General features: G+C 39.0%; 3 protein-coding genes across 10 annotated transcripts in view; all 3 read left to right on the top strand.

Annotated features, from left to right (window-relative positions):
• LOC124238139 (E3 ubiquitin-protein ligase HECW2-like) overlaps positions 1-5,299 on the top strand; it is a 375,422-nt gene extending 370,123 nt beyond the window's left edge. For all 7 annotated transcript variants that reach the window (XM_046658740.1, XM_046658743.1, XM_046658742.1 and 4 more), the window contains one exon: positions 3,550-5,299. In XM_046658740.1, coding sequence (XP_046514696.1) covers positions 3,550-3,661 — 112 coding nt within the window. In that variant the 3' untranslated portion in view covers positions 3,662-5,299. The remainder of the gene's footprint in view (positions 1-3,549) is intronic.
• A 23,516-nt stretch (positions 5,300-28,815) lies between these two features.
• On the top strand, positions 28,816-30,656 carry LOC124238708 (translation initiation factor IF-2-like). The gene is made up of 4 exons (XM_046659864.1): positions 28,816-28,847; positions 28,916-29,152; positions 29,216-30,126; positions 30,541-30,656. The coding sequence occupies exons 1-4, from the start codon at positions 28,816-28,818 to the stop codon at positions 30,570-30,572; spliced, it is 1,212 nt and encodes a 403-aa protein (XP_046515820.1). The 3' UTR covers positions 30,573-30,656.
• STK17B (serine/threonine kinase 17b) lies at positions 29,264-64,435 on the top strand. 2 transcript variants are annotated; one of them, XM_046659343.1, is made up of 8 exons: positions 29,264-29,495; positions 38,874-39,038; positions 45,484-45,696; positions 55,649-55,793; positions 57,710-57,836; positions 59,648-59,696; positions 60,843-61,022; positions 62,414-64,435. In XM_046659343.1, the coding sequence occupies exons 2-8, from the start codon at positions 38,917-38,919 to the stop codon at positions 62,694-62,696; spliced, it is 1,119 nt and encodes a 372-aa protein (XP_046515299.1). In that variant the 5' UTR covers positions 29,264-29,495; positions 38,874-38,916; the 3' UTR covers positions 62,697-64,435. The 2 variants fall into 2 exon arrangements, with proteins under 2 accessions (XP_046515299.1, XP_046515301.1); XM_046659345.1 differs by having other exon boundaries at positions 29,281-29,355.
• Positions 64,436-72,089: the final 7,654 nt, after the last annotated feature.

Raw genomic sequence — 72,089 nt, 5'->3', positions numbered from 1 at the left:
AAATTAACCTGCGGTTAAGAGAAAGTATGTGGTTGTCAAGAGGGAAGGAACAGGCATAACTAGGGTGTGATAGATACATTGTACCTAGAGTTGTATCCTGTCCTAAGCAAATAAAACATTAATTAGGGACTAGTGCTTACCCAGAGGAAGAGTCATCTCGAATTCCTTTTATTTCCTAGTTCACCCAATATGATTCAGTTCACACAACAGAATTCACACATACCTGTTCAAGATCACAGCTATGTAAAATGAGTTCCTCCTTTAAGAAGAGTTGTCCCAAAAGTTGACCTATCACACTCCTTAATACATCAGCACTCCCAGAAGAAAAAAAAGGCCAAAGACCTTCATCAGGTATAAACAACAGAAATCACCCTTTCAACATGTTTCTTATAGCAACACACTGAAGAGAAAAAGAAAATGTGTCAGAAACGGAAGACAAGTAACCAGATTAACATTGCTCTGTAAATAAAATACATAAATAAAAATGTGAACAAGCTGGAAGAGATTAGTGGGAGATAATAAAAGAGTTAATCTCTTTATTTTGTAGTATTTGTACAAATAGTAGGAAATTCTAAAGTTTTAAAAGGTAAATGGACTTCACATTCATTAGGATGGCTATTAACAAGAAACAAAAGATAAGTGTTGGTAAGGATATAGAGAAATTGGAACCTTTGTGTACTGCTGGTGGGAATGTAAAATGGTTCCGCCACTATGGAAAACAGTATGGCAGTTCCTTAAAAAGTTAAAAATAGAATTACCATGGGGCCAGCCCTGTGGCGTGGTGGTTAAGTTCAGCACGCTCTGCTTCAGTGGCCCGGGTTCACGGGTTCAGATCCCAGGTGCACACCTACACCACTCAATCAGCCATGCTGTGGCAGTGTCCCATGTACAGAATAGATGAAGATGGCACAGATGTTCATCAGGGCTAGTCTTCCTCAAGAAAAAAAAAGGAGGAAGATTGGCAACAGATGTTAGCTCAGGGAGAATCTTCCTCAGCAAAACACAACAACAACAAAAAAGAATTACCATATGATCCAGCAATTCCACTACCAGTTATATACCCCAAAGAACTGAAAGCAGGGACTCAAACAGATATTCGTACACCAATGTTCATAACAGCGTTATTTATAATAGCCAAAGGTAGAAACAACCCAAGCGTCTGTCAGTGGATGAATAAATTAACAAAATGTGCTGTGTACGTACAATGGAATGTTATTCAGCCTTAAAAAGAAAGCAAATTCTGACCCGTGGTACAACATGAATCTTGAAAACATTACGCTCAGTGAAATAAGCCAGTCACAAAGGACAAGCATTATGTGATTCCACGTATATGAGGTACCTGGTGTAGTCAAAATCAGAGAGAGAGAAAACAGAGTGGTGGTTGCATGGATAGGGGGAGATGCGAGTTCGTGTTCAGTGGGTGCAGAGTTTCGGTTTGGGGATGCACTAGTTCTGGAGATGGATGGTGGTGATGGTTGCAGAACAACGTTGAGTGTACTTAATGCCACCAAACTGTGAATTTAAAAGTGTTTAATAAGCTAAATTTTATGTGATGTGTGTTTTATCACAATAAAAATTCTTTTAAAGAAAAGATAAATAGGCAAAGGAGCTGAACATGTAGATCACAAAGAATTGTAACAAGCAAGCTGACTTGGGGGGAGATCCTGACTCTTGTTGGTAACCAAAGAAATGGAAACTTACAAATGTCTTTTAAAAGAAGTACCATCTTTGAGTCTAGTGGGATAATGAATGTCGTGTGTAACACACAAAGTCTGGAATATAATTATGTTCCAAACATATTTCACCTCTCTTCTTCTTCCTTGACTTTCCTTAGAATGGAGATGAAGTCTTCATTGGATATTTCTATTCCAATGTTTCACACTAGATAGATTTTAAACCATTCCTAGGACTGTCTTTTAGTATGCTAGTTCAGTTTTTTTAAAATAAAGTGTTTTCCTTGAGGCCCAAGTTGAAGTTCCAGTGTTAGGAAAGTATAATAAGAATTATATTAAATGCAATTCTGAAATGTGTATTATATTTTTAAAAAGTGTTCGGCTGTGAAGATTAATTAAATGATTTCCCCCCATATATTCCAGAGTTTGTAATAAGAAGAGTCATAAACTCTGAGCCAGTATCATCTGTGTCCTAAAACTGGTATTCTTATAATAGTATAGCAGAGCCCTTTCGCATCCCTGTTTCTAATAAGCCATGTGGCCACACACCTGCTTTATTATCTCTTTGTTATCTCATAGTTTCCATGGGGCATTATTATCTTTTGGCATTTTAATGAAGGCAATTAAAGTAAATCTTTTTGATGGTAATTAAGTGTAGCTTACAGTATACCCCGTGTTAATTGGTCAGACACTATGAGCCAGGCATTGCATTAAGCATGTTTCTGTTATTTCATTTAATCCTCTCATCCTCTGAGACAAATGGTATTATTCCCATTTTGCAGGTGAGAAATTGAGGCTCAGTTTTAGTAACTCACTCCAGATCACACAGCTGGTTGGTAGAGCCGGACTTCAAACCCAAGTGTGTCCGACTCCACACCTCGATCCTCCCATGATGCTCCCTCCATCTAGGAATACAGCTCTGTTTACTTCATAAGTAGTAAAGTGACGTATAAGAAGGAAACTTTAAACATGTGACTTTGTCACAATAGTCCTTTAATAATCATAACCCCTAAAAATTTCATATTAATTCAGGAGCATTTTTTAAAGTCAAAGTTATTTAGCTCCCACAGACAAGCTGTTGTACATTCAGAGTAAATGCTTCCCATTCCATGTCAAAAGTGCAGATTTACTTCCTGATAAGATGTACTATTTAGAGACTGTCTGTTTTTTATTGTGATTCGGGTGCAAATAACAGGAAAGCATATTTTTTTCCTGTCTTGGCAAAAGGGGGAGCATTTCTAAAAAAGAATACTTAATGTAATGATTTAAATGGCCATTATTTTGCATTATGAATTAGGAGAAAGCAGATTATAGGATTCAAAGAAGCAACAATGGTCTACTGACTTCGACAGGGAAGTCCAGCCAGGGAATTTCCCAGGACTCTACGCCAGGAGGCGGGTCTCCAGAGACAGTTGGTGCTCTTCTTTGCCCAACAAAATGAAAAAATTCAAAACCATAGATGATCAGAGAGACTTCTGGACACATGGCAACTCTGAAAATGAACCCCTTTGCAAGAGCTTATATTCACATCTTGTTTTTAGAAAAAAATCCAACATCAAAAGAGAAACGAAAAAACCCAAACTTGCCTTTGTGTAATTCTTGGACAACTAAAGAAATAGTAATATGTGTGTAATATGGATTGTAAATGGTCGTGAAAATGTAAAGAAAATATTTTTTAAATATCCCATTTTCCTTAGAGAAATTCGATTCTAAATTTTTTAAGTCAAAATGTTTTCAAGTTTTTTCCAAAAGGAGTGTGAAAATTGGCCACAAATCAATTTGACTATGAAAGACCAGCATGCACGCGTGCACACACACACACACACAATCTTGTTTCGCTCACAGCATCTAAACTATGTACTGATTCTGTTTGCAGAGCTCACACTTGTTTCAACCGTCTGGATCTCCCCCCGTACCCATCCTTCTCCATGCTTTATGAAAAACTCTTGACGGCAGTCGAAGAGACCAGTACCTTTGGACTTGAGTGACCTGGACACACAATGCCCAGCTCCGGATGGACAGGCGATGTCAGGAGCTGCCCTCTAGAAGAATGGCTGACCATGGGAAGTTTCAAGAGTACACTTCCGTTAGAGTAAAGCTGAGTGCTGTTACCTTCCAGGAACACGTGCTCTGTCTCATTTGGGGGCTGGATAGTGGCGATGGGTCCTCCTGGAAGGATTTGGGTGAGCTTGATGCCCAGGGAACAACCCAACAGTCTTTCAATCAACAGTTCTTGACTGCCAAACTTTTTCCATTTGTTTCGTTCCAAGACAAAGATGGACCTCTACATGATCAGCTCCATGGTCACTTTGAGGGACTCAGGAGAATCTTGAAACTTAATCTTTGAACGTGGTTCAAGCCAAACTGGCAGCACTTGGCCCAATCTCCAAATTAGTGCAAGTTAAATAATATAATAAAAACAAATATATTTCCTGAAAGTATATTCATTTAAGCCCTAAATTATAACAATATTCATTTTCTTGCTTATGAGTGCCTGCATGGTGTGCACCATAGGTTTCAGCTTTCAAGGAACATGAGTGAAAATGAAACCAAGTCAATATGAGGTAACTTTAAAGATTTGCAATAAGGTGGTCTGTGACAATGTATATGCAAAGTGATATGTATGTAATTTTGGCTGAAGACAAACTGTTATACAATGAATTACTAATGACAGAGTTTATGCTTTATAATGCATGAAAACAATTTTAAAATAACTAGCAATTAATCACAGCATATCAGGAAAAAGTACACAGTGAGTTTTGTTTATTTTTTATAGGTTCCTTATGTTCTTTAAGATGTATATAAGAACCTACCTATCATCCTGTACGTATCACCTGTTCCATTTTCACGTTCCATGCTTACTCGGGCATCATGCTAGTACGTATCCTTTTAAGCACTCTCCAGGGAACAAAAGGGCCTTTTATTTTTATAAAGGTACAAAAAAATTCCCCGAAATATTTTGCACTGAATGTACCAAAGTTGAAGGGACAATACAATATGGCTAAAAGCAATTCCATCACTTGACAAGTATAATAGAAAACAGCTTCTAAATCAATCTTCCTTCACAGTGCCATGTCTACACTACAAGGACTGTGCATCTAAGTAATAATTTTTTAAGACTCACTATATGTGATAGTATGATGTGCATTTATTTAAAATGCATTAGACTCTCTTCCATCCATCAAATACTTTACAGGATGGCATTTAATACAGATATTTCGTATTTCCCCCACTGCTTTTTATTTGTACAGCATCATGAAACACTAAGCTCAGTTATGGAGCCATCTGCAACACCCAAGATCAGCTCTCTTTAGTAATAAAAATTCCATTTTCCCTTATCAATGAAGACATTACAAATTGAAACTCTCAGTCCTATATTTCTAAGCTTGCATTTTCACTGATGCATAATTTTCTTATCAATGTTGAGAAACAATTTTTCTATGGTATCTCAGAAACTGCATGACATCACTAATGTTTCCGCTCAGTTTTATCAGAGGGTGTCCTTCATTTTTATTGTTTTGGGGGTTCCTCCACATCACTGTTTATTTCTTGACTTATGGCCATAACTAATCAGATGTTCAACAGAGTAAAGTTAAATTGTGGGTAATAAAAGCCTTGGATTAACATTTGGTTTGCCAGCCTCTGGTTTTACAGGCATTGCCCAACTACTTCTTTGAGAATTATATTTATGAGTAGCCATGGAATTCCTATTATGGGATGTTGGCAAGCTTACACTTTATAGAGGTCATATGCATGGTTTTCATAGGTGGTTGTAAGAACTGATTGCTCTCCTGTTGGTTAAGCTATGTTTACTATCGGGACCCTCAAGAGGAATACCACTCGTGTTGCATTCCTGCACGAAAGGCAGATACTGAAGTGTGGGGAAATGTTCCGAAAAAAATGGTTACAGAAATCTGGAAATAAGAAAGGAAGATTTATCTGTGCACTGTAATGGAACCATAAGAAAAGTGAAGAGAAAAAACAACTTTAATTGGAAATGTTAGTTTGTACTTACTGATCATGAATGTAAGTATATATTTAATTTTGTAAACTATTTTTACTTGTTTGCATTTTTTTTCATTATCAGGAAAAATAATGTAATATACTTTTTTAAAAAATACATTTTTGATGGTATCTAAGATGTTTCAGAGCTAGCATTCTCTAAGCAGCTGATATAGAAGGTTGCGTTTCTTTCAAAAATACATTCATAGACCATGTTAGCCTTCATTTCGGTTTGTGATACTTTGTTACCATAACCCACATTGTTAGGTAAAAGAGATTTGAAATAAAACGTGTCTGTAATTATTTCTAACAAATATAGTTCTTTGCTGAGGCATTGAACTTCCCAAATAACAGTGTAATCGTTTCGTTGCCACTGTTCTCCGAATTGGGAATTATCAAAGATGTACTTAGCGTATCAGATCACCATCATACCTGATCTATTATTCTTCATTAGTGAAACAAAAAAATCCAATAGTAACTATATAAAATATTGAATAGCATTTCCACAGACTAAATTAGACTTTAATGTCCTCTACAAATAGAAATATCCATAAATATTTTCTTCTGGACTGTGGACCTAGATAACTTGGCTGTATGGTCTTGTCTTGTTTAAGAAATTCATAAGTGATGCTTATGCTCTGCTGTCTTATAGTCTAAAAGACAGTCATGATACATCATATATGTTTGCAGAAAGTCTCTTAAATGAGAGAAGAGACACGTTATTGGCATTCACTCTGTGCTGGCCACTGTGTTTGATGATGAAACTACAAGATTCAAAATCTCCCCTTGAGAAGCTCACAGTCTAGTGGAGTAGACACCAAGGTTCAAAAAAGTATTTTCCGTAAAATTTGATATGTTCTACAATCAAGGAATGAGGAGAGAACATCTCGCTCCGTCTGGGAGATCCACTGAAGGCTTTATATATGAGAGATACTGTGGCAAAAAAAAAAATCCAAAATATAAATGCTCTTTCTGTTGGTAACTAATGACATGTGTGTCGATACTGATCAAGTGTTGAAGCCCAAGGTGCATTTACAAACGAGGGTTTAAAGTGTGCAGGTGGGGAGCTGAACCATGAAGGAGCAACTCAGGATCTTCAAATTATCGAAGAAATGCCAAAATTAAGTTTAGTAGTTTCCCTGTTTCCTTTCATCTGCTCTGCAGTGTACCTTCAGTTTTCAGTGTGAAAAATCCCAGTCTTTGAGCCCACCCCACTTCTGGGGTCAGATTTTCTTGTGCACAAAATGAATGGATCTTGGTTAAAGAAGTACGGTCTCAATTTTCTAGCATATGTTGTGTCTATAATTTAGTAGAAATTTTGTAATAAATGAAGGAAAATCTGCTTCACCTGCATAACAATCAGAAGTGGTAAAACTACATTCAGATGATTGACAGTAATGGTAGCATATGTTTGTATAACGCTTTAGAGTTCAAAGTGCTTTCAGGTGCATCGTCTCTTGCTCCTCACGTGCTTTGTAGGGCAGAAGGTATCAAGTCCCGTTTGAGTTGAGGCTGATTTTCCTGGATGGCTGTGAGATCAGTTTCAGTACTTTATAGTGACAATTCTAGGTTTCATCTCGAGAAATGTGGAGACTAATGTTTCTACCATCATATTCCACGTACAGTGAATTTTGCAAGATGCTTCATCTACCCAAACTCTCATTTTTTCAAACGCTCTTAAGAAGTGACACCCTCTGAAAAATCCATGAAGAAATTAGCATATTCATGGAAAAACTCATAGACTTAATACTTGCATTTTACCACTTGTTATGGGAAATTAAAAATGGAATACAAAATTTGATGGTTTTTCATGGATTTATATAGTGTAGTCGTTTAGTTTTCTCAAATATTATTTGGAAGCAAAATAATGAAAACACTTTAATCAGAAGCCTTATTTCGTTTAATTTTTAATAAGGATGGATTCTAGAAAGTCCTAATAGCTGAGTTCCAGGGATGTGGATGAAGGAACCACTGCACGTTCTCTTTTCCACTCTGTCCTCCTCACATTCGTCCATTTTCTTTCTTTCTTTCTTTCTTTCTTTCTGCACAAATTGTGCTTACGATTTGACCACTTCTAACTAAGGCAAACATCTTATAATGAAGAGTCCAAAAGTCTTTCCAATTTAACCCCATTCAGGAAATGCCCAAGGCAGGTGAAATGATGCTATACCATCACTAAAAGGTCCCTGTAACCCCGCATAGTGAAAACATGCAAATGAAGAATGTGGCCCAATCCCAAACTGAGTCTGAGTTTCAGGCCCTTTTGTTCTCTCTTAGCTGCTTTCTGATCTAGTTGACAAGTGAAAACACTGGATCATTGACACCTTCCTTCCATAAAATTTGAGTTTAAATGAATGAGAATGTCACTATTAATTGCTAAGTTTGCAAAACCTATTACCTTTCTAGTTTGTGTTCTCCAGATAGATTTTTTTTTTCTCTCACGAAGGCAAAGGAATGCCAGAGACAGGAAAGCTTTCTCAGTTGTGGCTTAAGGCCAACTGCTGTCCACCAGAAGGCTGATAAACACAAAAAGCAGAGCTGGGGAGCCCAGCAGTTGTGCCTCCCCCCGAGAATGTAATGCTAATTATTGACCAACTGTCAAGATTCAGGAGGTAACTGCATTCCGAGGGGCTGGCACAAGGTACAGAGTGAGTGTGTGTGAGGGACCCATATCACAGCTGTCTGGGCCAGAAGGGGTACAGGGATGGTAAAGACAGGACTGTAGCAGCGGGAAAGTTAAAACAAGGGTGGAAGGATCATCTTAGGGCTTGCTGGTGGGGTAGGAACCTACACTTCAATTTGGTTTCTGACTGAGAAGAGGATGCCGTGCTGCCCAATGAGGGCATTCATTGCCTAATAATCTACCTGGTAGGAAATACCCTCCTTTTATAACTTCAGAAGATTGATAACATTTTCTGTATTGCAAAACAGAATTTAGTCCTGAAATATTAAAGCTAACCACAGCTTAATCAGGAGATTCGACAGTTTAGCAATAAATTATGTTGTGGATTCTTTTTAACTTAAGAATTATTGTTACTATTATTGAACTTTGTATGTGAAGTAAAGGAGGGGGGGTTGCCTGACATATTTATTATGCTTAATTTGTTTTTTTAGCAGACATTCATCGACATTAGAATAGCTTTTGGGACGTTTTCATGGTTTCTAATGGTAACTTCAATGTTCCCTGTTAATCTAGAAAGCGAACACCTAAGAATCAGGTTACTGAATTGCAAATGGAGACCTAATCAGGGTTTCCAATTTTTCAGGAAGTTAATCAAGACTGAAAACACGTTTGCTTAGATTTAATCTGCGAGGTAGTTTATTTGGCTTCCGTGATCCAACAGATCAGCAGAATTGGAAGGCCCTAGTTGTGTGGTTTCTGAGGAACACCGAAAATTAAATTTATATGTGATTTTTTTACATCTAGTGGCCTTGGGCAGGTGATATGTTTCTATCCAACTTTCTTTTGAGGTATTACAACCCTGAGGCGTGTTGATAGGTATGTTGTATGATTCAAACTGAATTAGCTCTTACTGATGTGGGGAAGGAACCATCAGTAAACTTCTGGTTACTATCACCTCCTGTAAACTAAGGATGGGTAATGTTCAAGACATACCTGGGAAGGATTAACCAGGAAACATACAGAACTGAATGTTCTTTTAGGACCTTAATGCTCTAAAAGATGTTATTACAGCCTATTTTTCTTTATATGGTCTCGTAAATAAAATCTGAGGCTGTTAATATGTTGGAAAGTGCATAAGATGACATGTTTTTATAATAGGGATGCAGGCATTCCAAAATAAATAAATAAAAATACATGCATCTCTCTCGCCTCTTACTGAAAGTATTAATCTAATTTTATAATAATGCTTACTTTTTAATATTAAGGCTCTGTAAAAAAAAAACACATTTATTTCTAAGATTTCAGCAGAGCACAGGTGGTGTATTTTTTTAAGCCTTTCCATTTCTTTTCACCAACTCCACCCATTGTGTGTCTACACCATGTATCACAGTTAAAAGCTTTGTTTTTATTTTTGTTGAGTTGATTTAGGCGTCATCTTTATTCAGTATGATTTTTAATAGAGAATAATAATGGGAGGTATTTGCTATTTGGCATTAAGATTATACAGCTCTCATTTCACCTGATATTTAAATTTCATCTTTTTTTTTTTTTCAAAGGAAATAATGCAGATTGTTGACATCCTGGAAATGATTTGTGGGTGGTATTAAATGGACCCTGGGACTTTGAAATGTATACTAGTTGTTTGTTTTCTGGAAAGTCTGTATTCTTATCCTCACCTGAACCCCTGACTTTTGTGTTGTATTTTTTTATGATTCCAAAATGCTTTGAGGGAAAGATATTTTAATGTGTACAATTTGTTTTATTTTCATACTGATCTCTATTTTTGTTTAAAACCATGTTGCATCATGAAATCACTTAATCCAAAATAAATCTTCTTTAAAAAAATATGTTCTGACTTTTCTGTGACACGTTTGGGGAAGAAAAAACCCAAAAGGAAAGAAAATAAAGTAGGGATACAGGTCTCATGGGATTGGTATTCAGCTTTGTAGATACAGGAAGTTCTCTTTTCATAATAGTTGTAATTAGAAATCTATTTAGTTTATCTCTAAAAGGATATTTTACTGTTTGATAGGCCACCAATTCATGATGAAGAAATGAATTAACACAAATCACAATCTCTTAACTCACTTGGGTTGGACTATTTGTTAAGCCATCTTGGTTGAATGCTTACTTCATAGACACATATGCACACCACAACTACCACCCACACCAGTCTAATCCAGGGCTCACATAGTCACAAGCCTACAGGGGCCAAGTAGTATTTAATGAGTGAAACTGGCTGGGTGTAAGCAAAAGAGAGTGATGGGATTTACCTAAAGGGGGCATTCTAATATTTGGCTCCAGCAGATCCTAGTCACATGAAATTCAGGTCTACTGTTGAAAAATCTCAGTTATCAAGAGAAACCCAGAAATTTAAATTTTTATGTGATATTTCTATATCTTTTTAATCTAGGTGGATCAAAGTAAACATGTCTATAGGTTGAATTTGCCTTGCAGTCCACCAGTTTGGAACCTTTGATTTAATCAATAACATTATCTTTTATACTTTAGTGGGAGCGTAAATGAATTGACCAAATAAATAAAATATTACTGAGACATGGCAGTTAATAGGAAGCGATGGGGAAAGGAGAAAGGCAAATATATGAGGGCAGACAGTCACTAAATGGTGTGCTTGAAAATGATCTGTGCTTACCAGTATCTTTCTGAAAACCACCCCATGTTAATTCATATGAGTTAAGAGGATCCCTGTCAAGATTTCATGGGACAGATGTGCCATTAAATTCTTTATTCTGTCTTTTAGACCAGAAAAGAATTTCATATATCACATCACAGCAGTTAAAGCAAAGGCTCGTCCTCTATAAACTGACCAAAGTTAGACATTGTTGTTGAAAGGGAAGAGCAAGAGATTGCATCCATGGCACTGACTTCCTGGTTTTTGTATCATAACATTCCCTCTATAACCTTTGGCCTCAGTGTGCTTTTATTATGATAAATTTATCTGTCTTCATTATATTCTTTTGATAAAACCTGAAACCCATTTAATTAGTGAATGTTTTACCAATGCATAATTCCCGCTATCCTGCTAATCGCCCCCAGGAAGTCTTTCTTGATGTTTTTTCATTTCATCCTTTAACCAAAAAGCATTTAACTTCTTTATCAAGGAATGGAAAAGAGCTTTTTCTTCATACTTTCCTCTTTTTCTTGATCAAAAATGTTTACCTATTAATGGCTCTTTTCCTTCTAAATAGATACTTCCTTCTAAATAGATCCTAGGTTGACTAGTATTCCATTTGTCAACCAAAGTGAACTTTGGAATCAGGACAATAAATTGAAACAAGAACATCTGATAAAGATGTAATGTTTACATTGATAGAAATGAGTTTCACACATTTTATTTGCCCCGTTATTATAGGTCCTCTCAAAAGATTTTTAGTCACTGCATGTTCATTTAGAAAGGAAAAACAATTTTCCAAAGAACAAATCATTGGAACGGTATATATTTCTTTGACTATTTATAATAACGTTACAAAATACTACCTCTTGCTACACAAAATACTTGGGTAGTGTAATGATTCATGTCTAGTTGGTATTCAGTTGGCACTGGAAGATGGACCCCAAATCCAAATTCTTGAACCTTGTTTTGACATTGCCAACACATCCCTCTCCCTGCCTCCACCCCCAAATTAAATTCCTGAGCTCAAAGCCAAGACCTGCTTTTTATTACTATCAGGCTTTTGCCCCAATGTGCAATGCAATCTCCTTTGAATTCAATTAAACCCTATGTAGGATATCTTTTGCAGTAAGTAGAGTCAGTTCCAAAGAGATCAAAAGAGGTCAAGAGGCTTCCTACACCTATTTCTTCCTAAACCCACACTCAAAGCTTGATTCTTTTCATTTTATGTAGAGGGAAAGGCAAGTTCTCAGAAGACAAAGCCAGCCAATAAAGAGAAGTAAGAGAATATGTTGATATATGAATCTGGATACATAGTATATGAATCTGGAGCTGGTCCAGATTGCCCATTCTACGATTCTCAGGACAGAGTAGACTCTCAATGGAAACTACTACTGATGTATCCAGAAAAACAGGAAAGCCCAAAAACTAGATGGCCAGATCTGACCAAGTCTGGGCAGCTCCCATTACCTTCCAGCCTCACGGCCTGGAAATGCAAGAGAAATCTCAAGTGATGAAATTCCAAAAGGGAACGAGACCCACATCTGGGTTCCTGAAACTGACCAATCCAGACTAGCAATTCTTTTTTTGGGATGGAGTGAGGGAGAATGGGGAAGACCTATACATTTCTCCGGAGGCAAATTCTATTCTTGAATGATTGGTTTCCAAGAACAAAACAACAAAATAAACTGTTTTTAACTGTTGCCTAAACAATTATTCACCAATTAGTGATAATTTACTCTTACTCCAATTTCTATTAGGAAGTCATGTCAACATTTCTTAAATGTTGCATCAAATCACCAATAGTGATAGAGGACCCTCCAAATATGGAAATGTAGCTTGAAGCTAGCCCTAGCAATACAAAATTATTTGTATGCTTCATTTACTTTTAAGTAAAACTTACATATATCATCAAACTTGGTTTTAATTTGAAAAGAGAAATTATTCCCCTTTAGCGTTAAATAACAACTGGTCCCTGACTCTCCAAATATTAAATTTACTGGTCCAGTAAGATAGCACTTTGATTTTGCCTGTTCCTTCGCTGGATGCTGTGTACCCTGGGCTGTGCACTCGCTGGTTTGAAAAGCAATGTCCAGATCATCAGATCCTCTTCCTTGTACAATGCCAATGATGATTTGGAGCTAAAATGTTTGGGTTTGTTTTCTCTCAGCTGCAATTAACCTGTCTGTTATATCACTCATAACAATGTTTAAGGAGGAATGAAGATAACAGGCTGTCTGAATCTTGGAACCAAGCAGGAATGCCAATAGCTTTGTGGCTGGAGTGTGTGTACAGATCTTTTCTAACTAGCCACACAGTTTGGGTGTGGTGGTGGTTGAACACGTACACGCTAGTAAACTAATGTTTCCTAGCTGACTTTGACCTGTCTTGAGCTAAGGCCCTTAGTTAAAACATAAAATCGTATTTCAAAAATTAGCCTTACTCCTTGGAGAAAGGGCTTATTCTAGGAAATATACAAGATGAGCCTGGAGCATCTTGTGGTGCTGGAAAGTAAGGAAGTACTTTTAAAGAAGAAAGCCCCAATGATAGGAGTATGTCAAAGGGATACAGGAGCAACTGAAAGATCTCTACTAGCCAAAGCTAGACAATTTGAGCAACAAAATAAAGTAGTATCAGATTATAACACAAAATATAAAATAAATATCCATGTGTCCTTATTGATAAATAAACGATTGAAAATTTAATAAATAAAGAAGAGACAAATCTTCCGTGCAGAAGAATTCAAGTAATGTATGTAGGTGCTCCACCCTTAAATGTGGGATGTCCACAGTGGCTTCCTTCCAAAGACCACAGAGCAGAATGGGGGAGGGGAGAAGAGTAACTTTACAGTGAAGAAACCTGACAAACCCTACCTCAGCCAGATCGAGGTCAATATCAACAGTCATAAATCATGTGGATAGGATGTTCCTGTATATGATGTGATAAAAAAGGCACTTTACCTCTCTGGTCTTCCTCCCCAAATCCATAACCCCAGTTCAACTATGAGAAAAACAGACAAATTCCGATATAGGAGCATTCTACAAATTATCTGATCTGGACGCTTCAAAACTATCAAGGTCATCAAAATGAAGAAAAATCGGAGAAACACAGAAACAGTCACAGTCAAGAGGAGCTTAATAAGACATAATGACTAAGTGTCAGGTGGTATCCTAGATAGGATCCTAGAATGGAAAAAGGACATTAGGTAAATAGAAAGGAAACCTCAATAAAGCATGAACTTTAGTTAATAATATTGTATCACTGTCATACAAGCTCACCTACCATTCTTGCTATATTAATAAAAAGGATGTTGAGGGGCCAGCCCCATGGCTTAGTGGTTAAGTTCATGTGCTCTGCTTGGCAGCCCAGGGCTTTGCTGCTTCAGATCCTGGGTGTGGACCTAGCACTGCTCATCAAGCCACACCGAGGCAGCATCTCACATAGCAGAGCCAGAAGGACCTACAACCAGAATATACAACTATGTACTGGGGGGGCTTTGGGGAGAAGAAGAAAAAAAGAAGATTGGCAACAGATGTTAGCTCAGGCGCCAATCTTTAAAAAAAAAAAAAATGCAAAACCATAGGATATTGATGAGAACCTGAGGGCTTTTGTTGGATAAAAAGTTGAAAATGCCCATTATAGAGAATGGTGAGGAGCAGTAGCTTTCCCACCTGGGTGTCGTGTGGCAATAAAATTCAGCCCCATAAACAACCCAAAAGAAAAAATTTAGTTGGTGGGGACAGAGGAATGGCTTAGCTTGTGAGCTTTACATGTAACATTTACTTAGAACAATTAGCAATTATCTTCCACTCTTATCATTGTTATATAAAACGGAATAAAATTTTTTAACTCCTACCAGAAAAGAAGGGCAATCTCAGAATAAAGAACTATCCTTTAAATAAATTAATCTTTATTCATAATCAGGTTGGATTCTGTTATTTACAACCCAACAGTCCTAACTATTGCATTCTCTAAAGTATGAAGCACTATGTCTGGCAGACAGAAAGTGCTCGTAATATGGTGACTGTGGTGTCAAAATGTGATGTCTGACATCTGACCTCCTACATGAGGCGGGCACTTCCTTACCTAAAAGAGTCCTGCTCTGGGGTTCAAAACGTGGACTGGCGTTGATGAGGCCTTATTCACCCGTCTGCTGGAAGTCTCTGGGGCTTTGACCAAAGAGGGGAAAGTTCTCCCTTATGCTGTGACCCATTTCTCTCTCAGTGGGTCCATTTGCCTCAAGCACATTCATGAGCCAGTTGTTAGAGTCTGTTCTATCCATTGGGAAGGCTCCACTTTTTCACCCACTGTGTGTCCAGACATGAGATCCTCATTTTCCTGCAACACTGGAGGCCTGGGAATAGTATCATGTCAGCTCCATCAGAAGCAAACTCTTGGTCTTTCCACTGCCAAAGACTCATGACCCACATGATAAGGCACCAAGGCATAGTTTATAAAAGCATGGCCTTCCTCCACCAGAGTGGCTAAAATGAAAAGGACTGATGATAGCAACAGTGGGCAAGGATGTAGAGCAATGAGAATTCCCTCCATTTCTGGTAAGAGTGTAAATTGATGTAACCACTTTGGAAAAAGTGGAAGGATTAATAAAAGCCACACATGAGCATAGCTGTGACCAGCAATTTCACTTCAGAGTGCATACCCAACAGAAATGAGTGCATGTATTCACCAAAACACACGTTCAAGATGGTTCATACACTTTATTAATAACAAACACTGGAAATAATGCGGATGTCCATCAACAGTAGAATAAATAAATAAATTGTGTTTATATTAGTTCACTGGAATATGACAGTGATAAAAAAAAGGAATCAATTACTGCTGCAAGCAATAACGTGGATGAGTCTTGCAGACAAAAAAAGCTCCAACACGAAAGAGGACATATTGTAAGATTCCATCTAGATAAAGTTTAAAAACAGGCAACAGGAACCTGCGATGCCGGAAGTCAAAAGAGTGGTAGCCTTGGGAATATTGACTGAGAGAAGGTCAGGGAGCCTCTGGTGGGCTAAAATGTCCTATTTCTTTACCTGGATGGCAGTTACAAGGAGGTATACATATTTAGATTTTATCAAGCTATACACTTAAAATATGAGCAATTCTTGTACATAAGTTATAGGCCAAGAAAAAATTGTAAGTAAAGTGAATTTGCTTAAAAAAAAAAAAAGCATAGTCTTTGAAATATGACAAATCTAGCTCCATATCCTTGCTCTGCCACTTACTTGGTGCATGACCTTAGGCAACCTCGCCGGTCTGAGTGTCACTTTTTTCAGTTGTAAAATAGAAGGAATTCCTTTTCATGAGACAATGTGTATCTAGCACATTGCCTTGCACTCGGTAAGTGCTTAGTATGTTTACTTCCCTTTCCGCTTCTGTCCCAGTGGACTGACCTCACAGTTCCTGTGTATTGTCTTTGGGAAGTCATCAGATCTCAGGCCTGTTTGTAAGGACAAGGTGACTGACCTACCCCAGTCCAAAAAGCAATCCAGCCTTCCCTAGATGAGATGACCAAATTACCTATTTCTTCAGATCCCTTTGGAAACTCTTCTGGGAACGATTCACTCATCTGTCCCCTCCATCTATCCATCTATCCAGCCAATCAACATTTATTGAGTTGCTACTTTGTGCCAGGCACCATGATAGGTGCTGGGGGAACACTGCTGAATAAAGCAGACATGCTTCCTATCTTTGGGGAGTTTATAATCTCATGGGGAAGACAGGCAGTAAACATATAAATCCATAATTATTAATTATGATAAAAAGTGCTACAAAGAGAGCAGCGATGGACAGGGAAAGCCTCTCAGAGGATGTAACATTTGAGGTGAGAACTGAAGGTGGAAGAGCAGCCAGTCATGGGAAGATCAGAGGGAAAGCCTCTGCAGCATCCTATCATTGAAGTCTTATAACATCCAAAATAATTACAGAGTAAACATAAAAGACAAAATCACTGCCAAAGAGAATCTTCTTATATATGAACGCTTGTTGTAACATCTACTCCGCTTCTCAGAAGGGTTTTTTGCGTATTCCTGTTCCTTCAACTGGCAGATAAGTAGCTTTCCACTATAGTAAAAGAAACTCGTTTGTATGATGAGTTATGGAGATGGGACATAAATGGAAGTAAAACATGAGAACAGGTAACCTACTACTTACGATGCAGTGTGCTATATTGAAAAGGACATGGGATTTATTGTCTGAGTTCCAATTCTGTCTGCACTTCTGGCTGCATGACCTCAAGCAGGTCACTCACGTTCTCTGAGCCTGAGTTTCCTCATCTGAGAAACAGGAATAATAATGGCTACATCAAGGTTGTGTTTCAAGAATTAAACGAAATGACACACATAGCATTTTGCACAAAAAAGTATTACCATGCTTTACCTGTCTTTTCACTACAAAAACATTAATCCTTTGTACTTATATAGTCTCACTACAGAAACGTCAACTTTTAAGAAGTTGTGCTTCTTTCTCCTAAATATCTTCCTTGAACTTTGGCTGTTAGTTTGGAATTCCTAGTTTTGTGCTAAATCTTATTACTTTAGGCGGTAAATCATTCCTGATTTTCCTAATTCCCCACCCAAAACTGCCTCAGACAATCCAGGGCACCAGCAAGGAGTGAGCATGGCCCAGCCAGTTGAGGAGAAGTGAACACTAGGTTTTGGGTGACTTCAGGGCTCGTAGTGCTGCACGTGGCTACTGGTAAGATAGCTGTGGGCTCAGCCTGGCGTTCCATCTGGACTTTGGGTCCTCTTGACAAACTGCATCCTCCCTTCTTCCCCATTGTCTATGGTTGCACAGTTGTAGGACCTCCTATACTGTTTCAGAAAATGGGTGGGGTTGGGAGAGGAGAGAAAGTAGGTCAGATAATTGTGCTCTCTGGATAGTTCTCTCTCTTAGGGGTGGCCCCGAAGGGTCTACAGTCTTCAGCCCTATACTGAGCCATGACTTCAGTTGGGAAAGTCACTCTCAGAGTCTCTTTTCTCATTTGTAAAATGAGATAATTCTAGCCTTGTTTACAATAATCTCAGGATTGTTGAGGCTCAGATAAAATATTGCACATGAAAGCTCTATATCAACTCTAAAATGCTGTAAGACTTCCGGTGCTATTAATATTAATATAGCCTGTGCCACACTCAGCATGCATGACTGGCCTAGCAGCTTTTTAGACCCGCTTAGGACTGAGCCACTAGAAGGGGATTTTTCTAGGTCAGTGAGTAATGGAAACTGCCTCAAAGGTATTGCCTATTTTTACTTTGAAAGAGCAACCTTCTCAGAGATAGACCTAATAGTGAGAAGAACTCAAGGCCCAGAAGACTAAAAGATAATTAAAAACTACACAAACTAGCCTCCTCTGATAAGTTGTGTAATTTATTTGGCCAAATATAAATGCGCTGTCGGCCTTGGTTAAACCGAGCAAGGCCCACTGGAGGAATGGGAACTGATCAAATCTCTATTTCTGCCGTTTCCTGTTCTTGCAAGTAAAGAAAAAGACAAATGCCCTGGGTGACAGACAGGAAGACACAAAGACATGATTTTATGTTTATGCAGCTTCTCTCAGGTACACCGAGATAATCATCTGCAAAGTGCTCAAAAACCTCATATTTTAAAAGATGCACCCAATTTAGACTTGTAAGTAATACGTTATCATTGGTCATTACCTGTTCCCGCTTTTTGATTTCTCAACCTGTTCTCAAGCTGGGAAGTGATAGTTTTCACTTTTCTGTTGACTGCTATAAACAAACTTTTCGTCTGAGGAGTTCACTGTGGAAATATCAGAATCCAGATCCAAGAACCCCTAAACTCAAACCTGGACAATCAAAGAGCATGAGAGGAAGAAGCGATGGGTTGCTTCCCTCGTATGTTTTCTCTAAATTATTTCAAGACACTACTTCAAAGGATCTTAATCTGAGCGAGTATTTCAATGGTAGAAGAAGATGCTTTTTCTGGTCAAAATTAATTTAAGTCCCTAATAAACTGAGTTAGTATGAGATGGGAAGATCTGAAAGGCCTAATGGGCCCACATGCTTTTCACCTTTGAAGTCTAGCAAGAAAGTGACCAGAATAAAAATATTTTAAAATTTTCTTGTAAAATTGTAGAAGGGAGAACCATTTCGGGCCTTAGAAGCTCAAATAGAAAAGCATTATATTTTATATATCACGTTAAATAATAACAAAAAGTAACCTAATAGGAACCAGTTCCAAAATCCTTTCTGGATAATTTGGTACATTTGAAATCGAGTGTGCTTTCCATGCCTTTCTTAAGCACTCTATAAAACAAGATACTCTCAAATGTTTTAGAACATTTCTGTTTTGATTGGCTCAGAACGGCTGGAGGTACTTGAAGTGATTTATAATGAACTAAGCACATGGCATAGCGTCATCAGAGCCTTTTGCGCGTTTTATAGAAATTGCATAACTGGAAAGTAACACAACGAAAATCTTACAGTCTCCTGGTTGAAAGTTGGATCTCAATTTCAAAATTTTGGTATAAATTTATAGCTGGAGTAGAAGGCCAACCTTTTTTTTTTTTTATCTTTCAAAATGCTAAACATTTTAATTTATTTATGTAGTTGCTTGTTTTCTATAACAGATTAAGTAAAAGGTAAGTTTATTTTGCTTTTTCTTTCCTTTAATTAACCATGGTTTATTTGTGGAATTTCAGAAAGGCCGATGTTAAAAGAGTTCAAGATATATAACTACAGAAGGTAACTAAGAAACCAATTTTTGATAGGATCAGCCAGAGTTATTAATTGCAAACGATTAAGCAGCTCTGGATGATTGATGCTGAAAAGGAATTAATTTAAAGGATATTGTATAGCTCATAGACTAGAGATCCGGGCTGGAGAACCAGGGTCAGGACAAGATAAGCAGGAGCAATGTCCAAAGTCACAACTGTAGATCGTTCAGGTGAATACACCTCTACTGTCAGAACACGGGATTCTATGCTGCAGTTTGTGCCGTCGACACCGCTAACAGTGGACAAAGGAGGTGCCACCAGGACTCCTGCTTCCAGGACCTCATCTCCCTGCCACTTCAGCTTCCATCACAGAGTTGCTCCTGGCCCCACCTCACTCGCTTCAGATTCTAAGGCTCAAGTGCATACAGGTGGTTGACAGAACCTAAGGTAACTGCTCCTGCCCTGGCTGCGGGGGAGGCTGGGAACGTAATTGCCACTTCACTTCCATAAACTCAAAAGGTAAGAAAGTCTCAAAACACGGGAGGGGTTAAGACACAAGGTGACCTCAGAGTAACAAATGTCCTAAAGCTGAAAGAGCAAACTGGTCACTAAGTAGTTCTCAATCTTTACATGTTAACATAATAGCACATTTTATGAAAAATAGCTATATTATCCAAAACAAAATAATGAGGGTGGCTTTGTTTTGCATTTTTGCACTCTCTCTAATATCTGGCTTAATGGAAAGCAGTTGGATTCTTATATCTGTTTCTACATTAATCTGCTGTAATATCATACATTCTGTAATCTCTGGAAAACTGAATCCTACACTTGTGAGAGAATAAGAATGAAAAGGGCAAATATCATCTAGTATTATTATAAAAATAATTTCGACCTTGAGGACTCCCTAAAAAGGTGTTGGGATCTCCCTACTCAGTAGGAGAATTGCTAGATCAAAGATTCACTTTGTGATTGGAATTAGATGATATGTATTATATTGAAACAATTCTTTGGATCCCTTTCTGCACTCCTGTCACATATATTTTTATCCAAGTCTTGGAAATTTTGCTTGGAGATTGACAGGTATTTTGAAGAGACTGCAAAAATAATAGCAGGACTGCATTTTGGTTATTTTATGAAGTTTTGTCCTCTCCTTTGATCTCAAAGTTTATTTCAGCCCTAATTTCTGATTCTATAGTTCCCTACATTTGGATATTTTTAGCAATGACAGACTCACTCATTTTTTAAAACAACCTTCTTATTTTAGAACAGTTTTAGATTTACAGAATTATCGCAAAGATAGCACAGAGAGTACCCCACGACCAGTTTCCCCTATTAGCTTTTCACGTTACTAGGGTACATTTGTCATAATTAATTAACTGATATTAACTCATTATTGTTAACTAAAGTCCATCCTTTATTCAGATTTCCTTAGTGTTTAATGTCCTTTTTCTGTCCCAGGATCCCATCCAGGACACCACATTACATTTAGTCATCGTGTCACCTTAGGCTCCACTTGGTTTTGACAATTTCTCAGACTTTTCGTTTTTGATGACCTTGACAGTTTTGAGGAGTACAGGCCAGGTATTTTGTAGGATGTCCCTCAGCTGGGATTTGTCTGATGTTTTTCTCATGGTTGAACTGGGGCTATGGCTTTTTGCAAGGAAGACCACAGAGGCAAAGTATCATTCTCACTGCATCTTATTAAGGATACACATTATCAACATGACCTACAACTATTGTTGTTAACTCAGATGGCCTGGTTTGAGGTACTGTTGGTCAGGTGTCCTCACTGTAAAGTTACGTTTTTTCTCCCTTTACATACTGTGCTCTTTGGAAGAAAGTCACTGTGCACAGGCCACACTTAAGGAATGAGGAGTTATGCTGCACCAACTAGAGGATGGAGTGTCTTCATAAATCATTCATAATTGTTCTGCGTGGGAGATTTGTCTACTCTTTCTCATTTATTGATTCAATCATTTATTTTTATCAGTATGTATTCATGGATATTCATTTTATAATTTGGGTTGTAATCCAATACTACTTTATTTATTATGTTCCTGAAATTGTCCCAGCTTTGGCCATCGGGAGCTCTTTTGGTTGGCTCCTGGGTCCCTTTGACATACCCCCATCATCGTGTGCTGCTTTTGTTTGTCTGTTTGCACTTCTTTCTTTCTAGCACTATACAATGTTCCAGACTCTTCTGTATGTTTCCTGCAACAGTCCTAGAAATACCAATTTCTCTAAGGAGTTTTGGCTTCTTTTGGTGGAAAATGGTAATAGAAACCAAGACCTGAATGGTATGTGTGTTTATTCTTCCTGGGGTGTCACAGCTTCTAGAACTGCTTCTCAGCTGACAGAGCAAGGAGATATGTGTATATATTAACCCATGTACACACACATATCTGTAAATATTTCTTTATGTAAATACCTGCACGTACATTAAGCTAAACATTAGAGCATACCAATGTCTCTAACTCTAAACCATTGCTACATGGGCCATTCTAGCCCCCTCCTCTTGCATTTGTGTATATTTGTAAGGTCATTTTAACAATGAAGAAATTTTGCAATGGTAGGTGTGAGAGGAAACAAAAGGATGAAAAGAGCAGGGACTCCAGGGACTAAGGTGAATTAAACACCCGAGAACCTGTCCTCGATTGTTAGTGGCTACAGTTTTTAAATATCCTAGTAAAAGGCAGTGTCACAGAGGGAGAGCTTGAATCCTGGCTCCACTAGTTATGACTCCACTAGTAACTCAGGTTACTGGGGGGAAACATACAACTTCCACGGCCCTTTGTTTCCTCATCTTTACAGGAGGAACCTATAACACTTTACACATAGGAGTGTGAGGACTAAAAGCATTAACATAAACAGCACATTTAGAACACTGCAAGACTCAGTATTAATGAGCTATGGTTACTATGTACCCTACGGGGTGAGAATATTATTATTTCCATTTTAGAGATGAAAAAACAGAGGCATAGAGATACTATAAGCTGCTCAAGTTCTCACAGCTAGTAAATTACATACCCACTCACTCATGATGTGTGTCCTTTAAAGGGTTTCTGAACAGCTCTATACCTATATCTCTTTCTGTAAAAATGAAGCAATGAAATGCTACTCTAAGAGTCTAAGGGGAAGGCTAACTACTGAAAAAAACTCAAGGATGCTTTGAATATTCTCAGTGTCAGGGATATGGTGATCATCACTAGTATTATAATTTCCCACATTATCAACACGTTTATGCCATGAAAGGACTCAGCTAGTGGAGTAGATTGGCTTTTTCAATGCTCATCCTGTCATCTTAAGGCATTTAAGGCAAAGTTCACTCCCAAGAAGGGAGTTGGTAGGGGTTAAAAGTTATCTCTGCCTTATCTATACCTTATCTATGCCTGTTGTAAGAAGACTTACTTAGTCAAGGGTTCCTGGAAGCTTGACTATTTCTTACCTGCCATGTGCTCTGTGGAATGTGACACCAGGTCATGATTCATGGAGTATGCAGATGCTTGTAGAGAAAGTTTCTTAGGAAAGTGAAAAAGGAGGAGATTTGTTGGGGAGAACTAGTAGACATTTATCTACTCAAATCAAATAAATGACAATTTTATACTCCATGTTTATTTCTTCCTTCTACTCAATATCTACTTCCCTTTAAACACTAGCGACTCTAATTTCTTTATCACCCAAAGCCCTGGACGTCACCATTTTGTTGACTTTACAGCTTCATTTTGAACCTGAGTGCCTCCACCAGGTAGATTCTGAATGGGGAAGCAGCCACCTCCTCTCCCATTCCCCTGCCAGTGACTTCACATTTTTTCCCACTCGTCTCTCTAGCATCGATCATAAGATTTGAGGGAAATCATAAGTATCTTAGAAAGTCATTTGACAAATATTCACTTAGGACCTATTATGTCTAAAGCATTTTGCTCATCACAAGATGCAGGAATGAGCCAGACATATACAGTCCTTCTCCTCAGGGAGCCTGCAGACCATGGGAAAATCACAACAGCTTGTACAACCAAGGGCTTACTCTCATCAGACACTGTGCTCCGTATGCACTATCACATTTAAATCTCACAGAGGTAGCTATTATTATTACCCTCATTTTACAGATAAGGAAACTGAGGAGTGCCCAAAGTCACACAACTAGGACGGAGCAAAACTGGAACTTGAATGCAGGTCTGTCTGCTGCCACATACTTAACCACACACACATCCTCCCCATCTGCCTCACAGCTCTCACGAGGCAGCACCTCGGGGCTCCGTGTTCGCAGCAGCTCTTCCACTTTGCTACAGTTTCTACTGAATACTTTGATTTGCAAATATAAAGGATTCTCTGAAGCACAACCTTAAACAAATTGTGTTAGACAGCTGGAAAGGAGAGCTTAGACGGAAAAATGTGGCCGGATGCTCTGGGGCTGTGGGAGATGGAGGTGCATTGGGGCATCTCCAAGGAGAGGAAGGAGTGACAGGCCGAGGTAAGAGGGACTGACAGACCCCAAACCACAGTGGAAGAAGACCTTCAGTATTCTAGGATGCACTGTCTTTATCAGGTTATGCAAATGCAACTAGGATATAAGTATGCTTTCCTTTGCCCATATCATTCAAGTGGTTATTCAAATAAATTTAAAAATCATTTTTTTCCTGAAGTATGTCTGACATAATGAGGTAAAAAGACCTCAGGATTAAGAATCAGGCAACGTAAATTCTGTCCAGATATGCACCCACGGCTCAGTTGCGTGATCTTCTGCAAGTACCTTGACTTCTCTCATTCCAGGTTTTCTCCTTTGTAAAACAAGGGAATTGAGCCACCAAACCTTAAGGATTTTTGAAATTTCAAACTGCTCTGATGCTATGATTTATTGAGAATGTACATTGTATCTAGTGCTGCATTAAACAATTTGAGGTTTAGAAGCAATTAGAAGGCACATTTCTAGCCCTTTGGATCTGTGCGGTCCAATACAGTAGCCACCCATCACGTGTGGCTCTGGAGCCCTTGAAATGTGGCAGGCATGACTAAATTATAATTGTATTTCATTTTATTTAAATTTAAGTTAAGAAAGTGATATTATATTCAGTTTATTGAAACTTTTACGTTTGTAAAAACGTAGGGATGTGAATCTTCTTTTGACAATGGTAAATTTTGTGCAATCTAATGTGGATCAACCGTTTCCAATGAAAATTTAGCATCTGAATTGGGATGTGCTGTAAATGTACACTATACCTGATTAAAGACAATATGCAAAAAGGATGTAAAATGTCTCATTAATAATTTTCTATGTTGATTACATGTTGAAATGACAATATTTTGGATATATTGGGTTAAGTAAAATATACTTTTAAAATGAATTCCATCTGTTTTGACTTTTTTAATGTGACTACTAGAACATTTAAAATGATGTATGTGGTTTGCTGACATTTCTTTTGGATGGTTCTGGAAGTTTATAGTCTATAAACTGTGGTGGGTGATTTGATGGGCAATCTAGATCCTAGTTAACCATGGGTGCTTCGGGGGAAAGAATTATGTCCCTGTTTAAGGAAGACACCTATACCAATCTGAGTCATTGCGCTCATCAGGAAAGACTTGCCCCGATTACGTTTGCTTACAGGGTTTGTTATAAGAAAGCCAGGGAATGCAAGGTCTCTGTGGTCCCCAATGCTTCCAAAATTGGGACATGGCTGTAGGCACCATGGATAAATACACTGTGACTTACCCATCTGAGTACACCAGCACGCCTGCCTCCAGAGAGGGGATCTATTTGGACTAGCTTGTCTCCGTTCAACATGAGTCCCCCTGTTGGGTAGAGGTTTGAGCCAAGTCCCTTCAGAAGCTATTGACCCCCTGTGTCTGGTTGCCTTTAGCCTGGCCACAAATTTCTGGCTTGTTCAGTGGGAGACAGGCAGTAGTGCTTCTTTTGCTCTTTCCACATGGATTGAACTGTAGGGTCTTGACACAAAAAACTGGTAATGCTTTCTTCAGAAGGAGGGTGTGTCAACGGCAGGAGTTTTGCATTTGGGTCCTTCTTCTCTGTATAAAATTCCACCCTCCTTCTCTGCAACTGTAGGGAATAAAGGTGCAGTCAGGGAGGATCACCTTCCCTGGTCAGTGTGTGGCCAGCATGTGGTGACGAACCCGGTGAGATGAGAGGGGCACTTCCATGGACAGAATGGGGTGAATATCAAGGCATGATCAGAAAGGACCCCCATCCCTGATCACATATGGGGATTCACTTGGGGTTATCCAGGAGGACCACTGGATGAGTCTGCTAGGGCTGCCATTACAAATACCACAGACTGTGGGGCTTAAACAACAGAAATTTATTTCCTCACAGTTCAGGAGGCTGGAAGTTCAAAATCACGAGTCAGCAGGTTTAGCTTCTTCTGTGCCCTTTCTCCTTGGCTTGCAGATGACTGCCTTGTCACTGTGTCCTCACATGGTCGTCCCTCAGTCTGTGTTGTAGTCTCTTTTTTTAAACTATTTTTTCAATTGAGGTATGCTTGACATATAACATTAGTTTTAGATGCACAACATAATGATTTGATATTTGTATACATTGTGAAATAATCACCAAAATAAGTCCATTTAACATCCATCGGCTTACATAGATAAGAAACTTGTTTTTCTAATGATAAGTTTTAAGATCTGCTCTCTTAGCAACTTTCAAATACGCAATACAGTATTAACTATAGTCACCTGTTCACGTAATGCTGTGCATTACATCCCCATGACTTATTTATTTTGTAAGTGGAGGTTTGTACCTTTTGACCCCCTTCACTCATTTCTCCCCCCAATCCCCACTTCTGCCAACCATCAATTATTCTCTGTATCTATGAACTTGGTTTTTTGTCTTGTTCATTTAGTGTTTTAATTTTTTTCAGATAAATACCCAGAAGTGGAATTACTGGATCATATGGTAGTTTTATTTTTAATTTTTTGAGGAACCTTCATACTGTTTTCCTATGGCTGCACCAATTTACTTTCCCACCAATAGTGCACAAGTGTTCTCTTTTCTCCACATCCTCACCAACACTTGCTATTTCTTGCCTTTTTGATAACAGCTATTCTAACAGGTGATATCTCATTGAGGTTTTGATTTGCATTTCCCTGATGATTAAAGATGCTGAGCATCTTTTCAAGTACTTGTTTGCCTTGCCGTCTGTATGTCTTCTTCAGAAAAATGTCTATTCATAGCGTCTGCCCCCTTTTTTTTAATGCTGAGGAAGATTCACCCTCTGCCGACTTTTTAATTGGATTGTTTGGGTTTTTTGCTATTGAATTGTATGAGTTCTTTATATATTTTGGATGTTGATCCCTTGTCAGATGTATGATTTGCAAGTATCTTCTCCCATTCCGTAGGTTGCCTTTTCATTGTGTTGATGGTATAATCTCTTCATCTTGGATTAGGGACCACCTGTATAATCTCATTTTACCTTAAATATCTCTTTAAAGGCCCTGACTCCAAATACAGTTACATTCTGAGGTGCTGGGGGGTGGGATTCAACACATGAATTTGGCAGGGACACAATCAGCCCATAACCACCACCATCCCTGGTCAGTATGTGGCGTGCAAGGATCAACTTAATGAACTGCATGGTCAGAGGCAACGATGACAGAAAGACCATTAGGTCACATGGGGGTTTCCTACTCAAGGGAATGAGAGCAAGAACCCGAACCTTTGACATGGCTATGAATGACTTTAGGTAAATGAGGTAGGATGGAGGGACATGTCGACTCCTGAATTTTACTGCAAGGCCACAGATGGTACAGTCTGCTCCTCAGCACCAGGAACTGCTTGTTACTTGAACCACGTGCCTGAGACCAAGGAAGTGTAGCAGAATGTCCTTGGGATAGTGTGCTAAATCCTAGCTGGCAAATCTGACATTAGGCACGAAAGTTAACAACCTCTTTAGGGTCATAAGAGAAACAGCCAGAACAAGTACAAGTGAGCCCCGCACCTAGGAACATAGGGCAGAGAGGTGATCAGGTCCGGAGTGGAAAGTAGAAGTCAGCAAAGATTTCTGATTTCTGGGAGGGTAACCTTCTTAGAGTTGGAAATTGATGAGGAGGATGGTGAAAACCTGGAGCCAGGGCAGAGACAGGAAAATGCAAGACGTGAAAAGATCCCTAGCAGGCTGCCTGGTTAGAGCAAAGGGCTTGTGACCACAAGGAAGGTTAGTTTAAAGCTGTGATGGAGAAAGAAAGGTCTGCATCTAGGTGTGAAGTGATGTGGGACCACGTTAATGACAGAGGGGAAGGCAGACTGAGTGTGAGGAGATTGGTCAGAGCTGGCGATTGTTCAAATGTTGGAACTGAGGAGGCCCAGAGTTTCACACACACACACACCAAAAATCACCGCGTGATGCAGTCCTGCGATCCCTAGAGGTGACTGGTTCCGGTGCTGGTGCTGAGACCTCTGGGCTGCTGCCCTGTAGTTCATAAAGCAGAAGCTGGCAACAGTCTCATTGGCTTGTGGGCTCTTAGATAATCATAGATGAAAAGTCCATTTTTTTTTTGGTTTCCATCCTAACTTTAGGCTTCTCTAGTCAGTCCAGTTGCTACTAACAAGAAAGTAGATAGATGGAAGCCATGTTTTCCAAGTGACGAGGCTGTGACATATTAAACTGGGATGAATCAGTTAAGTAACAAGCAGCAGACTTCATTAAATGACTGTGAGGCATTTTACGCTTTTATCTTGGGAAAAATACAGCATGGAAGAGCAAACGGATGGCTTGATGGGAATTTGCTTGGCTTACTGGGAGACAGAACAAGAAAACGTCCACTTTAGATGCTGACTTAGTGTTAAAATCTTTTGAAAGAGCGATTCCCCTCCCAATATATTTTCCCACAGTCTTCTGCAATTATTGTAAATGTACTCTGCAACCACTCCTAGATTACATAAAAGAAAACAAAAACTCAATTGTGACGCACAGAACTTTCAACTTTTTAATTTTCTTCAAGGGATAACAGATCCTGAGTAGTCTGCTGGGGGCTCTCACCTTTTCCCTTAGCACTCTATACGCAAAATCAGCAATTCACCCTGTTGGGACTCTCCTTACACCGCCTTAAGTCATGCCTCAGGACTCAATTCGCTGGAGGGCTTCAGCGGTGAGGCCCGGGCTCCACAAATCCCCAGGCGACGTTAACTTTGCCAAGCTGTAGCAAACCGGGCTCTACACCTGCGGGGTGAGTTCAGGTTATAAGGAAGATGACCCGGAAGAGTCAGAAAACAGGTTTTTGGTAGGCACAGGAGTTTGGGGACGAGTCGGAAGCAGATGGGACTAACTTGACTTCTTCCCTCTCCCCAGTCTGCGGATATTCACACCTGCAGACGGACTGAGCACCCCGAGGGGGAAGGGGTGCACCCAGGCACCCTCGCAGCGCAGCGCCGCCGCCTCACCCCGGCCTCGCCGCAATTACCCGGGCGCCCCACCTGCTCCGCAGCTCCGTCCCGCCCCGGCCGGCCGGCGCGGCCACACCCTCTCGCCGCTGGGGCCCCGCCCCGCAGCACGCGCCGCCGGCCGGCGCCCCGCCCCGCCCGTCACGTGACAGCCCCGCCCTCCGCGCGCGCTCCGATTGGCTGTCGCGGCGGAGGGGCCGGGTCCCAGCGCCCAGCCCTGCCCCGCGACGCGGCTGCAGTTTTCAAACCTCAACTGTAAGCTCCGGTTGCCGTCCGCGCTGCCGTCGCCGAGAGCCACCTCCCAGGGGGTCAGGTCGCCCCTGTTGGCCGTTGTCCGGAAGAGTAAAAGTGGGTCCTGCCACGCCCGGAGCTCCCCGGCGCCTCCCCGGGCCGGAGCTGGAGAACGCGTCCCGGGGCGGCAGCGGCGTGGGGCGGGACGGGAGCCCCCTGGAGGGGCAGCCCCGAGGGAGCCTGCTGCGGCCCGAGCGGTCAGTGTCTGCCGCCGCGCGTCCGCGGGCCTGCCGCGGCTGGCGGGTGGGCTCGGGCTGCGACTCCGAACCCCTGAGCCAGCCCCCTTTCCCCTGGGTGCAGAGACCCCCGAATGTGGGAGGGGTCCCGAGGAGGGATCAGGCGGGGTGGGCGGATCCAGGGTCCCCTGGGACCCCCGGGCTGGCGGAGATGGGCTCGGACTCTGCCGCCCCTCGAATGGCCGAATGCTCCGGCCCCCTAGCCGCATTGCGGCTGGAGTCCTGCTCCCCTGGTTTCCTCGGGTTCAGCGCGGGGGGCGGCCGGTGGTCCTCCCGACACCCCTCTCCGCCCGGAGAGCGTGTCTGTGTGTCAGTGAGTGTCTGTGTGTCTGCGCGCTGTCGCCCGGCCGGCCCGGGCTCTCCCCGGCTCGCGTCCCGCCGGGCCCCCCTCGCGACCGGCTCCCTCGCGTCCCTTGCACGTCGCGTCGACGTGGTCGGTCGTGTCCCTCCCGAGTTCACAGCTGTGGTGTGGGCACAGGTCGTGTACACATCTGGACTCGTGGACGCGTCCTGCTCACTCTGCTGCTTGGCTCTGAAGTTTGTGCTCATCCTCTGGGGCATTTTCAGTTGCTGCTCGTGAACAGTTTTTCAAGTCAGTGAATAGAGAAGACCAATTGCAGTTGTTTCAGTGATTTTCGGTGATCTGATTTTATTTTGACGCCGTGTAAACCACTTAAGTGTACGCGGCCCATCCTCAAACTCTACGACTGCAGTAGTTGATGGCTACGATTTTGACATTTACTCAGCTTTCTGTTTTATGTAGGGAAAAGCGCTTCATTTGAATTCCCTTAGAGGGATAAGAAGAGACAAAGTTGAGACTTTATGGCAGCTGGTAGCTAGCTGATAGTAGTTTTTCCTTTGTGATGGGACTGAAGGCGTTCCGACGGTAATTTGCAAATTGAAATTGAGAAAAAGAAATAGATTTTAAAAATCTAGCCACATACTGATCAAATTTCAATAATACTGGGTGTTTGTATCACATTCACTGATTGTTTCCCCGACGTAGTGTTTGCATCTGTGGTACCAGTGATGTGCTGAACCTCGCGGTGATGTTTGCCGTGGTGTGGCCCCTTTAAGTCCTCAAGTCTTGGAGAATGTGCGCCGAGACAGCGTGGTCTACAGAGAGGACCGGGCAGGTGGCAGTGTCTGCAACCCGGCGTTTTGAGCCCAGGAGCACAATTTTATTAAAAGGAAAAGATGATAAGCCTACTTTCTCATTGATACACCGTTTTGTAGTTTTAGAGTGAACCGTTCAGAAAATAGTTTTCGGCTTCTAAAGTGTTTGTTTTATAACTATTAAACCACATGCCCATTGAATTGTTTATTTTTGAAAAAGCTGGTCCTTAGGAGCAATGCGCTAGTTTAAGAGCTCTCTTCTTTCCCCTTCCTCCTCTGAGCAGATGTTCAGTTTTTTAAAATTTCTCCAGTATTTTGAGAATGGAAGTTGTTATTAATAGCTGCTTTATTTTTGAGGTACATCTCATGCATTTTAGATTATTTTTCTAAATTATGGATCTAAAATTGAAGTGAAATATATTTACATGGCAATATATTTAAGTTTTCTAAGTAAAATTTGTGTATAACTTGAAGGCCTTTCTTTTTTGTGTGGGACAGGATGCTTGTGGTTTCTCTTGGGCTCGCTGAATAGTGAGTTACGACTTGGTTAAGATAGAATCAGTTTTAGGAAAGTCGGGACTTGACTAATTGGTCACTGTGTCAGCACATTAATAAGAAATCTGAACAAGACATGGGCATTTTAATGGCATTTTTCTAATCACAAATTTTATTTTTAAGCTCACATTGACAGCATTTTACTGGTGTTAGGTAAACATTTAAACATTATTTTAGAAGCTTTATTTTGAAACTGTTTGATAATTGTTAGGAGAGAACTTCCTTTTCAAAATTTCCCTGGTTTAATCTTAGAAACCCAATTTAAAACTCAGGTATCAAAGAAATCAATTGCTAACACTTTCACTTAATCCTAAAATTGTCTCAAAATTGCATGTATATTATCGTGTAGTGCATGTTTCCTGTATATAAAATTGGCAGCTGAGAACAGTACTCCTAGATTTACTGCTTTTAAAGGATTTTTATTGATTCTTGTTTTTTTGAAGAATTCTTTTGCATCCTGCGGGTATTTATTGTGTCAGAAACATTAACAGTCATTTATGTGCTTCCTTTCCACTTGGGAAAACTTTAAATGTTTTAGTTGCTTTAGTTTTCCCCAATATTGATGAGAAAATTCAATGACTTTATTTTTATATAGTTTATATTCTCAGACTATTATCAAAGGGTATTTCTTTGAATATTTCAGTTAGCAAATTACTTATAAATTGTTACAAACACACACATATATATATATATTATTTTTTGTGAGGAAGCTTGGCCCTGAGCTAACATCTGTTGCCGATCTTTCTCTTTTTGCTTGAGGAAGATTGTTGCTGAGCTAACATCTGTGCCAATCTTCCTCTATTTTGTGTGGGATGCCGCCACAGCAGGGCTTGAAGAGTGGTGCTAGGTCCCCGCCCAGGATCCAAACCTGTGAACCCTGGGCCAACTGAAGTGGAGCGTGAACTCAACCACTATGCCACCGGGCTGGCCCCCAAACACGTGTTTTTATCTAAATATGGTGTGATAAATGTTGCAATTTTCAAGACACACTTTGTTAAAAAATTTTTTATTTCTTTGATTTATTTATCCTTTTTTTCCAAATTCATTTAACCTTGAACTTCGATGCCATTTTAAACATCTAAACTAGCCAGTTTCTTTTAACATTATATGCAACATATTTCAGTGCACCCCGACCCTTTGCAACTTCTTCCCCAAAAGAGGGCGTAGTTATACTTTAAGCATTTAAAAATTTTAATATTAACGGTGAGATGGTAGTTTCATCTTTAATCCTTAAAGGATCATATTCTATTTTGTATTGTAATAGTTACTGAATAAACACTACTTCAGCAATGATGATATAAGTAAACAGTACTGTATTTTACAACAGAAAGTTAATTTTCCATCTGATGAGTGACAGGCACTATATGTTTCTTGGCCGACTATGTTTCTGTTTTCCAGCATCTCCATATCCTGGTTCCCGATTACAGGGTTTAGTTCTCCTTCTAAAGGTAGAAGAGACAGCACAACGCTTACTGTTGTGGCGCAGAAGCAGGCCCAGGGTCTGTATCTGGGACCTGAGCCCTTGGGTGGCATGTACTAGTGTTTATGCTAGGCTGGTTGGACTAGAGGCAGTCAGCTGGCTTCCTTTCCTGCTTTTCAAAGGATTAAATTCTTGAATTATACTTTCTATTCAATCTTTATTTTAAAAAAAACCTGTTAGTAGAATACATATAAGGAATACAGTGTCTTTCTTGACATTGAAAATCAGCTTCATCTCGGTCCCTACACCAGTACCTTTACTTCTAATCAATGACTCATTTAAAATGGATTGTTCTGCCACACTAGCAGAAAGTTCTTCCTTTATTTTGATGGATGCTAGATAAATAAATCTTCAATTCCTCTGTTTCCTAGGGAAAGTTTGGTAGCTATAAATGGCGATGTAGAAAGGAGTTGTTTCCTGCGTGTCTTACTTTGCATTGCCTTTCATATTTACTGTGTGAAGATATAGATTTATCAGTTCTTGGCAGGACAAGTATCTGAATTTCCTGATTGAAGTAACTCTTAAAATGTTGATGTTCTTAGCTAAAGTAGGAATTTACGTAAAAACAGATGGCTACCTAATCTGGAAAGACAAGTAAATACAAAATGATCTGTTGGTATTACGTTACGGTATCTGATAAGCTAATTTTATCCATGTTTCCCGACTTCGTGGCTATCCTGTTTAGAGTTGAAATTGTCTAATAGCAATTTAAAATATTTCTTATTTTATTTAGCCAAATACTGAATTAAACAGAGACTAGCAGCATTTGCAGCTCTAATACTGTAATTTCAAGATGGAGCTTATTCTGCTAAGCCCTTAAAGATATGAGATGTACCTAAAAATTCTTCTTGCTTTATTTCATAATTCTTATCATTCAGTTCATCAAACTTTTTTTAAATTCCTGCCAGGTGCCAGACAGGTGTTGGAAGGTTAGTCACAAAAGTAAATGGTTGCTGCCCTTTAGACACTAAATGTAATTGCAGTCCCACGTGTTACATGTTGAGATAAAGAGGTATGTCAAGGGTCCTCCCGTTTGAAGCATAGAGGCATTTAACCCAACCTGTGGGTTTTAGGCAAAGCTTCCTGGGAGAGATGACATTCTGTGTTGAGACATAAAGGATGCATAAGAAGAGTTAGCCATTTAAGGAAAGGTAGAAAGGGTGTTTGAGGAGAGAAGTATAGCAGAGATGTAGAAGCAGAATGTCGACAGGAGGGTGGCAGGAACCGAAGCTGGTGTGTACCTGTCTCCAGGGCTTTTGTGTGTCATGCTGTCAGGACTTGCGCTTGTGGGGATCAAAGCAGACAATTTAATTCTCTAGATGTTTTTATTTATTGTATATGTTATATTCTATTTTTATAAAACATTTTTATTTGATAACTTTGAAATGAATATTATGATGGATGTGTTTAAAATAGAGCTAGTTAGAGGTTTATAGGGGCTGTTTGTCTTACTTTTGATCACGTCACATTTGCTTTCTCCCTTCAAGTAAATTAAAGTCCAAATCAAGCCTAACGTTTCCTTCTGTCCATCCTTCGCTGACCCATGTCTGAATTCTTACTGTAATTATTGCAATGGGAGTTAATGAAAAGCAATCTCTGAAAACATGTTTGAGATGCCATTACTTCTCGTCATACTGGGCCCTAGACTGCTTAGTTGTACCCTGCCTTCTGATACCCTCTTACTGTTTCTGGTGCCTGAGTGTGTCTGTGGTTGTGTACCCACACACACACATTTACCTACTAAGTCCCTTAAGATTTTTTTTTCGTTAGTGTAGCCTAGTAAAGTGTTAGGAAATGAATTTCAAGTGGGATGAGACATCCTGGTAATTTAGAATCAGTTAGAAGTCCGTGAGCTGTGGTAGAAAACAAGGACAGGTCTGGGACTAATGTTGGGGTTAGACAGTTTGGTGGGAAACTTAGGAAGATGCCAGGAGAGAGAAAGCTGACTGATAACCTTCATGTGGCCAAGGATTAAATCTTCTGTGAAGGGCAGCCAGAGCTTTGTGGAGGGTTTGGTGGACAAAGGTGACATTCATGCTCCACTGTATGCAAAACTGGCCAATGGAGAGGAAATGGAAAAGTATTAGGCTGTGACAGTTGATTCAAGTGCAGTAAATAGAAGAAAAAATACACTCACCGGCTGCTGTATGGTTGCCTAAAGCAGTTTGTAATACAGCTCTATTAGCAATAAGATAAGTTGAAAGGTCAGTCTTCATAAATGTGCTCTTTCTCTTTTCTGAGATATGGCTTGTGTTCCAGCACATTTGCAGTCAGTGACATGTGTCACAATTCGAAAGATGATTTTTGTACTCACGTGTATTTAAGAAACTGCTGCTGGCCCAGTGGTATTTTCAGCTACATTTATAGTCATACAAGTACCTGTGGTATGTTCATCCCTATGCTGACCAACAGTACATGTGAGGGGAGGAAAATTTATTAGGGTAAAAAATTAAACACAAGTCAATGTCCAGTATTAGGAAATACTATTAAGTAATTTGATTAGTAAGTCCCTATTTATATTACCATTATCCATTTCAATCCTTTTTGTTTTAAAAAAAAGCTAAGCTCTTTTTCCTTCTAATATAACTAAATAATATGTATTTAAAAACTTAATATTTATCAGTATATTTGGATATCACATTTTGAATTTCTTTTGGAGGAATCCCAGGATGAGTCTGGATTTTCACAAGTGAAACTCGTAATAAAGACATTTGTCTTAAGGTTACAAACTGTTATTCAGAGTATAGAATTATAACTATAACATTAATTCAGAATTTGTTAAATTGTTTTTTCTGTGCAGCGTTAAACAAGACATTAATTGTTGCTTAGTATTTACTCTAAATGCTTACATGGTCTCTGCATAAGAACTGACACATTATTTGGCTAATGAACACCATCTGCTCTATATAAATGCAGAGAAAACGTTGAGGCCTTAAAAACCTGAGCAATAATGGCTCTTGAACTTCCAAGCAAGTAAACCCTCAATGTGTAAAGAGAGATGTTTTGCTGTTGCATATGGGTAAGTTTCTGCATTCAGAATCTAGTCATCCATATTCACAGCCATCTTTTTTACCCAAAGGTATTTATTAATTTTTGTCGATTAATAAATTAGTACCTGCTTAGTGTAGATATTTAAACACAGGAAAGTATAAATACTGCCATAATCCCACTACCTAGAGGTAACCATGTTAACGTTTTGCCATTGTTTTCCAGTCCTGTCTTCTATTTGCTTTCGTATTTTTCCCACAAACTTATAATACTGTACATAAAGTTTTGTCTTCCTTTTTTCACTAATATAATGAATTAAAAATATTCTTTGAAAGCACAATTTTTGTGTATATAATGTCTTATTATTTAGGTGTATTTAACCATTTCCCTATCGTTGGACGTCAGGGTTCATTCATTCAACAAGTTTTTGATTTTTTTTCACTGTTGTACATCCTGCTTCATTGAACATAAATCAACTACATCTAAGAACCATATTGACTCTTTTTGAAACTTGAGAGCAGAGAATACTTATTCATAAAATATATTTTAGTTCTTTAGAGTTCTTATGAATAGATCACTTTGTTGATGGTATATTACAGCATAAGATCAACTTCTTAGATTCTAGGATCTAGATGAGGTGAACATCTTAGACTCAAGAACCTGTACTCTGTGTCTGTGATTGAGTTTGACACATTACTGTTGTCATGTTTCCCAAGGCCTGATTGATGAACAGTGTTTGGGAATATAGCCCAGTTTGTCTCCAAGATACGGGTGCATCCCTTCTTTCTGTGTATACGTGTATAACATAAATGCAGTCATAAGGATGCATAGTCATAGACTTTTAAATTTAGAAAAAAATTTGTAAAATCTCAAAGATGACCTGAAAAAAAATAGATTGAGAATGGAAATTGGTATTAATTTTTCAGAGAGGAATAAGCGACCAGTGAAACTCAGTTCCATCAGAACTAAGAAAGTACACAAATAGTTCATCAAAACAGAATAGAAAGGCAGAATTTTAAGAGTTGAGTCTAAGCTAACTTGGGGTGAGAGTTTTGTATATGGAAACAGGGTGCAGCTCCTCGGCAATGGCAGGGTACTGCATAGAGAGTATAGAATAGTAACAATATTTATTGAACAATCACGATGGGCTCTCATGGTTAGCACTTTACCAGTGTCATATCATGAGTTCATCATATTTTAATTTTTAGAGCTCAGCAATTGGATTCTGTCATCATCCGTACTTTAGAGGCAGCAGAATTGAAGCTTTCCTCTCTAGTCATCAGAGAAATGCAAAGTAAATCACAAAATTCCATTTCACCTTCGTCACACTAGAGCAGCCAAAATTAAAAGTCTGAATGGGGCAAATGTTGGCAAGAAAATGATAAGCCTTCCCACTCAGGGCTGGTGGGAATGTAAACTGGGGGTGGAATGAAGGGACCGACTTCACCTGTGTCTGTGAGGTCTTACTTATTTTTAATTTAAACAAAATACGGCAAAGTAATAAGATTGAAAAAGCAAGTGTTAGGTTATTTGTATCCTTTCCTGTACATGCGAAATGCTTCCTTCTTTTCTTTTTAGTACCAGTGTTAGTTTGCTAGGGCGGCCAGAACAAAGTACTGCAGAACGGCAACTCAAACAACAGAAATTTATTTTCTCACAATTCTGGGGAGTAGAAGTTTGCGGTCAAGGTGTGGGCAGGGTCAGTTTCTTCCGAGGCCCTTTGGCTTGTAGATGGCCTTCTCCGTGTCTTCAGATGTTCTTCCCTCTGTGTGTTTCTGTGTCCTGCTCTCCTCTTTCTGTAAGGACACCAGTCCTGTTGGATTAAGGCGTGCCCTAATGACCTCATTTTTAACTTATCTCTTTAAAGCCCCTCTCCAAATATGGTCACTGTCTGAGGTACTGAGGGTTAGGACTTCAACACGTGAGTTTTGAGGGAGGGGCACAGTTTAGCCCAGAATAGTAGCAAAGTTAAATAATTTGGTTAAGATCTCGTAGCTGCTATGATGGATCAATGGGATTCAGACCGGATGTGATTCAGTCTAAGTGTTATTTTCGGAAGACTGCGCGGCTCCTCTTAGACAGCTAGAGATGTATCCCCACACTAGTTAGGCTCTGATTCCCCAAAGACAAGAGATTCGGAGAAAAAGATTTTGCTGACATAAGAATAAAATTGAGAAAATACAGAAACTGATAACACTGAAGTCTAATTACACTGCCTGTTGCTAAGTTGAATATAGTTCGCATTTGAACTTGGGAAGATAAAGAACGGTACATGTCAAGCAGGAAATAAGTGGAGGAAAAATGTGGCAGAGAAGGAACAGAAGTCTTGGGGGTCCTTATAAGAGGGTGCTGGAAGAAACTGGATCTTTATTAGATAGGCATAGCAGAAAGTCAGAAGTAATTTGAAATATATGGTCTGCTATTGCCATTTGAATTGTTAATACGAAATAGTAGTTTTGATGTTAAAACCAAAAACTTGTAAATATCACTAAGTTCCAGATAGACAAGAGCATCAGACATAGACCAGAACTCCAGAAAGCAGCTGTGTGTGGTTTGTCCGTCATCCGGCAGAATCATCGAGCTCTTCGTACAGGGCAGGCTCTGTGCTAGGTTCTGCCCAAGAAAGCAACGCTAAGATCTAGGAAAATCTCTGAATTTAGTATTGAAACATACACAGCCTGTGAAGCAGGTTCTATTTGCTATACTCATTCAGATGTCTGTAATATAACTCACAAGATGTGAATTCACCACCAAATTTGTTTGGCCATGCAAAATTAAATTAAAAATGAGTAAGCATTACCTCGCTATGTTAAATTATCTTGTTATGTGAAGATATAATTTTAGAGAGTGAGAGTTTAAAAATGAAATTGAATGATTACTTGTATTAAAATTTTATTGTAACTGTTTTTTAAGAATTTGGGAGGTCTTACAGGATTTTTATAGTAGTGTGAAAGGAAGTCAGTAGCCTGGTTCAAGTGCCACAGAGGTGATACCAGTGTGTGTGTGTGCTTTCTGTTTTCCTTCCTTTTGGTAAAATGTGCTCTTTAAATCTTCTTCTTTTTTGGGGGAGACAGGAGAGTTGTATCTTATAGCTATATTTGGAGGTGTATAATGTAATGCACATCCTGTCTGAGATAACATCTTTTTTTTTTCTTAATTGCATGTAAGTTATATCCTGTGTCTGCTCTCTTTTTAAATAGGTAAAGCTAAGTGGCTGGAGGAGCATATCTAGAGGCATCTGCCATGTCGCGGAGAAGGTTTGATTGCCGCAGTATTTCAGGCTTGCTGACGACAATGCCTCAAACCCCAATGAAAATGGAAAACTTTAATAATTTTTATACACTCACATCTAAAGAGCTAGGAAGGTAAGGCAACTTTGTGATGTGTGTGCTGTTTAAATTGGCATTTTGGATTTCTGTGTCTATAGTTCTATAAAACTCACTTGATTGTTAACAACAAAGATGAGACAGAGAAGTCATCATCTCTGCTGTTATTATACAGGGTCCCGTCCTAACGACTTGGAAGCGAAATGTGTGGAGGGTTAGTGATCCTGGATGATACATCCCACGCAGCTTCAGAGGCCCTGAGAGGAGGCCGGGCTTCTTGGTGGAGGCTGTGCATGGGAAGCGGCAGCTGAGCAGAGCAGCCGAGCCCAGACCTGGGCACCACTGCCGTCTCCAAGCTGCATGACCTCCATTAAAGTGCTAGGTGTCCCTCTTAGTGCTGTAGTTACCCCGTCAGAGAAGTGGGGGTGAAGATAATTGTGTCTGTCTTATATCGTTGTTGTCAGGATTAGTTACTTAGTATTTGCAAAATATTTAGTAGAGTGCTATATAAGTTTTTGTTAAATAAACAATTGTAAAAATTCCTGGGATATTGTGCTGGGCTAAAACAATATATAGGGAAATTCTCCTCTTCTTTCCTAAATGAAAAGAATCGACTCGTATTTGATAGTCTAATTCTATATGACGAAGAATGCATATTCTATGAGTAAAACCTGTGCTTGCACTAATACTAATCGGCTGTGGCTTCACCAAGGTGCAGATTTCCTTAAGGCCATGGAGTGACCTGATGGTACGAGATCATTTCATACTACTGTTTGAATATATCTGCAAGCAACCAAAGACATGCCAAGTGATTTAAGTTATATGTTTAGCATCTTTTGAGCTTTAAATGAAAGGTACCTAACAAAGGGTTGGAAGATGGCAGTCAGTTTCTATCTTCAGTTTGATTTTAGTTCTGGAAGCAAATGTTTTGGCTTATGTTAAAATGGTTTACCCAAGGCCGTGTTTGTATTGACAGATGTACAGTAATACAGTATGATTGATTTTTATCTTTGAAAATCTCGATATGAAAACAAAACTTGACTGAACCGTGACCAGTAATTCTGTTCTCAGTGGTCTTTTATGTTAGGGGTAAAGGCAGGTCCTGGCTTTTTCACTGGTCAGATGTTGGATGTGACATCAGATGACCTTTTGCAAAATAAGGTTGGTAATATCTACTTCATCAGACTAAGACCTAGATGTGAAAGCATATTTCATAATTCTGGAATGTTTATTTAATTTTATGTGCAAAATATTTGGGTGTTTTAATGGTATGTTAAAAGATATAATTTAAAAAACCTTTCAGAATGTTTTTATGACATTGTTTAGTTCTAAATCTATCATTTTATTTTTCTTTGCATTGTAACAGGGAAGAGTAAGTTTTCTTTTTGTTGCCTGTGTCTCACGTTGGTGGTCACAGACCCTTTGCCCTGGAAGGATTTTGTTGGTCAGTGGTCTTCTAATATAATTTTTAAGCAGTGCAGCAGTCTTTCCTCTAATTTTCCTGACGAGCTGGTTAAGCCTCAATTTGCATGATTCAGTGATGGGGAGCTCACTACCTCAGAATGTATCTGTTCCATTTTGTGGGCGCCTCTTTGGCACAGAAGGTTCTGTTTTCTACTCTGCTAATACTTACCCAAAAGACGTGGTTCTCCTTTTGTAGCTGCGTATAATGTACATCTGAAAACCCTTCAGAGCTTTTGCATGTAGCTAAATATTGCCAGTTTCCTTGAACACTCACCACATGACCTGATTTCCAGACAGCCTTCCTTGACCCAGTTATCCTCTTCCGGACCACTTTGTATTCTTCTTCGTCAGTCTTAAAATGAGGAGCTCTAGACTGGACGCAGTGTTGTCCCTGTCTTACATCTAGAATACCACAAAGCTGTATGGAGGTTGCCGAAGACTCCATTAGGAGTTTCCCTTTTCCCCAACAGCCATGTCAATATGTGTCATATGGCATCATATGGTATGTTAGTAAAAACAGGCTAAGCTCAAAAGCAGTTGACCTGTCTTTGCTCTAGATCTAAAGATGTGTAATCTACTCAGTTGTATGATTTCCTTCTCTTTAAGATGAGAGAGTGTGCACAACCAGAGGCACTCACGACTAGAATATACAACTATGTACTGGTGGGCTTTGGGGAGAAGAAGAAGGGGGAAGAAAAAAAGATAGGCAACAGTTGTTAGCTCAGGTGCGAATCTTTAAAAAACAAAAACAAAAGAAGAGAGGGTGGATTAAATATCTCCAAGTTTCCTTCTGTCACAAAAATGTTTGGAGACTGCTTTGAGCAGGATGTTGAATATGCAAAGCCTTGAACAGTACACACAGTAAAGAGTATTCTTTTCTATTTTTCTGAGTTAACTATTTTGATGAGTAAATGTACACACATTTATTAAATTAACTTTGCAAAATAAGGGATATTATGGGAGTTAGAAAGGCTATGAAATATTTTTTTTCTTTGAAGACTTTGGAGAACTTAAATTTTGAGGAGGACAATATTAATAATCCTAAATTGTTTTATAAATGAGGTGGCATCGTAAATAACAATCATAAGCTTGAATCAGCTGTACTTTTTAACATTTTAGAGCAAAAACTCATGATAGAATCTGATTAAAACAAATTCAGATCGCTGGTATCCCATTTTCTAATACCTTCATGAGGAGACCTAGCATTTTTCTTTTAATTGATAAAGGTTAATGAGCCACATGGTAAATATTGATATATCTGATTAGTAAATCTTGATAAGTTGGAAATCATGACCTTTCGTCTGCCAAGAACTTAAAGTTCTTTCAATATTGTTACCAATTTTAATATCCTATGCTTTTGCAAATGGAAATTAGCATCATAATCATGTTTCTCCTGGGGCTTGTACATTTTGAAGTATATAAACATATAATTCTAGCATGTAGTGAACTACAAAGCGATCTTTCTGAATCAATTGGTTTGCTAATTAATTTTAAGATGTTAATTAAGTTAGTTAAGATGTAGGAATTTATTTTCCTATCACAAACTAAGAGAAAACATGTAAAAGTTAACGGTTCATTTTTGACAATTCTCAAAAAACTTTGCATTGTTCCTGTTTTTTAGCATGTTGGGTAAGTTGTTTCCACCCCTCCCCCACTGAGGCAAGGTTTCATAGGACTTCTTGTGGTTAGAAGGGTGAGGCCGGTGCAGAAATAAACGTCAGCTTCCTTTGTGGCTTACCCTCCCCCTCCTTTCACATTTTATTGTGTGTTCTAGAATGCAAAACAGTAACTACTAGACCTTTTCACTGCTGGGAAATCTAGGCAGCTTTTGCCTTTTTAGGATATGAATTAAGTATTATTGTTAAGGGTTTTAAATTTTCTTAAATGCTTCTGTTAAATTTGATATAGGAACATTATGCATTAAAGATTATTTTTGGGCTTCTAAACCACAATTAGCACTTGAGAATAGAAAACAAATTTTTTTTCATAACTCATCTGATAATTATGGTAAAAATGTTTACCTTATTTAACAGTATGTAAGTGAATATATATGTAAAATTGTACTGGAATCTCAAATAAACTTTAAAAAATATAAATGCTTTAAGTACAGCATGCAAAATAGCACAATATATGATATCATAGTAGGTGCATATTCCTTGCATTCATTCAACAGACACTTCAGTTCCTATTGTGTATTAGTTAGCAAAGTGGAGATTTTATAATTACTGCAGTAATTAGGGCCCACAGGGTCCCTGCCCTCATGGGGCTTTTACTTAGTGGTGAACATTGACAAATAAATAATCACCAACGTCATGTGGTCGCCTTTGCTTCTGGTTGAGGAGTGCTATACTTGTTTAAGAAAGCCTCTGGAGAATGCCTGAAACATAAAAAGGGTTATTATTTAATTTTGTTCTTTGTTTCTGAGCAAATTCTGGTTTGTAGATACACTCATAAAATTATAGCAGAACTAAATTGTCACAACCAGTGCTATAAACTATATCTTTTTTCAGATGGACAGTTTTCTTGGCTAACTGGTTTGTGTTTCCTGAGTTTTACAAGGTGAATTTCTTCATAAAGCTCAAAATTTCTTTTCTGTTTTAGACAGATCTTAGCTTCTCAATCTAAGAGTGGGCAGAAGTGAGTGAGTTGCACTGCTTAAAAAAAACTTATCTTCAAAGGAGAAATTGTTTTGTAGTGGTGAGAAGAGAAAACTAGGAATGCACGTTCCACAGTTTAATTCTTGGCACTCCAGTTCCATATGTGACCTTTCATGAGTCATTCAATCTTAGTCTGACTCAGTTTATCCAGTTTAAAATCTGTAAGACAGGGTGGTTTCAATAGAAAGTTAAGGGAACGATTGACTTGTTTGTGTGCTCATTGAAATGCATCCGTTTGTGTTCCTTTTGCATACAGTGAGAAAAATCTTATAGTTAAAATTAAACATCCTCATATCATAAATGAAAAGTTTTTTTCAAAGAATCAGGTTTGTGCATGCAAATTTGTTGCATCGATATATTGTTGTGACAGTTTAGCTCTGCTGTAATTTTATGATTGTATCTACAAACCAGAATTTGCTCAGAAACAAAGAACAAAATTAAATAATAACCCTTTTTATGTTTCAGGCATTCTCCAGAGGCTTTCTTAAACAAGTATAGCACTCCTCAACCAGAAGCAAAGGCGACCACATGACGTTGGTGATTATTTATTTGTCAATGTTCACCACTAAGTAAAAGCCCCATGAGGGCAGGGACCCTGTGGGCCCTAATTACTGCAGTAATTATAAAATCTTTACTTTGCTAACTAATACACAATAGGAACTGAGTCAAATTATAGCTTGGTCACTTTGTTTTTGGCATTAGGAGCTATACTTTTTCAGCTTGATTTCCACTGCTTTTCCTTGGCCCCAGTTTGGAGGAAATTTGGGAAATAAAGAGTAGGAATCTTTGTCATCTTGGTCCTAGTGAATGGCAAGTGAAATACAATCCAGAAATTTATTTTGTCCCCCACCCGCACCCCTACCTCACCTTCGCTCCAAACACCAAGTGTATTAAAAATAGTTTGCCTTGCTAAGCCCCTGATATGCTGTGTTAGAAATACATTCTAAGGGGAATTGGGGCAAGAGGAGTTGTGAAACAAAACTAACTCTCTGAAGATCCTTTATTTATGCCTGATTTGTTAGTATCTAGAGAGTAATTAGAGACTAAGGATAAAGGTTCTTAATTTTGGATACCCTGGACTCAGGCTTAGGAGATTTATGGATGGGCTTTGAAATTTGAAAACCCTCTGGAATTGTATGTAATACTTTCTATTTAAGGGCATGTGTACATTTTTCTGGGTAGGAAGTCAATAGCTTTTATTTGTTGCTTAAAATAGTCTTACTCAAAATAACTTTAGTTCTTTGGGAAACTAGATTTTGGGTGACCATAGTCTTAGAATACACATATTTGCCAGTGTCTTTAAATTTTGGCTGAGATGCTGAGCACTTCTATTGTAGAGAGCTAAAAACATACTTACTCCTAAAATGATAAACATCACTGTAATGGGTGTGTTTGTACATACTGTTGGTAACTTTTCTTAGGTGATTGTAAAGTATCTTTGGATACTGTCCATAGGACACACATACCTTTGATAGCTGTCACAGGCTTCACAGACTACTGAATGATACTAAGATTTACTGGTAAAACAACTGACAAATTGTGGTAGAATGCTTCAAAGCTTGTTAAAAGTGGTGTTGGAAAGGCAAAGTGATTACACTAACAAAATTAAATGTCAAATACCCATTTTCGCATTCACTGTAATTTTTTGTATTTGAAGAAAAGGTATTTTGATTAGAGAGTTAATGTGATACCCTGTTAAGGGTATGGTCTTTGGAAATAGACCAAGATACATATCCTCTTTGGGGTCTGCAAAACAGAATAGTGTTTACTGTATAGGACTGTTGTGACACTTAAACACAGTAATTTATATCAAGAGTATGCCATGGAGACGGGATGCAAAAGAGATCTCCTACAATGATAACATGTTATATTAATAGTGAAGAACAAATAGAATTCTGTCTTATCCTGTTATTACATTTGTCGTTTTCATTTTTTTTTTTTTTAAGATTTTATTTTTTTCCTTTTTCTCCCCAAAGCCCCCCGGTACATAGTTGCATATTCTTTGTTGTGGGTCCTTGTAGTTGTGGCATGTGGGACTCTGCCTCAGCGTGGTTTGATGAGCAGTGCCATGTCCGCGCCCAGGATTCGAACCAACGAAACACTGGGCCGCCTGCAGCGGAGCGCGCGAACTTAACCACTCCGCCACGGGGCCAGCCCCTGTCGTTTTCATTTTTAAGTGATAGTACTATAAATTTTGAAAAGTACGGGCAGTATTTGATTCAGTTGAGAGAACAGATAAATTCCTAATGGAATGATTGTTTGAAAGGATTGACTTTAAGTTGGAGGGATAACAGTATCTGTGTTATAATGATGCTATTTTTTATGGAAAAGTTAAAACTGGTTGTTCTCATTTTTTCTTCCAGAGGAAAATTTGCTGTGGTTAGACAGTGTATATCAAAATCTACTGGCCAAGAGTATGCTGCAAAATTTCTGAAAAAGAGAAGAAGAGGACAGGATTGTCGAGCAGAGATTCTGCATGAGATTGCTGTGCTTGAGTTGGCCAAGTCCTGTCCCCACGTAATTAATCTTCATGAAGTCTATGAAAATGCAAGTGAAATCATTTTGATATTGGAATAGTGAGTATACTCTTCAATTTTAAGTAAATTTAAAGTATCTATTTTAATTGGTGGGATAAAATTACTTAAAATGTCAAGAACAAGAATACGATAAGAACTTGCAAGGATTCCTGCTGATAAAATGTTAGAGGGAAATAGTTTACATTCAAATATTTTCACAAGGCTAAATGTATAGCCTCACACACATACACATACACAAAAACTAATTAAACATCACAAACTAAATAAGTGACAACAGTGCTTGGCGAATGTGGTGAGATGAGTATACTTTCATTGCTAACGGCACAGAAAATTGATGAGTTTTTCTGCAAAACAATCCGGTGGGCAAATAGAATTGAAATCATTTATATATTTTGTCCATCTCTTTGAAAACACATCCAATGAAATGAGCCGAGGAGAATAGAAAGGTAAGCTGGCATGAAGGTGGGCCTAGCACATTGTTTGTTAAAAAAACCAGTTTTATTTAGTATGTGATGTGCAGAAGACTGTTAGGAATTGTAGCAATACGGAGTAAAATCTCTCTCTTTCCAAAGTCATATAAAGTTGAAAATTCCCAAATAATCAGCAGTTCGTCAGGTGGGGTAGAGCATGGTTAAGCTGACTGGTTTGTTAACCAATATATTGACATGCGATTCTAAAAAGTACCTTTATTGCATGACAGTCTGACACATTTATTATAAGTATATAACAAATGTGTTTGAACATCTGCAACTATTGGAAGAGATCAGCTAAATTTATGTTTAGTATGCTTTTGGTTTTTGATAAATCTCTTTTATAATAAACTAAAGAGATCATAAGTGATTTAGAAAAACAAATGTTTAGTATGCTTTAGGTTTTGATAGTATTTCATAAATCTATTTTATAATAAACTAAAGAGATAATAAATGCTTGTATTAGAAAAAGTGCGTTATAAATATGGTAATTCTTTTTGGTAGCTAACCTGCATCATTACCTTTTGAATTTAAAAGTATATTAACCTAATTTTAGTATTCAGTTGTCTTAAGGATGAAGAGGTTTGTCTATATATTTATAAAAAATCAATATGTTTTTGTACCAGGAGAGTTGATTGCCTGGAATCAGTTTGTAAATCAAAATGCTTATTTTGCAAAATGTTAGTGACAAGTAGTGCATTTAAGAGTGGATACTTTGTACAGTTCCCAGAACACCAACATACCAATTAAGGTATATTATAGTACCTTCAAAATAAATTAGAATTGCAGAAAAGCCCAGGATCCTACCAATATGATTTCATTTTTCATATATTTTGGATTGTTTTTGTCAGATTCTTCAGCTGACCTTTAAAAAGTTGTCTGCTTGCACGACATCTTCTTGTTGGAAGTATGTGAAAAGCAGCTAACATTTTTCCAAAACAGTAATGGAATTCTGGGTTTGGAAGGTGACTATACATAGAAGCATTGACCACTTTCATAAAATCCTGTTTTTGTGGTTCATCCAAATAGCGACAACAAAATGCATCACAAAGTATTGACACATTTGATGGAGGGACGCTGTTCATACTCAGAAAATTGATTCAGGTCCCCTGCCCAGTAACTGAGTGCCGTGAGGGCAGAAGTGTTAAGGGTCCCAGTCCCCTGTGGCTGAAGCAGAGCAAGCCCTCAGTAAATGTTGAGTGGATTAATATGTTTAATTTCTTACAGAGCAACTGAGGCCTACTGAAAGTTATTACTAGGACTTTGGTTTAGTTACTGTGCCTATCACTTAGGGGTGGCATTGTCACATCAGACAAAGTTTAGCTGTTTTAATAAGGTGGCATAATTTTTTATATAGCAAAAATAAAATGGTAGAGTCTTTAATAACAGTAACCAATTTGATCCCCTCCTCAAACTATCCTACATACTCATGTTTCTTCCCCAACTTTTTGATTTTACAATATTTCAAATCTACAGAGGAGTTGAAAGGATAGTACAGTTAACGCTCATCCTCTTCAGCTTGATTCACCAGTTGTTGACGTTTTGGCTTCTTTACTGAATCACTTGAAGGTTGTAGGTGTCATGACATTTCTCCTTTGCATGCCAAAGTATTTATTCCAAAGAGTACGAGCATTCTTCTGCTTAACCAACACCAGTATAAACCTGAGAAAGTTAACCTTAATTCAGTAGGATCACCTAATACACAGTCCATATTTAAATTTCTTTGATTACCTCAAACATGTCTTATAGGCCTATTTTTTCCTAAATTCCAATACAAGAGACAGTCAAGATTCACACATTGTATTTGTTTGTTAATCCTCTTTAGTCACTTTATTTTTCGTGACATTGACCTTTTGGGAGGAAGTCTGTATCAGTTGTCACATGAAATAAACTACATTCTGGATTCGTCTGATTGTTTTCTCATGATTAGATTCAGGTTCAGCACTTTTGGCAAGAAGGCTAGTGTAGGCGAAGAGGTGTCTTTCTTATGGAGTCACATCAGACGGCAGCTGCCATCAGGCGGTTCTCTTATTGGCTTTGTTAATTAGAACATGGCTGAGGTGGAGTCGGCCAGCCCGCCCCATTGTAAGGAACCTTTTCCCCTTTATAATTAATAAGTAATCTGGGTGGTGATATTTTGAGACCTTGTGGATATTCTCTTTTTTAATAGCTTATCTTCTAGTGATTTTGGTAACCGTTGACACTACTTGTTTGAATTGTTATAGTGAGTGTCAGAAAATGATGACTTCTAATTCTACTATTCCTTTTAAATTTCTTCAACTGGCATTCTTCTGTAAAGAAGAGCTGCCCTTCCTTTCCCCCTTTTTAATATCAGTATAGATTCGTGGTTTATTTTTTGTGATTAATGAATAATAGTTTCTGCCATTATTATTTTTTTTCCAAAGATTTTATGTTTCCTTTTTCTCCCAAAGCCCCCCAGTACATAGTTGTGTATTTTTAGTTGTGGGTCCCTCTAGTTGTGGCATGTGGGATGCCGCCTCAGCATGGCCTGATGAGCGGTGCCATGTCTGCGCTCAGGATCTGAACCGGTGAAACCCTGGGCCGCTGAAGCAGAACACGCGAACCTAACACTTAGCCATGGGGCCGGCCCCTCTGCCATTATCTTTTGTGCCCAAATTGTCCCCCATTTGTCTAGTGGTACCATTTTAAGCTTCTTACTGTGCCCTTTTGATGTGATCTCTGTAGTGGAGGACTTCCTTGCTTTATGGCACGCCAAGATTTCCAGGGGCACCTTTTGTTTTCCCTACCCCGGACCTGCCATCAGCCATCTGTCTGAGAAGTTCTGGTTCTTTTTAGTGGAGAATGTTATTTAGAAACCAAGGTCGAGGAGCTGGACATGCTCATTGTTAACAGAGTATCGTTTCCAGGCATTTTCTAAGGATAGTGTTAGGAAATAACGTTTTTAAGAACTCATGAGTTCATTCTGATAGCTCCCATTCAAGTCCTATCCCACAGGGCTCCGTGTCACCTCTCACTTCCCATATTCGTTTCTCCCGTCACCCGCCGTGAGAATCCTGGTTCTCAATGACATTTACCCACTTGTTTGCCTTATCAAACCACAATACATGCAAAATAGCTCCGGCATAACAATACTAATACCACTTAGTAAAAGTTCCTCAGTGAAGGTCAGCCTTTTTTTGCCATTCTTTTTGTCTGTAGAATATAGCCCACTAAGGATGTACGGTCAGAGTTATATAGTTAGGTACACGTGTTTCTGTTCATATTCAATCTTAGGATTTGATTTTTAAATCCTTTATTTTTTTTGGAATTGTAAAAAAGATTTACATGATTCAAAACTCAAAGATGTTGAGGCCAGCCCAGTGGTGCAGCGGTTAGGTTCACGCACCCTGCTTCGGCAGCCTGGGTTTCGTGGGTTTGGATCCCAGGCATGAACCAACACACTGCTCATCAAGCCATGCTGTGGTGGCATCCCACATACAAAAAAATGGAGGAAGATTAGCACAGATGTTAGCTCAGGGACACTATTCCTCAGGCAAAAGAGGAGGATTGGCAACAGATGTTAGCTCAGGGGCTCAGGGCCAGTCTTCCCCAGCACCCCCCCCCCCCCAAAAAAAACCCTCAAAGATGTCTATAAAGGCATATTACGAAGTGTTACTTCCATTCCTATCCTTTCTACTCTCTTCCCACCCAGCCTTTATAGGTAACCATATTTTCTAGTTTCTGGCTCATTTATGTGTTCCTTCTTGTATATATAAGCAAATTTGGATGCATTTACATTCCCCTTTCTTTCCTACAGAAAAGGTAGCATATTATATATGCTCTTTTGTACCTTACTTTATGTTAGACTTAACATTATATCCTAGAAATCATTCTGTATTAGTTCTTGGGCATCTTTCTTACTACTGTTATTATTGCCCTTTTTTAAGTGGCTGCCTGGTACTCATTGTGTGGTTGTATCGTGCTTTATTCAGTCCGTCTTCTACAAATGGGCACTATTTGTGGAGGTGTGGTTTTATGGTACATTTCTAGAAGCGTGATTGCTGGGTCAAAGAGTAAATGCATGTGTAGTTGCATTAGATATTGTCACATTTCTCCTTATATGGATAGTGCATAATCACTTTAAAAAGGCACTTTTTTGAATTGTTGTATTTGCTGAATATATGAATCTAACTAAAATTTTGTTTTGAAACTGTTATAGCTGTGTGTTCCGATAGCTCTATTTTATTTTTGGTTTTGTGTTTTGTTTTGCCTCTATATTTCACCTAAACCTATTTGTTAACCAAATTAAGTTGTTTACTTTTGTGAATTAAACTTAAATTCTTGCAATCAGCTTGTCACTTTTTAATAATTGCTGAGTCTTTTATTTTTGTCTTAATACTTAGTCCACAGGAAAGTATTTCATTACCAATTATAAAGTCTGAATGATTTTTTAGCCTTTTCTTTGATTATTTGAAAAGTAACATAAATACTCTCTTTCTGGAAGGTAGTATTAGATCTCTTTATAAATTGGGGGGAAATGTTATGATAGTTGAGTCATTCCAGCCCCACTCTCCATGAGGCAATGACTTTTCTATAACAAGTGTTTTAAAAGCATATTTGGAGCATTAGATAAAAGAGATACAAAGCTTTTTTTTTAACTTCTGGAAAGAAGGTATTCCAAATTGGACACATTAATTTTTTAGTGCTGAATTTTGAGCCAGCTAAAATTGATTATGAGGAGTAGTTATTATCATTTGGAGAACATGGGACAAGAACTTTGTCCTAGAAATAGTGGGGTTCAGTAGGGGAATGTGCTTGGATTAATGAGCTCTGTGAGATCGTATGGGAGAGAAAGAATATTTTTTTTTTGTCTAGAAATTACCAGCTTATGTTGTCTACTAAATATCTTTAAATAGTATGAACCCAGTAGGAAATGACAAGACCATATAACACAATAGCAAAGCATGCGAAGTAGAAAGCCTCACCTTCTGGAGGGAGCTCAATCTGAGCACCAGACAGCACATTTTCATGTAATCATAACAATTGCAACAGTAATACATGCTGGGCATTTACTGTATAGCAGACACTGTGCTAAACACTTCATCTGTCTTCTCATTTGATTCTTGAAACAATCCTCCCAAAAGGGAGACTGGTATTCACTTCACATGTTCTGATTTAGAGGCAGGAAATACCCTGACTAGTTGTCTTTCCATTCTAAAATTCCGCCAGCTGTGTTTCCATCATTAGCGTAGGAATATAACTCTAAAAGAGACCCTTAATATAAAAAATTTAAAACGACTTCATGTTGATTGCTAGAAATAAATACTTAATTTAAAAATCTTTACTATGGCCCTCCAAAGCTATATAGATAAAATGAATGGAATCTGTATTTTGTGGATAAGGGAAATAGTACTTTGTTTTACTGAAAATCTTGGCCCTCTAGTACCCAAGGAAATCCATCAGTTTGGATAGGAAAATATTCTGATATTCATCTTTTATATGTTGACTTTATTGTGTTATGGGAGTCTTTCTCAAAGATGTTTTCTACTTCCCTACTAATTTTTAGAGTGTGCTTCAGAAAGCTGGAAAAGGCAGCTGGAGATGTAGATAGTGTGTAGCACCTAGGTTTGCCTGACAGCGTAACTGTAAAGTGCTCTCGTCACACACACAGCATGTCTCCAGATACACAGGCCGGTGAACACAGGCACTGTGGGGTTCCGAATGTGCGCTCGATGTCCCTCAGGGGCACACTCTTCTAACAGAGAAAGAGGAGGAGTACCTGAATGTACTTTCTAGGATGATGACAGTGAGCTACGTGGCTTTTCTGACTGTAGAGACATTTGTTCTGCTGTGTAGTCACTGCTCTGAGTGGCTTGTCTTAACAAAGTGTCTGCTTGTCTGCACCTGCACACTGCTCCCATTATGCTTCCAGCTTCCAGTGTCTGCTCACCTCTGCAATCTGCTTCTCGCGTTGTCTGTTCTTTCCCTCCTCTTAAGTCTTCCTCATTTTCCACTTCCCGTGGCTCCACCTGTGTCCCTCTTTTGTGGGGAAAATGGCACCAATAAATGCTACAAAAAAGCCATTGGTCAGCTCGCCAAACTAAAAGGAAGAGACAGTCCAACTGGCTGACAAACATAGTATTTGTTTGATTTTGTTACTGAATAAACAAAGACCCTTAGGATACTTCTGTTTATAAAAATAATACCTATTCATTGTGTTAAAATTAGAGGGTATAGGGGCTGGCCCCGTGGCCAAGCCGTTAAGTTCGCGCGCTCCGCTGCAGGTGGCCCAGTGTTTCGTTGGTTCGAATCCTGGGCGCGGACATGACACTGCTCATCAAGCCATGCTGAAGCAGCATCCCACATGCCACAACTAGAAGGACCCACAACGAAGAATATACAACTATGTACCGGGGGGATTTGGGGAGAAAAAGGAAAAAAATAAAATCTTTAAAAAAAAAAAAACAAGAAAAAAACGAAATTAGAGGATATAGAAAATAGAAATCATATGTAAACTGTGGTGATTTTTATGACATATTTCTGTATTTTAAAATTATTCTTACGTTTCAGTCTATGCATGTATACCTTTAGAAACAAAATTGTGATCTCCTGGGCATACTCTCTTACAACAGTCTTTCCACTTAAGAATATATTGTGTTTTTATGTGTATGATGCAGTGTTTCTAAAAATGAGTTTTAATTTAGCAAGACTCTTTAAATTGCCTTCCTAATCAGAATTCAACAAGAAACCCCAGAATTCAGAAAGGCTGGATGTCGCTAGATTTGGAATTAACATTTGTCAACTCCCTGTAAGAGCAGCTAATATTTACTGAACATTTACCAGGCGTCAGACACTGCTTAACACAGGTCATCTGCTTTGATCCTTTGAACATGTGCTGTTCTTAGTACTTCACCTGGCTTATCTAACTTAGTTCTTAGAGCAGCCCTCTGCAGTAGGAGCTGTCGTTTTCCTTATGTGTCGTTACGGTACACTGGAAGAAACAGAGGCACAGTTGTCCCAGTTAAGGTAGCGAGTTGGTGGCAGAGCCAGGACGGACCCCAGGCGCTCTTGATTTCAGCAGCAGCCCTGCGAGCAACCTGCTGTCCTGTCTCTTATGTCCCAGGCACTGCAGAGTGCTTTACACACTTTGTCGCAGTTTGTTTTCTTATGTTTTGTTTTGAATATTAGAATTAGTGGAAGGTTCTGGCTATTGAATTAACTTTAGTGAATGTAATGTAAAATGTTGGTACATAAATGATTATAAAGTGTTCAAGAGTGGATGTCTTACCTAAGCAATTTATGTTGCCATATATATGAAGCATTCGGATCTTTCTGGCATTTTCCACATCTTACTAGTGGATGTAAATCCATATCTTATGCAGTTTTCTTATAATTTCAAATGATTTGGTCCGATTTCTTATCAACTTTATCTTATAAAGTCCCTAGCAAGGAACTCATTCTAGGAGAATGTAAAGTGTCATCTCTTCATTTTCTTATTTGCTTATGATTGCATTAGTAATGTTGTCTACAGTGTCTTTTCAGGAATATATTTAGACCACGTTCTGTTTTGAGAGGATTTGTTTCGTTAAAACTAAATAATGTAACCCAAAAGGGAAAGGGTGAGCGTGTCACTGGCAGTCTGGCCTGTGGAGTCCCTCTTCCCTCGGGAGACCCTGAGCAGGGCTGTGACTGTGTACATCTGACAGGGAGACCTAGGAGCCGCTGGGGATGGTCTGTATGTGAATTGTTCAGAAGGATTAATTTATTTGTTTCAGAAGAATGTGAATTTCTTTTTTCTTTCTTTCTCTTTTTTTTTTTTTGAGGAAGATTAGCCCTGAGCTAACTGCTGCCAATCCTCCTCTTTTTGCTGAGGAAGACTGGCCCTGAGCTAACATCCAGGCCCATCTTCCTCTACTTTATATGTGGGACGCACACCCAGGATCTGAACCGGCGAACCCTGGGCCGCCGAAGTGGAGTGTACGCACTTAACCAACCGCTGTGCCACCAGGCCAGCCCCAGAATGTGTATTTCTAATACTGTCTTTCTATACCTTACTTTGGAGTTCACTACTATAAATTTTATAGCAAACTAAATTTTTCACACTCAGATTGTCTCTACCATGATACCTTGAGACAAATATTACCGTTAATTTCTCATGAATTTTTCTGGGAGTTTCGGGAGTTTGGGGCAGTTGAAATGTGAAGAATACATGATCAGGGCTTTCCTGTGTATTCCTTACCGGCTGTCCCTCAGTTTTTTCTGGAATGTCATAGATAGAGTATAAAGCAGCAAATCCCTGTGGCCTGTCATTGGCACACTGGGTACACGTGCTTGATGGGAGGTTCATCTGCAGTGGGAAGGTCCATCCTGTGACTTTCAGTGTGGGACTCAAATTTTCAACCATATTGATGTTTTTCTTCTCATGGCCCCTAATACATATGGCATGCTTCTTCCTCTTGGCACTCACCAAGACTTCTGAATTTCAGTTTCAGCCACTCTGAAGAATGGCTGCCTGTTACATCATTCATTCATTCAACAAACACTTACTGACTACCTTCTTCTATATGCCACACATTGTTCTTGTGGCTGTGGATACAGCAGTGAAACAAAGAAAGAAAAATAATAGTGTTTTCGAGAGTGAGTTCCTATTTTATCACGTATAATATGCTTTACTTGAGATATTTGCAAACACACCTTATAAATTTGATGAATAACCATCTAGATGTTTTTGCGTGATCTTCTGACAAATTTTATCTTATTTAGATTTTTGTCCTCAAAAAAAAGAAATCAAAATTTGCTGAGTTCACTGATAACGTCTGTTTCACAGTTGGGGAAACTCAGTGAGTGAGTGACCGTGAGTTATATTGCTGGTGAACGTTGGATTTAGGATTTAAGTTTAGATTATTAGATTCTAAACCTAGGGCTTTTTCACAATGCCTTTATCAATATTCTTTAGATCTTCAGTTCTTTAAAAAAAAGGGGGAGTTGGATTCTGGCTGCCAGTGTCCTGTGTGGTGTGGCAGTGCAGCCTACTGGTTAAGAATCAGATGTTCACGCGTGTAACAGACTCGTCGTGGCCCCTGTCACTGTGGGACCTTGTGCAAGTTGGTGAACCTCTTGCTACTTGATTCTTCATCTGTCAAATGGGGATAATAACCACCCACCTCACATGGTTGTCATGAGGATCAAACTGATGACACTCATGTGTGTGTGTACATAAATGAAATGAAGGCAGGGGGCAGAGCCGAGCTCAGGAGGTTAGCTAGCTGTTATTTTTGCTGCAGCATTAAGGCAGACTACAATATTACTGAGTTATAAAGCTATTCAATTTTGTTGGTTAATTATTCAAGTAGTCACACCTAGAATTTGAAATATTCTTGTCATTTACTTGCTTCTTTAAAGATCCTTCCTCTGCCCCTCCCGCCAGCCCTGAAATGTGTGTAGAGAGAGACTGAAGTTCAGGTGGCTGTGTGTCTTACTTCATAGATATACAGTATTTAAAAGCTGTTATTTTCAGGTCAGTGATTTTTCAGCTGTCTGTTATTTGAATTTTATTTCAGTGCTGCCGGTGGAGAAATTTTCAACTTGTGTTTACCTGAAGTGGCTGAAATGGTCTCTGAAAATGACATTATCAGACTCATTAAACAAATACTTGAAGGGGTTTATTATCTACATCAGAACAACATTGTACACCTTGATTTAAAGGTACGTAGTGTGATTTTAAGTGACACAAGGTGTGCCGTCTCTGCTCTCCACGTGCACAGTTGCGAGCTGGCGTGGACAGGCCAGGTCGCGGGCGTCCAGACTGCGCCGCTGCGCTCCTCGTTCACTTGGCGCTGCGTGGACTGGAGTTTGTATTGATGGAGAGAAGACTGTGTGTGTGGGCAGCTGAGCTCAATCACCGGGCTCTTAACCCATCACTGCTGTGTGTTCTGCTCCTGCGCTCGTGCCTCTCCATGTCGCTGTCACCCCCGCTTCCGGGGCCTGCCCGCCTCGTGACGCTGTCTTCCTCTCCGCGCTCATCTCGCTCCAGCTCTCAGCCCCTCCGCCGGCCCTGCTTCCTCGCAGCCCCGCGCTCAGTCTTCTCTCTCCGGAGGCTCCCCGTCTTCTGGCTCCTCCTTTCCCCCAGACTGTTCACCCCCTTCCCAGGCCCTGAAATGCCGCTTCAGTCTCTCCTCTTAATCATCCTTTCTCCTTCGCCTTCCTCCACAGCCTTCCGCGGACGGAACATCTGAGTCTTGTCCTTTTTGGAATGTTGGGCTCCTCTCTCTGACCAGTCTCCCTGTGTGACCCTTTGGCCTCCACGCCCACTCTGATAATAGTGATGGCTCTCAAAGCTCTCCCTGGAGCCCAGGCCTCTCTTAAATTCCAGATCATTTTTTCCAAGTGTAGATTAGATACTATTTGGACGTCCTGTAGACACTTTAAAGTTTGTGTCTCAAACTAGTCTTAGCATCTTTCCCTCTTTATCTCACCCCTTTTTCAAAAATGAAATCTCTTCTGTGTGGTCCCCCTATGGAGGAAGGGCGGTATTTACTCTCCAGCTGCCCCGTGGTGTCCTGTACAGTAAGATAAGGGAAGAGTAGCAACATGGTAAATATAAGGTAGTCATACCGCCCCCCAGCTTCCTGTTAGGTCTTTTTCCTGCTAAAGACAAGTGTGTTACACAGCGTTGCACAGAACTTGAAGTGAGGGAGGGTGTGGGAACCTGGCTTTGTGTCTGTAAAGCCTGCAGTGACGACAGTGGAGCTGACGCCTGGCCCTCCTCTCCTGTAATGGTCGCTGTGATTTAATGACACACAAGCACGGGACCTCCCCAAGGGAAGGCTTGTGATTCTTGGCACAGACTTTGGGAGCAGTGCTGGGCAGTGGTGACAGTGGCAGGGAGCTTTGTAATAGGCCTCAGGCCTGCAGTCAGAAAGCTGTCACAGGGTCCTAGGAGGCAGTGGGCGAAACCTCCCATGCTCCCTACCGTCTGAGCAAAAGCCTGGGAACAGTCAGACCCAGAACATCACACCGTACTGAACCATTTTCTCTTTCTGGAAGTGTGTGCCTTTTATTCCTTCATGCCTTCTGTTGTGCTGTTGCCCAGACCACCTTTCTAACTGGCTAGCTCCTGTTTATCCTTTATGATTCAGCTTAAGTATCATCCAGTAAAGCCTTCTTGGACTTTATAGTGGGCAGATTTAAGTAGTCTTGTCTTTAATACTGAGATATTCTGTATCTCATAATCAGTCTATCAGTGTATCCATCTAATTTCTTTTTCCTCCAGTTTTGGAAGTGGGTGGCCAGGTCCTTCTTCCTAGTCTGTCAGGTCTGGAAGCTCTGCTGAAACCTGTCCACAATGGGTGACCCTGCTGGTATCTGAAATACCAGTGGCATAGCTTTCAGCGTCACAGCAACACGCAGCCCCCACGGTGTGACAACCGACCGGTGGGTGGTGTGGTTTCCTGACCGGGAAACAAACGAGGCCATGGCAGTGAGAGTGCTGAGTCTTAACTGCTAGACCACCAAGGCTGGCTAGCTTAACGATAAATTCTACTTAATTTACCTCTGATCCCAAACTGGTATTCTTTTATTGTTGTATATTACTTATCATTTTTTTGCTGTGCTTTATTTAGCCACAGAATATCTTATTGAGCAGCATCTACCCTCTTGGGGACATAAAAATTGTGGATTTTGGAATGTCTCGAAAAATAGGGAATGCTTGTGAACTTCGGGAAATCATGGGAACACCAGAATACTTAGGTAAGCATTTCCCTTTATTTTCTACACCATTTTGAAATTTATTAACTAAATGATGCCTCTATAAAACTATATTGTAGAGCGTGTAATTCCAGGATATATTTGGATCAAGTATTTTAATGCACTGAAGTTGGTTATGACACATTTAAATGAATTGTAGTGAATGTGGGATTATTGAGACATTCACAATGACTCACAGGACATTGGCCCTATAAGTTCAGAAGTTTAACATTTGTACATAAAGAAAAATGAGTAAAGGGAAGTTAGGGAATGGGAGAAAATAGAAAAAGAGGAAAACACAGAATCAAGTGGCCCATTCTCGCCTTTGAAGCCTGGCTGCTGGGTGGACGTCGGTCTGCTCTGTCCCGTCCTGACCCCCGAGCTGTTTAGAGGGGGGGCAGCTCCAGCCTTGTGGGATCGGTAGCCCGACTCCTTGCTGTTTGTTGCTGCTGCTTTGAAGTGGGAGGTTTTGCCTAGGGTGGGAAAAGCGAGATTTTGAAGAATGGTGCCAAAAGAACCTATGACTAGGTAATCTAAGAATGTTGTACTAATCAACAAATTAGATCATACGGATGAAAGATAATTTAAATTGTAAGAAGCAGCATATAAATTTAAAGTATTGTAATTTATAGTAAGAATATTTTTGTACTTTTTTGTTGTTGCTGATGTTGATCTCCCCATGCATGCATTGGAAAGATACAACCAAACAGAGCAGATGCTGCTCAGCTAGGCCACTGGCCTTCCAAAATGAAAAGCAAAGCACATTCTAACCTTTGAATGCTAATAGGGGCTGTAGTGTCCTAGAATAAATGGCTGTGATTAGAGATAGCACAGCTCACAGAAGGACAGGAAAGGTTTAGGGGCCAGCAAGCTGCTGATATTTATGGCTCGAGGGCTTTGTTAACAAAATGTTAGGGTTTAGGAGACAGTTGCTCTTTGGAAAAATTATGAAACCATACTTTGAAATAAGTTATTATTCAAGGGTAAATCCTAGTTTGGACTCTACCAATTTGAAATTTATAGTAATGTTTAGAAAGTATAGAGAATTTATTTTGCACTTTTTAAAAAATTTTGACAGAGGGCCAGCCCCGTGGCCTAGTGGTTAAGTTTGGTGCACTCCTCTCAGCGGCCCAGGTTTGCGGGTTTGGATTCCGGGTGTGGACCTACACCATTCCTCAGCCATGCTGTGGCAGTGACCCACTACAAAATAGAGGAAGATTGGTACAGATGTTAGCTGTGGGCTAATCTTCCTCAGGAAAAAAAAAAATTTTGATGGGCAGAGACAGTGGGAAATTAATTGCTTAGAAAGTTAGGTTTTTGATAGTTTAAGAGGGATATTTAATTTACTTGAAAATCTAAGCAATTCCAGCAAGCATAATTTGCTCTTAATGTCATTGTAAATGCATGTGTTTTTATTTACCCTGAAGGGAAAATCTTAAATCAGTCTGGTAAAATAATGCAAACTAATTCATAGCAGTAATAAAATTAAAATTTTGAAAAGATTCAGCTTGTAACATTTTACTTCATAATTGTTCTTCTTGAGATTCATCTTAATGATTTAAAAAAAAAAAAACTCTAAGGCTACCTGTTACTCCAGGAAGATTATTGGTGCTTTTGAATCATCTGGTTATATAATTTGCTCAGTGTTAGATATGTGTAAATGTCTAGTCACAGGATAATTAATATAATACTAAATTTCTATTGATCTTATATTAGTTTTCTTTAAAATTAAATCCAGTTTTAATTTAATGTAAAATAATGTTCATGTTTTTAAATTTGTCAGTATTGAATTTGAGTTTTATTTTCTCTTTCAGCTCCAGAAATCCTAAACTATGATCCTATTACCACAGCAACAGATATGTGGTAAGATGTTGTTAGTTACCTAAATGCTTTTGTTAAAAGTTGGGTAGTATATGTTCTAGAGTTCTTTGATTCCAAAAGTAAATAATAAGGCTTTCTTTAAAAGATTTTGTTCAAGTATTATTATTTTGTCGCAGGAAAACATTTACATGCTCATTCTTTTTAAGTAACACTTTGGCTTTGAGCCAAAGATACAGGACTAACAAGGGAAAACCTTTTCTTGGAGGGAGGCTCAGCCTGTGCCCTGCTACCTGTCCCATAAGAAAGATGAAATGCCGTTTAATAAGCATAGAGCAAGCGCAGACGGGCACCAGATGGGAGACACCTGATCTGGGTCTGAAGCGCGAGGAAGGCTTTTGCTCAGCAGAAGAATGAGGTCAGGTGCAGGCAAAAGTTGAGTTTCCTAAGAGTCTCTCTCTAGGGTACTGTGAGACTTTGTGGCTAGCACAGAGACTATCGGAGGGAGGAGAACTGGAATTGACGCTGGAACTTGAGTAGGGACCACCGTGTGGCACTGACTCCACAGGCCAATGGAAGAGTTTAGACATATTCCCTGTGTTCCACGGAACTGTCGTGGATTTGCCGAGGGAAAAGGGTCCTGTGGCTAACTAAGAAGGTGACACGTGTCCTGTATGTAGTGTCTTCTTCCGGCCCTTGAGCACCAGGCTTGTCATTAACATATTTAAGCCTCTGAAAAGTTTTGCAATGAAAAAAATCTGCCCACACAACTTTGTGCTTTGTCGAACCTGCAGACTGTGTTTGCACAGAGCCGCTGTTTATGTCTCACGGATCGTTACTGCGTCATTGGACACCTTTGAGAAATGCTGCTCTTTGAGCAACTTCGTGTCCTCGATAGCAGGGGTCTGTGTGAAGGGCAGACCGCAGATGTAAAGATATATATTTAGTATGTTTATAATTATATAACGTACGTGCATTTCCCTCATACTCTTTTTCTGTGAGGCAAACTTTGATGTAATGCAGTTATTTTAGTTTTAATAATATAGGAACTTTGAAAAGTGATTTAAGTTTGTAGTCAAACCATACAAGTTTCGAGGACAGGAATGTGTTGAGTATTGATTTTACTTTATATAAATGTTTTAAGATTAACACACTTTTTAAGTTCCCCTCTTGTCCCTTATTTGTTTTTAGGAATATTGGTATAATAGCATATATGCTACTAACTCATACGTCCCCATTTGTGGGCGAAGATAATCAAGAAACATACCTCAATATTTCTCAAGTTAATGTAGATTATTCAGAAGAAACTTTTTCGTCAGTTTCACAGCTGGCCACAGACTTTGTCCAAAGCCTTTTGGTAAAAAATCCAGAGTGAGTAATAACATTAATTTGTTTAAATAGTATTACAAAATAAATAATATGTGTCTATGACGAAAGATACATTCTAAGACGATATAAAATTATTAGAAGTATCCTCTCAAGTTTCAGGTAAAATGGGAAGAGAAGTGGTATAAGAAATCATTAACAAATCCGTGACTTCAAACATGGGAAATGTAAAATGTACCACGGGGAATTTTGGATTGAAGAGAAGATTTGGGTTATTTCTCTCTCACCCTTCCACTAATCCCTGAAATTCCCTGAAGGAATTCAGAGCAGGTTTGCAGTGCGCGTGGCAGGTCATGATGAGACTTTGCTGTGAACAATCTGTAGTTAAATAATCATAGTTAGGTAACACGTACAGATTACTGATTGTCAAATCTTTAAGGATCAGATGCTCTTTGCCTGCTTACTAAAGAAGGGACTTGGAGCTATAGCTTAGGACTCTTACCTCACTCATTGGCAGCTTCAAAGCAGGAAAAGAAAAAGCTGAACTCCCCTTTCTTCACCCGGATCAGCCGTGTTTACTTACTTGTCAGGCCTTTTATCTCTGGCCGTTATGTCATCTCCTTGAGGACTCAGTTTCCTTATCTGTTTAAGAAAAAAAACCTCATAGGTTTGTGAATTATTTTTTTGGCTTACTACAAGACTAAACAAATTCTCACTGACTATATTTTAGACACGAATGGTTATTTAGTAGAAAGAGTAATAATACTATTTGTTTCTGCTTATAAGCAGTTTTCATTTTCTTAAATATTTTTTCAATTACATTCTAAAATTTCTATAATTAGCACATTAATTTTTTTATATGCAAGAAAAAATGAACATAAAAACAAAGACTAAGGAAACATGTTCTCACGGTTATCGTGGTTGTATTAAGGTTGGAGTTCTGAAGACAAAGAGGTGTTTTCCTTCCTTTGAAATGTTGTGATATTTGACCATATTATTTTTATAATAGAAAACAAAATTTAAAAACTCAAAATGTTGGATAAACATCATTGAAGAGTAGCCTTTGTTTTCAAGATTTAACAGTTATTGCTTTTAAGAATACAAGATAATAGAGATTATAAATTACATATATTTTCCTTTCAAGGGTTTGTAAACCCAAGAGACTTTATAATTTTACTAATTTTTATTTGGGAGGCTAACATGTTCACAAACCTTTTGACCAGATAGTCTCATCTGGAAGCCCCATGATAAGCTGAATTTTGAGCACGTGTCAGAATTAAGGAAGCCCTAGGACCCCCGTTTTCCTATTATTCCCTTCTGTACCATGGATTTGTGTTATTTTCATGATAAATAAAAAATAAGTCTATAATCTATCAAACTGCAGACCTCTCTGACTTGACTTTGGTTCTCAGTTTCCCTTGTTCTTTCTCTCAAAGGAAGAGGCCCACGGCGGAGTCCTGCCTCTCTCACTCGTGGCTGCAGCAGTGGGACTTTGGAAACTTGTTTCACCCTGAAGAAACTTCTGGTTCCTCTCAGAGTCAGGATCATGTGCTGTGGTCCTCTGAAGACAGGACCTCCAAGTCCTCCTGTAATGGAACCTGTAGTGACCGAGAGGACAAAGAGAACATCCCGGAGGATAGCAGCATGGTGTCCAAAAGGTTTCGCTTTGATGACTCGTTGCCCACTCCCCATGAACTTGTCTCAGATCTGCTCTGTTAGCACGGGTCTCTTTGACTCGCTTGGACTGCATTTGGAATTTGAAATCCACTCCCATGTGAGATGGTGGTTTGCAGCTTCACATATGGCATGTTTATATTGTAAATGCACTTTTGCATAGCAGAATTTAGGGAAGAGTTTTAATGCTAAATTACTAGCTGCTAGTAGAATTTTATTTCCTATCCTGAGATATCAAGTCTGCAGAGAAGAAGATATTTAAATATATGACAAAAAATAAAATTGTGCATTTGAGTTTATATATTAATGAAAGAATTCAAATTCAAATGGATTTTTCTAAGTATTTTACATATCAGGAAAAAAGTGGTTTGAATTATATTGTGGTTGATGCAGACTGAACAAAATGAAGACGTTTGAATTTGATATGTTCTCTGAGGTGAATCCTGTACTGTGCTTCTGTTGACAGAATTTTGTGTAGGATAGCAGTGTCAAGTTTAAGCAAGAATATATACTGTTTTATAGATGCTCAAGAGATATTTTACACTTGAAAATGGTTTTCAATGACGAATGTTTTGAAACTGTGTAAGATTGCCATATATATGTTCTGCTATATGAGATAGATCCTTCAACCAGAGCAAAGAGGGAGTTAGAAGCCTGATTTAGGGGTATTCTATACAAGTTGGAGCAGAGAAAAGAGTAGCATGGCATGATTTTTTAACTCAGATGTCTTTTGCCCACTCTCAGCACACTTCAGATTTAACAAGGTCTGAGAAATGGAGAATAGATGGTATACAAGCATAGGGGACTTTCATCCTCCAGAATTTCTGGAGTCGAAGATACTTAGGTAAAACTGAATGTGCACTCTGTTTAGTCTGCAAAATATATTTATTAATTGAGTGAAGAAGAAAATGCTGACAGACAACTTAACAGAATTTAGATGTCTTTTAAGTCTTAGAATACAAGCCAGTCATTCAGAGTTCTAAAAGTCTGCATAAAAAATATCGTAACACCAGCAGGACTGTGAACACAATACGAGAGTCAGCAGTAGTGACCGTGATCATAAAGCATGGTGGCGTCAACTCCTCGAAAGTGCTTGTGTAAAATTCCTGGCAAGTGGTGGGCGCAGCAGAAGGTGGTGTGCACAGTGGCCTCTAATGACCTTTGCTGGGACCAATGCAAGTCAGAGTCTAGGGACAGCAGAATGTTTGACCTGTGGCTGCTGACTTGTGTTCAGTCCTACTGGGGGCAGATTCACTCCTTTTTGGGTAATCTTTGGTGACTTTGCACCTGGTGACTATCAAAAAGCCTGTTATTATGTTAAGATAACTTTAACCTCATGACCATGTTACTATATCAAAAAGATATTTTGATTTAAAAAAATCTTGCATTTCCCCCCTTTGAATTATATATTACTGTAAAACCTTTAGTTTCTTGAAATTTGGTTAGACTCCAAATAACTTAAAACTGTTCTTAATAACCATCAGGTCACTTTATTTGGCTAAATGGTGAATAACTTTTACATCTTCAGCATTTCTTAAAGGAAAAGTTAATTCTACTTGTGTGTGTGTGCATATGTGTATATGTATATGTATTGTTGTATGTATATATGTATAGATGGATAAAATATAGTCTTTAGACAACTTTCTTTTAGAGATCTTTACTGCAGTATATTGTTCTCAACTCAGGTGCCAAAGGAGCTCTCTTCTTACGACATGTAAATATACGTTTAAATTCTTTAAGAAGTAGCTTGTTGGTTCAATAAACTAGCCATTGCAGAAGCTAAATTGGGCTCTTGTATATCTAAAACTGATGAGTTTTTCCTAAAATGTTGATTGTCCATGTATTTGCCTTCAGTATTAAGCTAATGCAGGTACAGCTTAGTAAGACGTTGCAGAAAGAGGAAATGATTACTTTTACAAAAGACCATACTATATTTTTAAATTTCTAGAGGAATTATGCCATACTAAAAAATTTTTAAAAATCAAGGAATGTTTGAATTATAAGCTGGTTCTTAAAAATATTTTATACTATCTTTTACTCTGAGAAATCTTAAAATAGTTCGTATGCCTCCCCTTAGTTAATAGGATTCAGAGCTGTAAATTTCCATACCTTTTTTCCTAACAATTTTTATTGTAAAAAAGCAACTAGTGGTTGCACAAATAGTATAAAAATTCAATTTTTTCATAAAGGTGAATTTAAATGTTTTCACTGATTGCAATGTGAAAATAAATTAAGCCAATTTTTAGAGAGATCTTATTAACAAATGATTCAATTCATACTGTTTTTCTCCCAAGTTTAAAAACAAATGTCTATCAACAGCAGATGATGTTTCTCACTAACGTGGGAATCTAGAGAGCGCCTCTGGGGTGAGTAATGTCAGTAACACTTCAACACATCTGAAGGTTAACGTTAAATTCTGTGGAGTTTATAAAATTTAATTTACCTTCTGGATAGGATCCTTGGATGGATGGGATTAAAAAATAGATGAGTTATAGATGACACTTATAACTGTCATTTAAATTTTTCCCCCACAATACAGTTAACCTAACTCTTAGCAGTGAAATTGTAATGGCACTTGAAAGAAGTAAGCAGCACCCGTTCTCCGGTCTGTAGCGATTTGAGGCGCCTGTGCCAGATTATAATCAACACATCGCTTCCTTTATCAAGAAAGTCTGGTTATAAAAAAAAGTCAGCTGATGAGTGACACACTTAGCTTTCTTTCTGGCACAAGCTCACTCTTTCATGTTGGATGGATCACAAATCGTTCATAGACCATATTTTGAATAGCCTTGTTCTAAGCAACATTTATAAATGTTGATATTTTATAACTGTTTACATTTCTTCTGTTTATTTTTGGATATTCAGTGTGATATCTGACTTAGAAACTTGTCCTTATTCATTGTTGTATAGACAATTGTACTTTAATTTTAAATTGTGTTAAAATTAAGTTATCTGACTTCCAATTTGGGGAATTATTATCAATTTATAATTTTATAAAAGTTTAAAGAACTTTAAACTGTAATTGTAAATTTCACACAAGTTACAACTGCCCTCCATCTTAACTTTTATTAAATAATCATGTTGCTTAAGTCATATTGACCGACATTATTATGAATACTCCAGAAAAAAAAAAAAAACGCTTATTACATCAACTTAATGATCCTTTGGTTAAAAATTAAAAAGCACTTTTTTTATGTTTGTGGTTGTCTTTTGCTTTAAAGTATTTCTAAATTTGTTAGTCTTAAAAGCAAACCTCCTTGCCTGAAGGTTCTAGCCCTTGACCCACATCGTCTTTGAACTCCCTTTCCAATACTAATATGTTTATTAGATACTGTCTTTTGGAAAAGCCACATAAATTTGAAAACAAGATGTATTTTCTGATAATAATAGATACTTTTAGAAAATTTCAATGAATAGCAGTGCACTACATGTTGCATAAAGATGAATAAGGGATTCTTATTCACCCAGAAATAGATAAACTGCTTTGGGGTTTTTTTTAGTTTAAAAAAATCGAATGAAATAACAAAAGATGAGTAAGGGATTCTTCAAGAAGTTTATAATCTGGTTGCAGACCAAGGTACGATCTATTCCCGTTATTTACGATACTTATGTTCTGTAAAGTTCCCAAACAGTGAATACTGAAACATTGCTTCTAGGGGAAATACAGAGTTAGGTTCCTGCAAGCTTGTGTTTGTAATTTTTGTCAACTGATCAATACATAACCTTGTTTTTGTGTGTGTTTCTGTTTAAAGACATTTCTTAAAATAGAACTTGATTCACTAACGTTAAACTCATGGCCAACAGCACCGTAATTCATGCCTGAATAAAGCTTATCTAATACACGTGTTTCTCCATAAGGTACATCATGGCCTTGTGTAGGAACCCTGAACTACACAGCATTTCAGAACTATGCCTTGGGGCCATTCTTAACAGTGAAATCACCAACAAAAAGCACAAAAATGCAGAAAACATGACACTAAAAAGACCACAAAAAGGACATTTGTCTTACAGTCTGAGAGCTGAGATAAGAAGGCAGCGTGTCACCCTGCTCGGCTTCAGCTGGGAACAGGGCGTCAGGCAACTCCATTTCTTCACTATTGTGGACATGTCTGCGAAGACTGTGAAAGCACCATGTGTGTTGATTTTGGGGTTACATACAAATAAATTTTAGCAAGTGGGTGAATTTGCAAATAAGGAATCCACGGATAATGAGGGTCAACAGTACACGCTAAAATCACCATGTAAGAAGTATGAAGTATGAGAGAGAAATGGTGTGCAGAACTTGACAATTAATTGAATCCTTAGGAAGGAGAAATTGGTATGTGTTGGAACTTTTTAATTGTGAGCAATTTCCTTTCAGGTTCTATATCTTATTTTCTTTTTCTAGCACATAAATATTCCCAAATGTTTGTCTTTAGCCTAATTTTTCTCCTGGACACTGAAGTTGTAAGTATTATCTTTATTTGGATATAATGTAAGTATCCGCAAATGTCAAATAGCTCTAAGTAAAATCATGGTCATGTTCTCACATTCTGCATCACCTCCTCAACCAGACTTCCTGACTTCACGTTATCTCCGTTAATTAACACAGTGCTGTTCACCCACACATCACAAATAGGAATCTCTAGCTGTCATTTAAAAATTTTGTTTCCTTACTGCACCTCTTCCAATTCGTCATTAGTTTGTATCAATGATATCTCCTTATATATCTTACAGTCTTTTCCTCTTGATTCATACTGGTACACATTCTTCCCTCTAGTTCTAGATTGTCTAGATGATCTAGAAAGGGCTCAGCAAACTTCTATAAAGGGCTAGTTATTAAATATTTTAGGCTTTGCAGGCCAGACAGTGTCTTGTTACAACTACTCAGTTCTGCTGTTGCAGCACGAAAACAGCCATGGGCAATATGCAAAAGAATAGGTGTGCCAATAAAACTTGATAAAAACAGACAGCAGGCTGCAGTTAGTCTGTTGACCCCAATCTAGATTATCACCATGATGTTCCAACTGATTCTCCTAGTTCTAGCATGGTTGAGATGGGAGGAGAGGCCAGAAAGAGACAGGGCAGTGTGTCTCATCTGAACTGACTTCTAGCAAGCAGACTTCCAAGAGGAAGAGGACTGAGAAATGGTCATTGGATATAACGGTTTCACTAGAATGGTGAGTTTGCACAGAGCTGTGAAAATAGAAAGTAGAGGCCACAGGTATATATCGGTCTCCCAAGAAATCTAGGGAAAGAGAAAAAGAACACTAGCTAGAAGAGTGGGGTTTTTTAAAGGATGATTAGCCCTGAGCTAACATCTGCTGCCAATCCTCCTGTTTTTGCTGGGGAACATTGGCCCTGAGCTAACATCCATGCCCAACTTCCTCTATTTTCTATGTGGGACGCCTGCCACAGCATGGCTTGACAAGCAGTGTGTAGGTCCACACCGGGCATCTGAACCAGCAAACCCCAGGCTGCTGCAGTGGAACATGCAAAGTTAACCACTGTGCCACCAGGCAGACCCCTTGAAGAATGTTTTAAAAAATGTTTTAGGGACTGGGCCAGTGGTGTAGTGGTTAAGTTAGCACACTCAGCTTTGGCCATCCAGGATTCACAAGTTCAGATCCTGGGTGTGGACCTACACATTGCTGATCAAGCCATGCTGTGGTGGCGTCCCACATACAAAATAGAGGGAGATTGGCAAAGATGTTAGTTCAGGGACAATCTTCCTCAAGCAAAAAGGAAGATCGGCAACAAATGTTAGAGCCAATCTTCCTTGCCAAAAAAAAAAAACCTTTTAGGATGGAGAGGACTTGAAATTGTTAGTAGGAAAAGAGGTGTCCTCATGGAGGCAGCAATTGAAATGTACAAGAGTGCAAGATGATGATAGAAAGTGCCAGAGAAAGTGATGAGATCACAAGGACAAATGGAGGGGTCGACTTTGGCTAGAAGAAGGAAAAACATTTTCTTCTCATGGACAAAAATGAAGGAAAGAAGATGATGAGAGGTGTGAAGTAAGAGAGTGGTCAGTTTCTCCTTACCTTATAAGAAGATTGTAGCTACTCTGCCAAGAGGAAAGGAACTGGAGGTGGCTGTGGCTTGAGGAGTGAAAATTTGGCAAAAGATGGGGAAGAAAAGAATCCTTGAACAGTGTTGGTCAAATGAATGGAGTTTGCAATCTATCAGGAGAGACAGACATTAAATACCAAACATCTTAATTGGTGATTAGTTTATTGTGTAAAGTGTGTGGCCAAATAATTCTTGTAATACTAATTTATAATTTCTGCCTATAGTTTTTCCTTTTATATCAGGAGACTGCTTCTTTGCATCAGGGAAGGTATATAGTAGCCTTCAAAAGAGAAAAAGAAAAACATGTTCCATTGGGGCTTTTATTTGCAAATACTTATATCTATTGAGAAAAACAGTTTGAAAAGAGTGGAAAAGGCTCACAATGTAACAGGAAGAGAGAGCTCTATAAGTCTCGGAGCATCAAGAACATTGCCCACTTCCCCACTGCATGTTGAGAATTGCAGAACCTTGCAGAGAGTGGTCCACCACAAGCAATGTGGCTTTTAGGGCTTGCGTAGAACCAAAAAGATTGTGTGGGGTAAACATTGTCTCTGGAATGAGCATGGCAGGGAGGGAGGGGATAGCAGTGAGCCTGAGAAGGGTTTCTCGTGTGGGTCTCATTAGAGCATATTCTTTTACTTTGGACAACATCCTCATAAACAGAATGCTCTTACTAGAAAAACAACAGTAGATGTCATATAACTGGTTCTAATTGTGTTCCTTGGTGGAAGCTGAGAGCCTTCAACTGCAAGGCAAGTTTCTAAAAGTGATTCTACCATTGTTACAGACACTGGAGGTTGGCCAGCCCACCAACCATAGCCAACCCCCTTGTCCTTTGCCTGCCTCCACTACAGAGGCTATTCCAGCTCACTTGGAGCTAGGGATGAACTGGAAGTCTGCTGGGGGGCTTCTGAAAGGCTTTTGATTTCTGGATGAAAACCAGAAATACTGACAGACCCACAACTCCCCACCGTCTTGGATGGGAGCTGTTTTCACCATCTTGTAACTACCAAGGAAGGGACAAAGGAATTCTGGAGATACTGGCCCTGACGTTATTGTCCTACTGGAGCAATGGCAGCACTCCTTGCCTCAACTTTTCAGTGTATGATTTTCTAAAATGTCCTAGTTGTTTAAGCCACTCTCTTTTGGGTTTTCTGTTATTTGCAGCTGAAAGCATCTTAATTGACGCAATCATCAATGTTTCCCAAATTCACATTCCTCATAATATTATTAGGTGTATGGCAAAGAAAGAAAGCATGGGCACCCAATTATATTTTGGAAACACCATGTTAACAGTGTTAAACATGCATTTTTACTGCAGGATTCCTTGAGGCCTTAATGTACACTGGGAATCTCCAAGTGAGGAGCCCAGTGTGTAGCGTGTTTTTATAATCACTTTGACCATGCTAACATCTCTCTGTAGTATCCATGGACACTTACTTGGAAAAACACTGTATCTGATGCCAAAGCAATTCGGTCCAGGTGTCTCTAAAGATCTGGCTTCTCCAGAAATACATGTTATTTTGTGAGAATCAGCTCTTGTATAGCAGAAGGAAATGGCAAGGTCAGGCTCCTAATTCTTGATCCAAGTGAGACCATTTGCAGCGCTATAAGCTTCATTCCTTTATTAGAAATCACCACTAGGTTCTGGTACAACACATTCTGATTCTCATGGGCCCTCAATATCTTGAAGCTGTTTCCTTGATAGAAAGTCGTTGGCATGGCTTTCTGCTGGACTCTCAGCTTGGCCATGCCTTGGCTTCCAAACCAGCAGACTGCACTCTCACTGCTGCTTCATCTCTAGCAATTTAACTCATTTGTGATATTTTCCCCACCCCAAAGCAAAGGCCTTGTATTAGGGTTCTCCCCAGAAACAGAACCAATAGGATACATATAGATATAAGATATACGTATATAAGAGGAGATTTATTATGGGAAATGGCCCATGTGACTATGGAGGCTGAGAAGTCCTATAATCTGCCGTCTGCAAGCTGGAGAATCAGGAAAGCTAGTGGTGTAATTCAAGTCTAAGTCTGAAGGCCTGCAAACCAGGAGAGCCAATGTTGAGGGCAGGAGAAGATGGATGTTCCAGCCCAAGCAAAGACAGCAAATTCTCCCTCTGCCTTTCTGTTCTATTCAGACCCTCAACTGATTGGACCATGCCCACCTGCATTGGTGAGGGTCATCCTCTTTACTCCATCTACCAATTCAAATGCTAATCTCTTCCAGAAACACCCTCATAGACACATCTAGAAATAATGTTTCACCAGCTATCTTGGCATCCCTTAGCCCTGTCAAGTTGACATATAAAATTAACCATCACAGGCCTTTCCATGTCTTCTGACTTCTTCCTAATTCATCAAAGCTTTTTTATAAGAATAGAGAAGTTCCAACATTTTCCCATTTACATAATTTCTTCACACACACGCACAATTTTCTGTTTTCTTATAAGGAAAAGTAAAAGTTTTATTTCTAGGAAGCAAATTGATCTTCCAGCTTATTGAAATCAATTAAATCCTTTCCTTTAAAATATATTACTAAGGAAACTGTTCAAGAATCTCTTCAATGGGCAGGGTGGGTACAAGTGTGGTCAGAATCAAATGAAAAATCTCTCACGTTTAGGTCCTATGCCAACCTTATGCTGTGGTCAACTTTCAGAATAAGCAAAAACAGGGATATTTTATAATTAGTCAGAGTGAGTCCACCCTCTGTGGTTCACCACTGGAATTTAAATTTAGTGATTGTAATGCCCCTTTGAAAGGCCAAAAGAAAGATATATGCTAATTACGCCAATATTTCTAGCCAGATGGTAAAATGCAACTGGGTCACCAATTATAGAAACAATTGTAAGTGTGCCGTCGCTCCACTTATACTGAACAGTAAACAAATGCGTGCAAAATGTACGTGGAGAAAATGGCAAGAGAAAATTATGGAACAAATAGAACGGATTCTCTGTGTCATATAGGGCATATCACAGCCTTCCTTTTCCTTAGAAATCAATCATGATGAATAAATCTGAGGCTTCAGGATCTTCCCTGGTTAGAACTGAATTAGCTGTCTATAGAGTCACACAAAGTCAGATTTTATAGATGAAACATCGTCATCTATTTGTTTCTTCCTTTGACAGAAATTGTTAGCCCAATTTATTAAGAACGTGATTGGATTTTTAATTGGACTTTGCACAAAAACGCTTCTGAAAAAACGGAATATTTAAGTAATCACAGACTAAAGACCATTGAAAACAACTCTAAAGGGAGCAAGGAGCCGGCCCATTTTATTGAGGGCTTTTTGGCCACTTTAACCTGTGTGAACATCAATGACTTCTTTCTTTTACAAAACAGTAATCAGCTGTTGGCTTCTTTAATTAGTTCTGGTCCTAATTGATTT

Source organism: Equus quagga, chromosome 4, assembly GCF_021613505.1.
Source record: "Equus quagga isolate Etosha38 chromosome 4, UCLA_HA_Equagga_1.0, whole genome shotgun sequence".
Taxonomy (NCBI): domain Eukaryota; kingdom Metazoa; phylum Chordata; class Mammalia; order Perissodactyla; family Equidae; genus Equus; species Equus quagga.
This window is presented reverse-complemented; position numbering and strand designations above follow the sequence as displayed.

What these genes read in the sequence shown, in the direction of transcription:
- LOC124238708 (XM_046659864.1), top strand. Translation starts at nt 28,816, where the DNA reads ATGACCCGGAAGAGTCAGAAAACAGGTTTTTG. An exon ending in AGTCAGAAAACAGGTTTTTG is followed by an intron (nt 28,848 to 28,915) that starts GTAGGCACAGGA and finishes CCCTCTCCCCAG; the next exon opens with TCTGCGGATATTCACACCTG. An exon ending in CGCCCCGCCCCGCCCGTCAC is followed by an intron (nt 29,153 to 29,215) that starts GTGACAGCCCCG and finishes GCCGGGTCCCAG; the next exon opens with CGCCCAGCCCTGCCCCGCGA.
- STK17B (XM_046659343.1), top strand. Translation starts at nt 38,917, where the DNA reads ATGTCGCGGAGAAGGTTTGATTGCCGCAGTATTTCAGGCTTGCTGACG. An exon ending in ATCATTTTGATATTGGAATA is followed by an intron (nt 45,697 to 55,648) that starts GTGAGTATACTC and finishes ATTTTATTTCAG; the next exon opens with TGCTGCCGGTGGAGAAATTT. An exon ending in GGGAACACCAGAATACTTAG is followed by an intron (nt 57,837 to 59,647) that starts GTAAGCATTTCC and finishes TTTCTCTTTCAG; the next exon opens with CTCCAGAAATCCTAAACTAT.